Below are 72,089 nucleotides of genomic sequence, written 5' to 3' on the forward strand. Positions count from 1 at the left end.
GCTTTGAAAAACATCTGCTCTACTGACATGGTGGACGTGAATGGGGTTATTTTGTCTCCTCTTATGTGAATGCTTAACTAGCTGAAAAGAAGAATAACTCAGGTCTGTTAAATATTAGACATTTTCTTAAAGAAAATAATTATTTAATGTTGAGTATATCTCATTCCTTCATATACCTATAAAATATCTATAAGTCTGGTTCTGCTTGTGCAGTTGCAAATGTATTTGCATACTTTAAGACAGGTGCATCTTCCATGCACTGGGGAAAAGTATTTTCTGAGAGACAGGAAATTATTTAACACATGCATTATTTTCCAATATAACTGGCTTATGGAGTCCTGCAGATTGAAATTGTAGATCATAATCATGTCTTTCACATGATGATGCGTAAAACTGTAGACCTTTTTTTGTAGCATCTTGGCATTGTTATAATTGAAGTAAATAATGTTTACACTGTTTATGAATCTAAAGTTCAGTTAGCTATTGAGTTCCATGTTACCATATTTTGCCAATCACTGCTGTTAGTTTTATGAATTATAAATGGTTCATAATACAGAACTACTTTATATTATGAAAAGTCTGCTTCTGACATCTAAATCCATTCTATCAGCCAAGCCATCAGTGAACTGACAGCCCTGGTCAGCCCAGTAGGATGATAAAATCCAGCTTTGAAGTATATAATCCTCTTATTAGTTATATAAGACAGGCAAGCAGGAAATTTTCCAAATGAGGTCTTGAACTGTTTTGTTCTCCACTCATTCAAAAGCCACCCATCCTAGAATCTCAGTAATGACATTTCAAGCCCAACTTTGGGTAGAAAGGTGTTATAATTTTTGCTATTTTATATTAATCAGAAATGATTTCATCCTTTCTGACATGTTTCATTTCATGTTACTTTTTTATTAGTATTTTATTTTTCTTTGCTGCCAATTCTATCCATAATCACTCTTCAGAAATTCATTTCAAACCTCCTGGTGCCCCAAACTATTTGTTTCTTTTCTTCTCTTGAATAGTCTTTTCAGTGGGAAGAGGGACTGAGAAAGCATTAAGAATACACCCACGAGCAGCTTTGTTTTTCCTTAATTTTTTGAACTTCAAAGCCAGTAACCCAGTGGCAGGGTTCTGAGTGTGCTCTTAGTTTGCAGAGAACTGTTGAATTTAGAGGTTAGAGAGCTGTGTTCCCTCATTTAGTGTTCTAAATTTGTAACATATTTTAATTCACAGAAAGGTCATGCTGATTTAGTTGATAATGGCTTATATTAATTCCACATGCTGTACCAATTAAAAGCTGGGCACGCAAATTAAAATGTTTACTAAAGGTGAATGGAAAACAGGGGAGGTTATAAGCCCAAAATGGTTCTTTGAAGTAAGGTTCTATTTGAGAAAATTCTTACACAGAGAAGACAAAAGCATAGTGTTTATTATGTCTCAATCAATCCTTACAAAATGTGCCTGGTTTACAATAAACAGTTTTATTTCCTTAGCTGCCAACCTTGACAAGCTGGTGTGATCTGTCAGAGCCGGACTGGGATCTTTCCATCACACGTAACATGACCAGTAAGAAAGATTCTGCAGGCCAAAATCTGTCCTCAGCTGCACTCCTACAAGCCTGTTACCTCTGTCTTGTGTCCTCAGTGACACCAGAGCAAATCTCTCCTCTTCAGCTTCAGAGGTGGGGAGGTAAGGGTGTCGGAGGTAGTGAAGAGAGTTGTGGGAAACTGGTGCAACCTCTTCTTGCGTAGCTTTGGTGAGCTGTTTTATAAAGCAGGCATATTTATTGAAAAAGATTTAAAAAAAATGGACCTTTCCTGCTGTATATCATAACAGATTAACAATAAATGAACAACTTGATTAAAGGTGAATTGGATGGGTCAGAATACAGGGTCATCTTTTGGTTTCACTTTAAGAAATACTCGTTTCCATTGTGTTAGCAAATGAGAAATGAATTTTAAAAAAATCCATATCTTAAGGTCAGATTTTTTACTAAAATCTATCAGAATTGAAATACCGAGTACGCAATTTGTTTTTTTGGAAAGCAATGTATGTGTTCTTTTCTGTATCAACAAGTAACATCTTGCAGTAACAGCTTTGCGACCTGTATTTTTGACAGTATTGCAAAGTGATTGCTCAGGTAACTATCTGTATTTGGTGAAAAAATAGGAATAACTTTAAGAATAATCAGATACTTCTATTTCTTTTGAGAGATAGCTTTAGGGTTCTTTGTCGTGAAAAAGCTAAATGTGTCCACTAACTTGTAAGAAGGGAGTGGGCAGGTTACTAGAATTTACTTTTTAATGGGGTGTTGGTCCTTTAAAACTTGTTAGGTAGAAGAGCAGTTCCAGAAGAGGGATTTTCTTTTTGAAATTCACTATTTATTAAGTCATGAAAATGAGAAGGAAGATTGTCATAAAAATAATCCAGTTAGTGATTCTTTGAGGTCATGAAACAGCAAATCCAGAAGATGTGCACAGCATATACAAAGGTGGGGTGTTATAGGAATTTCAGCTATCACTGTCACTCAACCTGCAACATCTGGAATGTGTCCTTAGTTGTTGGTATTTAGAAATGTTCTGATTTTCATCACTACATCTATGCTAGAAACTATTATTGCATCTGAAGCAAGCCACTGTCAAATCTTTCCATTTATAATACATTGATGTTATATTTACAGCATAATAATTTTATTGTTTTTTTTGTTTTACTTTATCATGTTTAACAATTTCCAAAAAATACCCCATCATCTCAAAGCCCTGTTTCCTAATATTGTTGAGTTTTGCATTACAGCTATACAGAATAAGGTCTTTCAACACAACAAGTCCAGCAGTCTGGTATGATGTTAAGAAAATGGCTGGGTTTTGAAAATATTTTTATATCACTAAGGACAAAAAAAATCCAGAGCTTCCAGGACATATGGGATAAAGAAAGTCTTGTCTTCAATCATTTTACCAATAAGAAGACAAAATAAAAGGGCTAGTACTGTTATCAGCCAACAGCAGGAGGATGAAAAATGGGGAGGGAATGATATTTGTAGAAAATGCTCAAACACCAAGTATACATTAACTGGTTATGAATAAACTTGTAAATTCAAAGATGTGTAATTGCTAATATCTGAAATGGCTTTCAGAGGACTGATAAATACAACCTGAGCATCTTGTGAGTGTAAAAATGTTATACAACTCTGTGAAGACAGAAGAGAGAAATCTGATAAATAAGAAGGGAGAACTGGCTTCGGTAGACATGGAGAAGGCTGAGGTAGTCAACAAGTTCTTTGCCTCAGTCTTCATTGTCTGTCAGGTTTCCCACACCTCTTGTGTTCCTGAACCTCTAGGCTGGGGTCGTGGGAGAAAATACCTCCTACTGTAAAAGCAAGATCAAGACCACGTGATGAGACGGAATATGAAGCAGGATTGGACTACATGATCTACAGAGGTCCACTCCAACTCCTAAAATTCTGAGGTAAATGCAAATTATTTATTTCTAGTAGGAATGCTTGTTTTTCAAGCAAGTTTAATTTCTTTAGTTCCTAGCTCTGAACACCCAAAAGATTCTACTTTACCAGTATTTTATTCAAAGTTTGTTTCACTATGCCCACAATCTCCTTGTTCTATAGAAATCTATGGGGCCAGACAATAGGCATCTCAGGGTCCTAAAGAAACTGGCAAAGCTGCTCTTCATCATATTCAAAAAGTCATGGCTGTCAGCTGAAGTCCCCAGTAACTGGAAAAAGAGATATATCACTCCTTTTTTGAGAAGAGTAGAAAAGAAAACCAAGGAAACTACAGGCTGCTGAGCCTGACATCTGTTTCTGAGACGATCCTCCTGGAAACTATATTAAGGCACAGGCAAGACAAGGAGGTGATCTCATGTAGCCAGCATGGCTTCACCAAGGGCAGATCAAGCCTGACCAATCTGGAGGTCTTCCATGATGGAACAATGGCATCAGTGCACAAAGGAAAAATAAGCTAGACTTGTGCAAGGCCTTTGATATGGTCACACACTATTTCCTTACCTCTAAATTGGAGAGAGACGGCTTTGAAGGGTGGACTGGTTGGTGGATAACGAATTGGTTAGATGGTCACAGCCAGAAGATTTTGGTCAAGGGGTCTATGTCCAGGGAGTGGCCAGTGATGAGTGGTGTCCCCCAGGGATCCATCTTGGGACCAGTGCTCTTCAACATCTTCATCAGTGACCTGGATAATCAGATTGAGTACACCCTCAGCAAGTTTGCAGATGACATTAAGATAAGTGGTGCAGTTGATACAGGAGAAAGAAGAGATACCATCCAGACAGACCTGGACGAGCTTGAGAAGTGGGCCCATGTTACCCTAATGAGGTTCAACAAGGCCAACTGTAAGGTGTTGCACTTATGTCATTGCAATCCGAAACATGCACAGGCTGAGAGAACCTGTTGAGCAGCACTGTGGAGAACTACGTGGATGAAAAGCTCTGAATTCACTTTCTGGATTTTGCTGGGCTAATATGATAGTGAATAAAATTGTTCAAGATATTGCTATGGTTCCTGTGCAAGTTGAAGAAAAGTTTCCTATAAAATGCTGACTTTCTTTAAAATTTTATTTGGTGAGTTATTCACTGTAATCATGCTCTAATCCATTACAAAGCTAATGAGTGGAAGTGTACCACATTCACTATTCTACTTGGTTCCCAGCAGAGATGCAGAATATACCTAGAGTCAACATGGATAGTCCTGTTACAGAATGTAAACATTAAATAAAGTGAAGACTTACTGTCTACACTACTGTACAACGATTTCTATTCATCCTCTAGCACCCCTTCAGAGCATAAGAGTTGCATCTGCGTCTGATTACATAACATTGTTCTGGCAGTTACACTTCAATAATCTTGTTGTAATAATGGATACTGAAGTCCTGTGTGAGAATGGAGAAACCAATATGAAGGGCTTTTTTTGTGTGTGTGCGTGTGTGTGTTGTTTACCCTCTTTTATTGTTATGTTCTACTCTCAGGGCTTAATGTCTATTTAGAGAGAGAATGAGTTAAGTAGCTCTGTATTCAGTTTATGCTCATGTAACAGTATCTAAACCTAAAATTCTTGTGTAAGTTAATAATGCATGTTTAGTCTCACTTCAATTCCAGATCAGCTGTGTGTGTCTGCTCATCTGTTGAGAAGTTAGTCTGGATGTGCATGATTGGTGGTAACTAACGTTAGTTTACCTGGCGCAGATTCATTTAAGCCAAATAAGTTGTCTTACACCTTACCATTGGGCTAAAGGCTGTCTCTATTCTTTGAACTACCTTGCATTTTCTAATAACTTAACTTGCATGAAGAAACTTGCACGGCCTGGCCATAGCCAACAGTAGATAATTTGGAAAATAAAATAATTCTCTTCCCTGTGAAAAGAAACCCAAAAAAGAACACCTTTGATCTGTCTTGCCCCAGGCTGCACCTACACCACTAAATGCATCTCTCTACTTGTAAAACCCAAGATTTTGAACAGCAGCAGCTGGATTTGCAGCACATGATACTTACTTCCTCGTACTCATGATTCAGAAGTATCAACGGATTTTTATTTGTCAAAGACAGGATACCTGGAGATGATCTTAGAGGTCTTTTCTAACATTAATGATTCTATGAAATCATAGCAATTCATGAAGTACTGTTGGTGATATTCTTCTCCCTCCTGGCAGAGACAGTGTGTGAAAAAGAGGAAGAATTTTACATTTCATACTGAAAATTAAATGCATCCTATGTTTTTCTGGTAAGCAGTTTTAAAGGTTTCTCCTTTCTTTTGTTTTGTATAGAATATTGATAAAGGTAGTGCTTGCACTCTGTTGCTGCAAGGCTTTATTTATTTACACTGCCATAAAGCTAGTCTTCTAACACTTGGAGTGTGTACTACAGTTTCTGCCAGTTCTAGAACACATATGCTAAAGTGGAAAGGTGAATTTCAGAAGAGTAAAAGTATATGCTAATTTGGTTGTGTGTTTTTTTTTTCTTGTTTAGAAGCTTAGCAGGATAACTCTGATCCAGCACTGGAAGAAGAAAAACAGGTGTTGCCTGGATGCAAAATAGCCATATGTTTGCTATGAATCACTGAAAAAACCTTTTAAGTTAGGAACTCTTTTTCCTCACATGCACATAAACACAGCAGGCTGAAAGCTAATTGCTCAGAGGCCTTACTATAGCTGGCTTATGCTAAAAACAACAGCCACAACAACAACAGCAACAAAACACTTAAAAAAAGACATACTTTATTTTTTTTGTGTGAGAGAATTCAAATTCATGATTTGTGCTTGCAGTCACTAGAGATGCTGGAGAACAGTGAAGGAGTAGTAATATCCAGTATTTTCTGAAGTAAGAATAAAGCTCTGTTTTCCTGTTTCACTAAGTGCTTTCTACTGCATGCAGGGGACACTGCCAATTTGTTTTATCAGTGTTCTCATTCTGCTTGGAACAGCTGAGGTACCTGCTTACTTATTGACAGACTCCTCTGGCACACTTTGATTTCTCCTCCAGCTGGTACGTGTGTGTGCAGGAGGCTGCCGGGCCATGGGGACCCAACATTTACCTGACTCACCTGGCACCTGCAGCTTGTGGCTTTATATCCCTGCTATCTGCCATAGGAACCACGCCTCTGACTTCCTTTTCTTGGCTGCTAATTCAGGTCAGGATTAGAAAAGTGTTGTGTCATCTGGGCACCACAAAGCTTCCAGTAACCTCTGAAGGTGAACTTGCCAGGAGTGAATAAAAGCCGAGCTAAATCTGGTAGCTTATATGTAAGAACACCTTGGTATATATTGCACCTAGGCTTTCTCCTTTATCAAATAGGAAAAAAACAGAAATAGAATTAATTATGAAAGTCAGATGAAGTTTGCTGTGTTGGCTTCTTCTTTCAGAGTCTCAGCAAACCTGTGGTGTGAAATACATCCTCACAGCCTGTACGAGTAAGTCAGGGCAAGCAGAGCACACCTTGCCTCCTGAGAGGACATGCTGCTGTGCAGCCATGGTTTTAGCTGCTGTTTTGACTTTTATCTAATATTGTACCATAATAACCATTGTAAATACTAACTGAAATGCTTTTTTTTTTCCTTTTGCCCTCACCCATAGAAATCAGATTTGAGAAATCTGTCAGCAATGATATGCAATTTTATTTCTGTTGATTCAGAATCCAGGCAAAACTGAAGTGGCCATTATTTTAAGTGATTCAGTGCTGATATACCATTCTACCCCTTATTTCCTACACACTGATTGTAAATTTCCAGTATGTCTCTGAAAGTATACTGACTTCTTTTTTCTTCTTTGTTCCTTTCTCCATCCGTCAACGACATAAATGACTTTTCTGTAACAGCCACTTTCCTCTGAAGCTGTAATGTCTTCTGACATGACACACACTGCCTCAAAGACTGGAAGTGGTAAAGAGCTAAACACTCAGATTAGGCTTTTGCATCAGAGTTAATAATAAAAATAGTCTGAGGAAGAGAAGGAAAAAAAGCAGAAGCTTAGTGTGGGAGGAAGCATCATTTAGAGGCAGTTGTAGAAACTGGAATTTAAAATCAGATACAATTTCTGTGAAACAGCATCACAATCAGCCAAGTGGCTGATCTAAAATTTAAAAAAATGTAAACATTTTTCCTTCTCTTTCTCTGTTGTTGACATATCTAATAATCTTTTCTCTTTTGAAGGATGTTTAATGTTTTTTTTTTTTAAATACTGGTTGTTTCTTGTTGTTATTTTAGCGTGCCTAGAATTTTATTACCCACCTTTGAAAAAACAGCTTTGAGGAAGATGTCTCTGCCCTGATTTGTTAGGTCTCCTTCAGATATGTTTATCACAGTACTATGACAGGAGTATGGGCCTGCTTTCCATCTCCTTCACTTCCCCATGTTCTTGGCCTCATAAAGACCTGGCCACCTCTGCTTGAACCTGGTGTAGTTTTACTTGGCTGAGTCATTCCCTGCATTTGACATTTCCGCAGTCCCACAGGGCTTTAACCCTTCTTTTTTCTACAGTTACCACCTTTGCAGAGAATAGCAGCCACCAGGCTGGGTTCACCACAGGCAAGTTGCTGCACTTTTCCAAAGTGAAATAAAATCAACATTTGGATCTCGAGTTGCTTATTGTGTGATGATTCCCCTGCCCCCACTTTGCATAAAACATAAATAATGGGACATTGACTCAGGCTGTGTGTCTTAATATCTAAGTTTGTCAGTTATCCAAATGCAATCTACTGCGAATGCTGCTGACTCCCATAGTGCATTAAAGTGTATGTAAATAACAACATTCTCTGGGCCTTATTAAATCAAAATAATTTATTAATCCTGGGTGGGAGGGGAAGAGGAGCAAAGTAAAGTGAGAATTAAGCAGAGATAGAGTATGGGACTAGAAAGATTTTTTAAATGGCAGTTATCAGATTCAGCTGCTGCAATGTCTGGGTACTGCATTACCAGAACATAGCAGACAAGAGCAAGAAATTGCACGTGCATATTCCTGTGGCTGTTGAAAATAACAAACTTCTGGATCTGTATTGCATCATTTAGGGGACATGATTTCTGGCTGTAGCTATACATTTTGAGTGCTTTAGCAGAGAATGCTTGTGCCTGTGACAACCCCCTTTTGCTGTCACTATTATCCAAGAAATTCTATTATCTGCCAAGCCTGATACTATTTAATGACCTGTCACTGGCTAACATTAAGCATTGAAATTGTGGGCATTGATTTAGATTGTTCTGTATTTTTTAATTTTTTTTTTTTACATTGTGTAAATGCATACTCGTTATCCTTTAATGAGTCAGGTTATTTAAATTTCAGATCAGACTGGGGATGTTGTGAGTGTGATACTTCTATATTCCTCTGCCATCTGTCACTGAGGAGCTCCTTAAAGCTGCAGCCTTGGTTAGAAGAACAGCTTAGTCACATAATCTCTGTCCCCATTTCTAAGCAAAGATCAGTGACAGGTTATGCTTCCTTTTCCTTTTTTTCTCTTTCTTTTTCCTTCATTTTTTTCTTTTTTTTTCCTTCATTTTTTTCTTTTTTTTCCTTTCTTTCCTTCTTCTTTTTCTCCCTTCTTCCTTTTTTTCCAAGTGAAACGTTCACAGTAACTGTGCAGGCACTAAGGCTAGGTGGGATATTCAAAGACAATTGTATTGGTATTAAAGACATTATGTGTATCTAAGTAGCTCAGGCCAGAGCTACTTAGATACTGCATATTGCAGGAACTCACATCTTGAGGTAGTAATTAATGCAAATCTCTGGTGCTGAAACAAGGCAAGTAACTAATTTTAAATTCCACTCTGACAGGAAAAGGAGGCATTGTCTGATCTTATGATTTTTCTTCCTTTTGATGCCACTGAGTGAGATCAGACAACCAAAGCTAAAGGAGAGGTGCTGCTCACTCACTTCTGAAGTAAAACAGGACTAACCAAAGCAGAGAGACCAAAGATGGGCTGAGAAAGATCAGCCTTACATTTCCCATGTGGAATTTGTATAATAACCTACAGAGATAACCTGAAGAGCTGGGGATTGTTAGCTGAGCAGTTTTCGCTGTGATGCTGATTTTGTTCCAAATCAATGACACTTTATCAAAGCTAACTGGTTTGTGTTCATGCTATTCTTTGTTCCAGCTAACAGACTGTCCCCTGGGCTCTTGCTCAGGTGGACCATGGTGGGCTGCAGACCTTATCTGGGTGGAAGAGCAGACAGACTGGAAGCCTGAAACCAAAAGGGAGGATCCTTTGGGAGCTCCTGAAAGCATCAGAAGCAGAAAACATGGATGCTGACAGCAAATGAGTGCTCATTCCAGTGCTGGAAGAGCACTGGCTTTGTCAAAAAGGAGAAGGGATAGGTCTGTAAAAAGAAGGTTCCCTTTTTGCCAACCCCCAGCCTCACCCTGAGAGTACAGCAAGATATTTTTTTAGCTTTCTGAAAGCAGATGTAACTTTGTTCATCTGAATACTTGGCAAGTGTTATCTTGCCAAGTAGTGCTCCTGCACAGCAAGAGGGCCCGTGGCACAGCTGATAAGGCACCAGGCTTGGGATACATAATCCCATATGTTCTGCAGTGATCATCAGCATTTTCTTTTTCTTTCTCTCACATAGTATGTAAGCTCTACCGAAGACTGTTGTATGGAGGAACCTGGTTGTTCTTCAGACCCTTAATTTCATAAAAAGAAAAGTGGTATCTCTCTAGTTTTACTTAATTCATCTAGGTCTCACCTGGGTCAGCACTGTTTGAGAGCAGAAAAAGAAAAGTCATATTCTAGATCCCTCACCTTTCTTTTTTTTTTGAATGTCAGTTATCTTCATAATTTATCTGTAAAAGCAACTGGTTTATTATATTTGGTTTTCTTTCTATAAAGGTTCTACTGTTGATTTTATTGAATATATCTCTTATTAGTTTATTACATAGTTTGAATGAATGTTGGTGTGATACTTAAACAGCATTGTGGAACCAGTGAGGACAAAGGCAATCAGTCTGCCAATTGCTACACTTGCAATCTGATCTGCATCACTGACATGAAATGAAGATCAGGTGTAAACTCATAATCTTACTCTTTCATGCAAATACGCAAAATGAGTGCTGCTTTCTATTCTGCCACCTCACTCATGTCTCAGTAACATTAGAATCTTTTTTGTCTTTACATTTCTAATTGGCTTAATGTTCCTGTGACTTGTTGAAATTATGTCCTTGTCATACAAGTGTTGTTAACACTTTCCCTGTGAAATAGGTCCTTAATTGCTAAAAGAAAACACTTTTATATGTTTCTGAATCTTTGGCTTCTTTCATTCTTTGCAGCATTTTCTTCTCTTCAGAATGAATTCAGTAAACAACAGTGACATCTTCCAATCAGAAATGTTTTCTGCTAGACAAGTAGGATTTCAGTGCTGTAATTCCGTGTATGTTACTAAACAAAGATATGATTCAGTACTGGTACTGAAAAATAACAAATGACTTTTTTCACCTCTGTTCAATTTCAAAATGCAGTCTCTAGCACATAATCTTTTCTGTCGGTGAAATTGAGGTTCTTGAACTTACCTGATGAAAAATGTGCTACATTATAGTCTCGCACAGAGAATGTGACAAAGCATATGTAACAAAATATTTTTCAAGTGTTAGACTGCATAAACACTGAGAAAATTAAATCACTGAAAAAAAAGAATACTTTTTTTCTTTTTTCTTTTTTTTAGAAAAAGCCTTTCCTAATTCAACATCTGACTTTCCAGTGGGATGGAAAAAAATGATAATCCTTTTTCTCTATGCCTTTTTTCTCTATGCCTTTTTTAACTGTAGTTAACATAATATTGTTGCTACCTGAATTTCTCTAAGTTGATAAGTCTGTAAATTTGGTTTCAGTTTGGATATTAGGAAAATATTCTTCTCAGAAAGGGTGATGGGGTATTGGAACAGGCTGCCCAGGGAGGTGGTAGAGTCATTGTCTCTGGATGTGTTCAAGGAAAGTGTAGATGTGGCACTGAGGGACATGGTTAGTTGTATATTGGTGATGGGTTGATGGCTGGACTAGATGATCTTGGTGATCTTTTCCAACCTTAATGATTCTATGATTCTATAGGTTCTGAGCATAGAATGCATAATATATAATTGGATATAATTATTTCTAAAATATTTCTTCTTTTTTGTAATTTAACTTGACACAGAAGCCCTTCTGTTCCTTGAGCAGGACCTTGAGTTGCCTGGCTTAATGAGGAGGATAGACTGTTGTCACTATACACAGTGATAAGAGGATAGTAGGAATCCCTGGAGAATTGATTACAAGATTGTAAAGAATATGAAGAATATGGAAAAAATATCTGATGGAAGATGATGGAAACCCTTGGAACAGAGGGTAAAGGCAAAATATGCATATGCCTAGCGTGTTTTATAGTAGATTGAGAAAGAAGTGAGAGATGACTGAAAACTTGCAGTTCTGGGGTGCATATTGCCTGCTAGTTCCCCTGGGTATTGTGAAATTGCAGATTTTAAATGGCTCATAAAAGTGATGTTGCTTCCAGTTCTAGCAGCTGTGGGAAACACCTGGGAATCTGCCTTTCTAATGTGAAAGGCAGCCAACAGAACTACCCAGCAGCTCGCCTACCTTGCTGCAATCCAAAGGTATTTGGGTCAGTGTTTCACAGGGGTTGTTCTTACAGCTTAAAGAGCCTTAAAGAAACAACATGGTTGCTCACACAAATGGTTATGGAGCAGGGATATATGTAGATCGACCAGGTCTGCACCAGATCCTTGACAAAACAAGACCTGGCAGTCTGCTGCTCAAAAAGCCATGACACCTCACTATGCCATACAGCAGTGTTTTCCTCCCTGCCTGTATCACTAATGCACAGTCTGCAAAATTTCTGCAGCCCAAAGCACTCCATGCATTTCTCAGCAATGCAGGTATTTTTACATGAATATTATGAAAGCATTTTCCAAATTTCTCTTTAAATCTTCCAGTACCTCTGGAGGAAGGTGTGTTATCCATTTTAAAGGACAGGCAAATGGAGGTACTGGAAGAATGAATGTCCTTCCTTGTCACTATAGAGGGAAGGGTCGATATCTAAATGGATCTTAATAGGTATGAGAAAACCTCACCAAGTTCAACAAGGCTAAGTGCAAGGTCCTGCACATGGGTCAGAGCAATTCCAAGCATAAATATAGGGTGGTGGTTGAATGGAGAGGAGCCCTGAAAAGAAAGACTTGAAGATGTTGGTGTGTGAAAAACTCAAAATGAGTCAGCAGCATGTGCATGCAGCTGAGAAGAAGCCCATCTTGGGCTGCATCTGAAGAGGCGTGGCCAGCAGGGCAAGGGAGGTGATTGCCCCCCTTTCCTCTGCTCTTGTGAGTACTGCATCCAGGTGTGGGTGCCCCCAGCACGACAAAGTTGTGGAGCTGTTGGAGCTGGTCCAGAGGAGGGCCATGAGGATTATTGGAGGGCTGGAACATCTCTCCTATGAAGAAAAGTTGAGGAAATTGGGCTTGTTCAGTCTGGAGAAGAGAAGGTTCTGGGGTGACCACATTGAAGTGTACTGGAAAGCTGGAGAGGGACACTTTACCAGACAGTACAGTGACGGGACAAGTGTTAGCTTTAAACTAAAAGAATAGAGATTTAGATTAGGTATTAGGAAGAAATTTTTCAAACTAAGCGGACATCTACATTAGAAAAATCATGCTTTAAATGTTCCTGTATATTCACTGACATTAATAGGAGCTATGGGTGAGCACTTCCTGAAGTTCAGAGGCAAGAATGAATTAGATCACTTTTAAAAAGATTCCAAGCAGTGTATTTGATTCCTCTGGAATTTTTTATCTTCTATTTTGAAAATACCACCCCCCCACCCAACAGGAATAATATTACAAAGGTTGTAATATGACCATAATGTTTTGATTTTGATGAAGGTTTTTCTAAAAAATTGTGGAAAATTTTTTTATTCCTGACAAGTTTAAACTGAAAACAGACTGAAAATATGTCATTTTCTCTGAAATAGAATTTCTGAAGTTTGAAGAGATTTTCTTAGTAAACAATTCAATGAGTCAGAAATCTGTCCTGAGGTAAAGCAATCATACAGGTAGGTGTGATAGAAGGTATCCTTTTATGAAAATTCAACCTAGGTAGATATTAAGACATTTTTATTATCAGTGCAATATCTTTGATTGGAAATTCCAGATTGTTGACAGATTGACAAAACCAGATGAACTGTACTGTACAAGCAGTGAGATCATCTTATCTGTCTTGCATGGTTCTTCAAGAGCACATATCTTCAACAGAAGTACAGTGATCCTCTTCTGCTAGCTCAGTGGAAATGAGAGTGAAATAGAGGCAATGAATGCACAGACAAGAAAGTATAGGAAAAGGGGAGCAATAAGCCAGGCTAGGGGAAGCAGGACATTTTCACACCTGAAAGCACTAATTCCATCATCCCACTGAAACAGGTCTTGAGTTAGATTTTGCATATTAATTAAATCAGTTTGTTATTAAGGAGCTCTTTAAAGAGAGGAAGGACTTATGGCTATGTTTATGTTGTCTTCTCACCATGGGTAGTATGTGGGGTTAAAAGCCCAGACTCACCTTGCCCCATGGCACAGTCCAAGCTGCTCCCCAGCAGCACTCCTGCGCTGCCTTGTGGCCTAGCTTTGTCCTTTTCCCTGTGCCTGGGAGCCCCAAGGCTGCTCTGCTTTTTGGCTGCTTTGTAGCTATTTTGCTCTGCTTCCCTGTACTTCCCTGTCATTTTATATTTTTATTTCTCTCTACTTCATCATTCATTGGTTGGTCTGGGTGATCTTGTAGGTCTTTTCCAACCTAGCTAATTCTAAGATTCTATGATCTGCAGGTAAAATTTAGTTCTCTGTGCTGGTGTTTGCTTACTTATTTATTAATTTGCTTATTTTTCCACACTTGAATTGTTAAGTGTCTAATTAGAAACAAAAACATAACAGCTAGAAAGAATTTTTAATGAGGAGTTAACAGCTCCTTGAAAATTAATGGTAGGGAGGCTGCTTGTATCTACACTGAGAATTTGCACTTAGAGGCACATCACACTGCCCTCCTCTGCTCCTGTCCCCTTTGACCTCTTGTGTCTGAGGTGTCTCAGCCATCTGCTCTTTCATGAGAAAAAAAAAATTGGGAAAAAAGCTTCATTTGTATTAGAAAAATGTAGCGAGGACAAGAAACAGTAGTGTGGGAAAAAAAAAAAAAAAAGCAGAAGACAGGAAGCTAAAACTGTGCATCAGAAAGGGACTGTCTTATTAATATATTTTGTATTACCTGGGTTCACTGTGCTCGGGCCTGGATTCACTATATATATTGCCCTCTGCAATGGTGTTGTATGTGGATGATTCCTGGAACACTGATAATCTACTTGCATTGTTCCCTAGGGCAGTGGACACAGCTCCAAGCTGCTGAAGTTCAAGAAGCATCTGAACAACACTCCTGGTCATGTGGTCTGATTTTTGGGTGGTCATGTGTGGAGCAAGGAGTTGGACTCGATTATCCTAATGGGTCCCTTCCAAATCAGAATATTCTATGGTTCTATTCTATGACTCCATGATTCTTTCTTCTTTACATACCACCAGCTTCTGGAGGTGGAGTGCTTGTTTATACCTCAATTATTCAAATTTCTTTCATGATCTTCTCCCCCTTGAGTAAAGCCAATTCATGCTTTCCTCAAGAAAAGATGTCAGCTTAGTCAGGCAGTAGTTTCTAAAGACACCTAAGTGATTTAGGAACCCAGTTTATTTGAAACGTAAAGTGCATATCCAAATCTGTTTGGCTTTGAAAAGTCACAGCAGGAGTCTGCTTAGAGGTAGAAAGCAAGAGACTGATAAAGCAACCTTGGCCACAGCACTGAAAAATGACTCAGTGCAGTAATTTAACTTACAGCCTCAATTGCATGTAACGGTATTTATTCATTACTTGTCCCAAACTCTTATTTTCTTCCCTCCACTTGCATATCAGGGACAGATTTGTTTCAGACCTAGTGGAGAGAATATTTCTTTCAAGGACATTCTTGAAGAGTTTGCAAGAGGCTGATCAAAATTTGCAAAACTGAATTAAAAAAAGAAAAATGATGTACTGTAATATGGAAAATAATAATGACAAACTTTTCTCAAGTAAGAAACCAAACAGAAAATAAGACATGGAATCATAGAATGGCTTTGGTTGGAATGGACAGTAAAGATCACCCAGTTCCAACCCCCTTGCTGAGGGTAGAGCCACCTACTATATCAGGCTGCCCAGGACCATGTCCAACCTGGCCTTGAACACCTCCAGGGATGGGGCATCCACATCTCTGGGCAGCCTGTGCCAGTACCTCATCAATCTATGAGAAAAGAATTTCCCCCTAACATCTACTCTAAATTTACTTGCTTTTAGCTTAAAACCATACCCCCTTGTCCTATCACTGTCAGACCATATTAAAAAGTCTGCCTTCATATTGTTTATAAGCTCTATAGTGGAAGGCTGCAGTAAAGTGTCCCTGAAGTCTTCTCCAGAATGAACAGGCTCAGCTCCCTTAAACTGTCTTTATAAGGGAGGTGCTCCAGCTCTCTGAGCATCTTCGTGGCCTCCTCTAGACCCATTACAACAACTCCACGTCCTTCTTGTGCTGGGGGCTCCAGGACTGGATGAAGTAGTCCAGATGAGGCCTCACAAAGGCAGAGCACAGATGGACAATCCCCTCCCTCTCCCTGCTGGCCATCCCTCTCTTGATGCAGCCTGGGATGCAGTTGGCCTTCCAGTCTGCAAGCACACGCTGCTGGCTCATGTTAACTTTTTGTCCATCAGCATCCCCAAGTCCTTCTCCGTAGGGCAGCTCTCAATGAGTTCTCCTCCCAGTCTGTACATGTCTGGGATTGCCCTGACTCAAATGCAACACTTTTCCCTTGACCTTGTTGAACCTCATCCTAATGCAACCATTTACTCAGATAATTATTTTATTCACTGGGAGATTTTCAACACTTGAAACCAACCTGTTCTTAAGCACAGTATTTGACAACCAACCATCTTTGCCATGAGTGAAAAGGGTGATATTATACATTTTTTAGCTATCTAATTCATATGACTCTCGTATCTTCTCAGTGCAAAATGCTGGGCAATGTGGAGACAGCTAAGCTAGTCTCAAATGCACTACTTTTGCTCTTAGACAGGATGTAGCTGGAGATCCATGCAGGTGCATTTGTTCTAGTTTTCAGTTTTCAATCATCTGCAATGCAGACATGCTTTATGAATCATAGAACAAAATGTCCTACTTCCTCACTTGCAGTTTATTTCATCAGAGAAAAACTTTACAAATATTCTGTGAACAGTGTTCATGCAATTTGTTATCAAATTTCTAGCACTGTACTGAACACCTTCTTTCACAAAACCAAAGTTCAAAAGAATGAGTTTTAAAAAATAAAGTGATGCCAATCTGTATGTTAAATAAATGAGGGCTGCTCCGAAAGTAATTCCCCCTATTTAATTATATTGGCCCAAAATGTCACAGGTGGATATTGGTGGTATGGCAGTAGAGCTTGAACCTTGCCACCAATATTCTGATATATCTTCTTGCCGTGTGACAGATGGCAGCAGAGGAGCAGTCTGACAGAGTGGCATCTGGCATGGAAGTGCATATGAAGCAAAGGTGTGTCACTGAATTCCTCCATGTGGAAAAAATGGCACCCATTGAAACTTAACCCTTGCTGAATGTTTATGCAGACCAAATAGTGGATGTGAGCACAGTGAGGTGGTGGGTAGTGTGTTTCAGCAGTGACAATAGCGACAGAGGGTCACCTCCACTAGTGCAGATTTTTATGAGTGCGGCATCAGATTCTTGTTCACGGCAGGTGAAAATGTATAGCTAATGGTGGTGACTGTTGAAAAACAGAGAATTACTTCTATCACAGTGTTATTGTGCTCTTTGTATCTGTTGTAGTTTCCATGGAAATAAATACTTTTCAGGCAAGCTTTGTACAATATATTTTGCATGTAGACGAATGCCACTCAGAATGGAAATGTACTGACATAATCTTCTCATCCTGTAGTCCATTTTTTTAATGTCTATCTCAGTTTTAAAAGCATTTGTGTAACGATTTCAGAAAAACATTAAACAGTCTATCATCCTTCCACTTAAAATTTTCTTGTAGGCTGTACATTTTTGTTAGACTCAGTTGTGTAGGAGGCTGTAAATTTCATATGGGTGCATTTGATTTAATTAGTTGTCTTGATGTAGGTGCTTGTGTCTGCTCTGAATGTCAGATCACAGCATCACCTGATGTAGTCTTTATTCCTTCCAAATAAGTACTTGATTTTTCAGTATCTGAGGTAAAGAGTTCTGTCTGCATTGTCAATTCCTAAATGGATATCTGAAAGCCAAATTCAAACTGTTGGAGAAAAGTATGAAAAGAAATTCTGATTTGCACACTACGGTTGGAGTGTCTTAATTTAATTATGCATTCGGTAACTTTGTGCTCTTTGTAATCTACCTCAGAGTAAAAAGGAAAAGGCCCTTTACTGCAGCTCCAAGCAGTTAGCCCTGTAAAATATGTTTTGTTTATTTATTTCCTTTTTCTTTTTTTTTTATTTCCCAAGACCTCGTGAAAATTTATTTAGCTGTATCACAGAATCATAGGATGGTTTGTGTTGGAAGGGACCTTAAAAGACCATCCAATTGCAACCCCCTGCCATGGGCAAGCTTGACACCCACCAGATCATGCTGCCCTGAGCCCTGTCCTGGCCTTGAGCACCTCCAGAAATGGGGTACCCACATCTTCTCTGGGCAGCCTGTGCCTGTGCCTTACCACACTCTGAGTAAAAAATTTCCTTCAAATATCTCATCTAAATCTATCTTCTTTTAGTTTAAAACCATTCCTCCTTATCCTTTCATCATAAGACCATGTAAGACATTGGTCTCCCTTCTGTTTATAAGCTCCATTTAAGTGCTGGAAATCCACAATGAGGTGTCCCTGGAACCTTCTCTTCTCCAGACTGAACTAGCTCAGTTCCCACAGCCTGTCTTCATAGGAGATGCACTCCACAACTGTGATTATCCTTGAGGCCTCCTGTGGACTTGCACCAACAGCTCCACATCTTTCTTGTGTTGAGGCCCCAGGCCTGGACACAGTATTCCTGATGGGCCCTCAGAATATCAGAGCAGAGTGGGACAATTACCTCCCCGTCCTGCTGGCCATACCTCTTTTGATGCAGCTCAGGATACTATTGGTCTTCTGGGGTGCAAACTCACACTGCTGGCTCATATCCAGCTTTTCACCCACCAGAGCACCCAAGTCCTTCTCTGCAGGGCTACTCTCAATCAGTTGTTCTTCCAGTCTTATACACATGTGGGATTGCACTAATGCCGCGGATTTTCCAGGGATTTAGAGCCGAACGCTACACGCTGTGGGAAGCATGACAATCTCAATATGAGTATGCAAGCTTCAACTTTAATGGAGTACTTCACAACATATATAGAAACTGAGTTACACCTGTCAAACTGCCATTGGTGGGGCTACCCCAGCCCCATCCTTTGATTGGTGATTACAACTTGTTGAACAAACAAAGCCAAACAGCAACCGCCCCCCTGCGCCCAACAGTTAACTTCCTGATACTTCTGTCTTTGGACTCCACCCCACCCAAGGACCCCTTGGCCCTGCTGAGTGTCCACCCAGAACTACTCCATACACGCACTCTGCAGTACTTCCTGCTTGTACAGTCGCTCAAGTCATCCATGGCCACCCTGATCCTGCAACACACTAACATAACTGCAACACCTTGCACTTGGCCTTGTTGAACCTCATTAAGTTAACATGGGCCCACTTTTCAAGCCTGTCCAGGTCCCTCTGAATGGCATCCCTTTCCTTCTGTTGTATCAACTGCACCACACAGCTTGGCGTCATCTGTGAACTTGCTGAGGGTGCACTTGATTCCATCGTTTATGTGAACATGAAGATGAAGATGCTGAAGAGTACTGGTCCCAAGATGGATCTCTGGGGGACACCCCTCATCACTGGCCTCCCTCTGGACTTAGAGCCATTGACCACAACTCTCTGGCTGCTACCATCCAAGAAATTCCTTTTTCACGGAAGAGTCCACGCTTTCGAAACCATATACTTCCAACTTAAAATATAAGAGTTTGATGCAGGACCATATCAAAGGCCTTGTATAAGTCCAGGTAGGTGACATCATTTGCCTTTCCTTTGTTCACTGATGCCATCACTCCATCACAGGAGACCACCAGATTGGTCAGGCAGTCTGCCCTTGGTGAAGCTGTGCTGGCTGTCTTGGACCACCTCCTTGTCTTGCATGTGCCTTAACGCGTCTTCCAGGAGGATCTGTTCTGTGATCTTCCCAGGCAAAGATGTGAGGTCCTCCGGCCTGTAGTTTCCAATATCTTTTTCTTCCTTAGAAGTGGGAGTTATTTTTCCCTTAATTGAGTTACTGGAGTCTACATCTGAAAGTCACAAGTTTTCAAATATGCTGTAGAGTGGCTTGCCTACTACATTAGCCAGCTGTAGCCCTGGTCTTCTGCATTTTTCACTGCTCAGAAAGACTCAGAAAGAAGAATAAATCTTACAGATATTTAAAGTACTTTTTGAGAGTTTTAAAAAGTGATCAGATCCTGTTTTACTGTTACCAGATACTTAGTAAATCAGGTTATTTAAAGACATTTGGCCCCTTTAAAATGTACTCAACTATATGGGTTTCTGTATGCATTGCCATGGTATCAAGCACAACTTTCTATACAGCTTACATAATTGGAAAATGGAAGGACTGAATACAACACTGTCCTTGCTGTGCATGTATGATCTAATCATTCATGAAGCAAATCAAACAAGGCAGGGATGTGCTGGATTTCCTCCAGAGCAGACTGAACAACACAGGCTGTTCCAGAGCTGCCTGGTGTGCTAGCTCTGCTTGGGTGCCCTGGGAGTCCTGGCTTTGCAGTGCAGAGAACTTCTTATGGGCTGCAGTGAGCTTCTCCCCAAGATCCTTAATCTAATGATCAAGGAAAAGATACTTCTCAGTTCTTAATTTTCTTAATTTTATTTCCCCTTTGCTCTAACAGTAGATTTATTTGCTCTGTGCAGGGTAGGTAAGAAGTTCAGCTCAGGGTCTCTCTGATTGGGGTAGAGATCAAAAAATTTTAGAGCTATTATGGAAAAAAAAAATTGTATAGTTAGTGTGTCAAAGAAAGTATGATGTGATATATTTATACAGCTATATGGTTTTTCTTCATTAGCCAAATGTTTAACTTTTCTCTCTTAATAAATAATAAATACATATTTAGAGAGAGCCTAGAAATGGTAAGTACCGCACTACACAGACCTTTGAAAATAATCCCTGTAATAAATGAATATAATTTCCCTGGCTTTGCAGTTATTTATATCTCATTTAGAAAGTTAATACTCTTTAAGTTTAGGTATGAGCCACAAGTCTTCATCTGCTGATTTCTTTTTACTTTGCCTTCTCTTCTTGAACTAATGCTACCTACTCTTTGCCATCAGTGTATCTGTGACTGTCCTAACAGCAGTGTCTGAGGGGGGATTTCTAGATGATTATCTACAAAAATAAGATCTGTGCATTCTCAGTGTTCAGACTTTGGCATCATTAGAGATAAGCAAGCTCAACAGTGTTGAAATGTTGAAATGAAGCTCTGCAAAGGTGCAGATCTGAGTGATTTACAAACCTTACAGCAATATTAGACAAAATGGGTATTTTCCTGCAGTCAGTAAGCAAACGACTCTCCCTTGCATGTCTGCTACATTTAGTGTTTATTATTTACATTTCAGTATTTACATTAATGTTTAATGTATGCTTCTGATCCAGATGAAGATGTAAATTTTATGTAGCTTTTTGTTGCTAGTGCATTTTGTCTATAGCAAACTGTTGGGTTTTGTAGATTAACTGAGGCTAAGACTGTGGGGTCTACAGCCAGCAACAGCTGTGGTCTCTTTTTTAACACTGACACGCAGAATTTTCTCGAACAGGTTTGTATCTCTGCAAATAAGTACTACAAGACAAAAAAGTACCTATTCCATGTTTAATCAAGTTGTTTGTCCTAATAACTTAGTCTTGAAGTTTATTCTTATGTAAGGAGTTGGATGAGGTGCCCTGGATGCAGAACAAGGACACCCTCACTTGAGCTAAGCAGTATTGCTGTCTATGCCAGACCTCCCTCCCTTGCCAAGCTAGCTGCACAGCAGGTGTTCCTGTGTGTCTCCCAGGAAATGGGTTGCTGGGACCCCTCAGCAATGCCCACCTGCCCCACGCAGCGACTTGTGCTGCTCTGCTCTGCCCGCCACTGGAGTGGGAAGGTCCATGTGGTGTGGCAGAGGCTACCCAAAGAAGTGCTTACAGAGCTGCACAGAGCTGTCCCAGACAAGGCCTGTCAAGATGGACTTAGGCACAACTGACTCTTCCTTCCTGAGCCTGTGGCTGAATTTTTCAGCATTTTCTATTTGGGGTCTTATCTCACTCAAAGACCTTATTATTGTCTTGATTTTTTCTCCTTATATAACACTACAAATATGAAAAAGGCTGCTGCTTTGGGATGGAAAACAATTTGTTTATGGATGCTATTTATCACACGCAGGAATACGGAAGCAGAGTGACTCTTCTCTACAGCATGCCAGTGAAGCATAGTTTTCAGTTTAACTGGATTAAGGCAAATTACATTTCACACAAATGCAGAAATATTCCCTGGGTCGCAAATGATTACACTTGCTATGCAGAACTTTTAAACCTCTGGTTCACTACATGAATAAACTTAATATTTGAGTGGAACTGTTTTACTTGTTTGCTTATTTCTTTTACAGTCAATAAATAAGTTCTGATTCTGGAATGAATGAATAATACAGTACCAGCAGAAATTCTGTGTAGACAAACACGAACTAGTAGATTTAAGGAAAACACCTTAATTTGACATTAAAAAATGACAGAAACTGAGTGAATAGTAATATTCAGGAATTATATTTTGTGATCACAGGAGCTCTGCAGGAGCATGAACTCATTACCCAATAAATCCTAACTCCCTGCACTCCCAAAATTTGATAGAAATAAGAAGGCCAGAAAATAATACAGAAAATATAATTTTACCAGTGTTTAAATCAACGGTATGTATGAATCTTGAACACCGCATACAATTCTGATGGTGCAAACTCCAAAGGATGTGGTACAGTTGGAAAAGATTTTGAGAACAGCAGTAAGAATTAGCAAGTTATGGACTGGTGTATGTACATGGAGAGCAGGCAAGGGCATTTTTGGAAAGGTGAAAAATAGAAGTCTGTAGAGTCATAAGCAGCGAGGAGAAGGTGATCAAGTAACTGCATACTGATTACTGGCCTAAGCTTACCTATGTTTGGGTTTAGTACAACTGCCATTCTGGAGGAGTGGTAGGCCCTAAAAGTGACAGAAGTCACATTTTGTGAAAAAAATTTCTGTTTAAATACACCAGTGAATCCAAGCTAGGGTCTAAGACAGAAGCAGTTTGGAAATTATGTTGCAATTTGAATGAAATTTAATTTTAGCTAAGGCTCTTCTTAAAAGAGCCTGCTGCAAAATCCTTCACAACCAGCAAATTGCTTTATTGGGACTTCAAAATAAACATTACTTTCAGTTTCTTTATATTCTTTGTGAGTGAAATATTGACCTCTCAGCTAATGAAAATTTGCCATACACTTTGGCAGCACAAGGATTTTCGCCCTGGGTTCTTTCACATTATGTTGTGAGGAGTAACCCCTGGCTGTCGAACATTCCATCTCCTGCACTACCCTGGGTAATACGTAATCAATCAGCATGCTCAGATATTTCATATTCTGTCTCTGAGATGCCCAGTGGTGAGGGGGAAAGGGTAAAAGAGAAATGGGAAGCTCAGGAGCAGCTATTTTTCATTTATATGCTAAAGTGAATGAAAAAGTATGTAAGTAACTACCAAACTCCTAATACGAGGAGTCAAAGATGTTACGTCCATCTGAAAATGTAAGGATAGGCATTTTAAAATTTTGCTTAAAGCTTGGAATCATGTTTAACCATTCAGGACTTGTCTCAAAAACCTTATTGCTGTAGAAGTATTCAGGAGTAACAGCTTCTGCTTGCAGCAGATGCTGATTATGAAGCGGGTTATGCTTCAAAATATTTTTTAAAAACACAGAAATAGCCCTATGTTTTCACCAGCAACATGCTTTCTTTTTTCTTTTTCTTTTGTTTCTTTTTTCTTTTTTTTTTGCTTGTTTGATTGGTTTTAGTTTTGTTTTTGGTTTTGTTGTTGTTTTTTTTTTTTTTTTTTTTTTTTTTTTTTTTTTTACTTTGCTTTTCCTATCACAGCTGATTTTGCTGCCTATTGCTAAATCAGTCTGAAAGGACAGGAGACAGTGGTCAGAACTTACCACTGTACTGATGCTAGTACTGCACTGGTTGCAGTTAATTGCAGCCAAGATATGACACCACAAGCTGAGACATGGCTAATAATAAACTGGACCTAATTTTTGTGAATGCCCCAGCTGACCCTTAGGACTGCTATACATCAATATGTTTTTTTCACCCATCTTATCTGTGGTATCTTACCCTAGGAGATACAGAACTCCTTCATTTCCTCCCTTCTGTTCTTTTGTTGTTGTTTTTTAATCAGCTACAATCCCCCAAGACATTTTTTCCCCATACCAGAAATATGCAGCTTCTTAGTGCTAAATTAGCCACAAGAGAAAGACTTCTGCCCAGAGTAGAAGTAATAAATTAATAAAAATGAGCTAATTAAATTTTATATGAGGGTAACAGAGTTCAGGGAATTTCCATTTTTTTTATTATGTTTATTATTTGCATTCAATTTCTCATGTATTTAATTTTCTGCCCCATGAAAAGAGGACAGTGAAGAGGAATTAACGAAGTTTCCACATTTCTTTCAAGTTTTTGAGAGTGCTTTTTTTTCTGTGTGCATCACTAAAATAGATAATTCCATAGAAAACAAGAAAAATGTAATATTCCACCAGCATGAAGAATAATCTTTCTAAAAACTAATTGCACTTAACTTATTTGCATAAAGATAAAACAAAGGAAGTAATCATCCCTTTGAGAATGTAATTACATTGTAAGATACCTCTATTTTCATCTACGTCACATGGTATATCTGAAATTTCTAAAAAGTAATAAAGTTCCACTAAAGTCTATTAGTTCTAGAATGTACAGTTACCCACAACTATATTTTGGTTCAAATATAGAGGAGAAAAGTATGACAATGAAGAATCACCAGTATGAAAGTACTGATCAGAGCCACTCATATGAGTAAAGTATGAATTGTAGATATGTGAGCAAAGGGAGAAGTTTATTCACAGGCATTTCTGCCTTTGGGTGTATCGAAGACTAGATGACTACTCAGCATCTTTCTAGACTGACTTTTCTGGAGCTGTAGGTGCATGTCCCAGCCTGACAGGCTCATGTCCTGGCCTGACAGGGGAATAACATCACCATCAAATCATAGAATTATAGAGTATTTTGAGTTAGAACGATCCTTTTACAGGTCATCTGATCCAACACAATGTCATGAACAAGGATACCTACAGCTAGAGTAGGTTGCTCAGAGCCTCATCCAGCCTGACCTTGAATGTCTCCAAGGATGGGGTATCCAACACATTTCTGGGCAACGTGTTCCAGTGCCTCACCACCTCCACTGTAAAAAAACTTCCAGTCTAAATCTCCCCTTTTTGTCTGAAACCATTTCCCCTTGTTCTTTCACCACAGACTCTGCTACACAGTCTGTCCCCTTCTTCCTTACAGCCTTCCTTTAGATACTAGACACACTAACGTCTCTGTGGAGCCTTCTCTTCTCCAGGCTGAAGGGCACCAACTCTCTCATCCTGTCCTCATGGGGAAAGTGTTCCATCCCTTAGATCATTTCTGTGGCCCTCCTCTGGATGTGCTCCAACAGGTTCACATCTCTCCTGTACTGAGGACTCCACATTTGGACGCAATACTCCAGATGAGGTCTCATCAGCACAGAGTAGAGGGGCAGGATCACCTCCCTTTACCTGCTGGCCATGTTTCTTTTGATGCAGCCCAGGATACAGTTGGCTTTCTGGGTTGCAAGGGCACACTGTTGGCTCATGTCCAGCTTGCTATCCACCAGTACTCCCAAGTCCATTTTGGTAGGGCTGCACTCTATCCTTACATCCCCCAGCTTGTATTGGTAATGGGGGTTGCACTTGGATTTGTTGAGCCTCATGAGGTTCACCTGAGCCAACTGCTCAGCCTGTATGGGTCTCTCTGGATGGCTACAACTACAGCCTGTGCCTCTACCGCCACTGTGTTCAGCCTTCCCTATTGGTGGATTCTTGGACATTCTGCAGAACAAACAGAGGTAATTATTAGGTTAAGTCTCTTTAGTCTGATAAGCTTGTGTTTTTATCTTTCTTCCACGTAGTTCTGCTTCAGTACAATCAGGCTTGTGATATACAGATAGATTCTGGCTGTATATGGCTAATTTCCTGTACTCGAGAGACCTCTCTTCTTCTCCACCTTAGTGCAATTCCTGTGTCAAGCGCCTTTCAGATCCCAGTGTGTCAAAAGGATGGAGATACTTCGTCAAAATGCTGGCTAGCAAGTAGTGTAGATTTTCCATGTCTCCAGACTTTGTTTGGATTCTGGCAGCAAGTCAAAATGAATCTCTAGGAAGTAGAACGTTTATAGTCGTATAGTGGAACTAAAATTAAAAACCTTTCTTTGTGTAGAATTCATATGAAGTAGTAATGCTACTTTTTTCCCCAGGTTTTACTTAAAAATATTTTAAGTAAAAGGTTTTAATGAAGACATAAGCAGTAAATATTTTTGTTCAAGTGCTCCTTTTCACACAAAACTCACATATATATACCTCTATTTTTTTAAAAAGTGAAATGTTGCAGAATGAAGGAGCAAGGATTGTTTTATTCCATCCTAGGGAAAAATACTAACTGGTTTTGCATACTACTACTTATTCTAATGTTGACTGTTACTGGCAGCTGGATAAGTAGAGAAAAAGTTCTCTTAAATGTGTGTTAGAAGTGACTGCCATTTCAAAGACTTTCTCTCTATCTATTGCTAGCCATGAATTCTAAAAATAAGCATTAATCTGTATCTCTGATTTTCCTACAGACTGCTGTGCAGCCAACGTGTTGTCAAAGCTACAAAACCTGCAGTTCTTCCTCTGGTTCTGTGATGTGCTAGGAAAGAAGAAAGTATATCTCTGAATACTGAGCTGACACTTTCATCAAATAGTTGTTTATGATAAAGTTCAGATAAACAATCTCCCCTAATAAGTCATTTTTCATCTTCAGTCTACTATGAAACTCATTATATACAAATCCTATTGAACTGCCTTGCTGATAAATTAATTCTAGTGCATTTTTTTATTTTTCTCTGTGAACTCTCAGTTACCTTGCAGCTAGAGCCATCAACCTGTCTACTACAGAAAAAGAGATATATCTATCTGATGAAGGGATCATCTCCCTTAGAAAAACTGATTGGATTCATTGTTGTTCTTTCATAAACCATGCAGAGTCTAAAGATGGTTTTGATCTTCTCACAGGACTTTTCTTTTGGAAGAAGGAAAAGTAAGCATTTTGACAACTTCAGATATTTGGTTTCACATTCATTCTTCACTAAGCTATTGCTAGCAACTTCATTCTAGTGCGGTTTTAATGCTGTCTGTACAGTCACAGATGATAAAGCAGAAGAAAGACTGTGGGAAAAAAAAAAGAAAAAAAACTGGTATAATAACCTGGAACTTACACATGATATTTGTGAGATCTAAGCATGGGAAATTCATTTAATTTTTGCAGCCAATGTTTATTCCTTTTGTTAGATTTCTAATGAACTGAATGTGCAGGAATAACAGAAGAAAATCATTTTAGAATATCTGTTTTCTTCTCCCATGTCTGTCTTCTTTCTCCAGTTTTGATGTCAGTGAATGTTGATTAGTTTCAATGACATGTAGTTCATCGCCAAAGTTAAAATAAGTTATATAGATATTTGTTGTAACTTATGGAAATGTATATGAAATATCCAATTTGTTAGTTAGTACTTATTTCAGGCTCAGCAGCAGCATTTATTTTTCAGCCACTCATTCATCAATTTGAATAGTGCCACACAGACTTTTAATATATATGATATATACTTACAAGCATATATATAGATATGCAAAAATATACTTTATACATATATATATAAAGTTTTTTTGGGTGTTCAGTAATAATGACAATCCCCTTTGTTATGGCAAACAGAAAGGTAATCAGAAATACTGGGTTGCTGAAAATGAATGAGAGGAACATTTAGGATGAAAAATAACCTTGTTTCTTGGTCTGTGCCCTATTGTACACAAGTACTACTGAGACATAAAATAAGCTCTTATTTCCTGCAGAAAAAAAGCACTGTGTAGGCTGTCTGGTAAATCTCGTTTTTGGGAACAAAAATAAAAATATAATGTTTTTAATATGTTGATTGTTATTCACTCCCATTGTCATATCTCTGAGTTCTAAATTTATATGTGCATTTTAGAGATGGAAGAATTAATTCCAGTATTGCTATAGACTTTTGGACTTCAGCCTTGAAAGCATTTCACCTCCTTACTGAACATACAAAGATGCAATGAAACACCTGATAAGCAGCTGTGGGTATGCCCGTCCTCTTATAAACTTGTTCAACTCATTTACTTACTAGTGATGTCCAAGTCTGAGCCTCCTTTACTGGAAGCACTTAATTTCCCATTAAATGAAAAATTCTTTATTTTCTTTTCATTCAACTCACTATAATCATAACGTGTTCACAGTTAGTTGCTGGTTAAGGTCCTCAGTAACAAACTCTTCCCACATCAGCTGCAAGAAAGGCCTAAAACCACCTATAAAAATGTGCTTAGACTAGAAGATTATAATTTAGATAGAAAAATCAAATTTTCAAAAGTAAAGAAATGCCAGATTTGTTATTATCCCTCCAAATGTACCTCCTTTTGCTCGCTATCTGGTTCAACCCATGCAAAAAAACAGGCAGTGTCCAACCAGTACAATCATAGAAACATAGAATGGCCTGGGTTGAAAAGGACCTCAAAGATCATCGAGTTTCAACCCCCCTGCTGAATGCAGGGTTGCCAACCACTAGACCAGGCTGCCCAGAGCCATGTCCACCCTTGCCTTGAATACCTCCAGGGACAGGGCATCCACAACCTCCTTGGACAACTATTTTCTCAGATTTGAATGATTTTTAAGGGTAAAAAAGATAATTACACATTCCAGTGTTAATCCAAGAATCATAGAATCATTAAGGTTGGAAAAGACCTCTAAGATTCTCTTGTCCAACTGTCAACCCATCCCCACCATACTCACTAACCATGTCCCTCAGTGCCACATCTACACATTTCTTGAATACCTCCAGGGATAGTTACTCCCTGGGCAGCATGCTCTAATGCATTACCACTCTTTCTGAGAAGAAATTGTTCCTGATATAGAATCACAGAATTGTGGAATCAACTCTAAGTTGGAAGGAACGTCTGAAGGTCATCTAGTCCAACTCCCCTGCAATGGACAGGGTCACCACAGCTAGATCAGGTTGCCCAGGGCCTTATCCAGCCTCACCTTGAAAGTCTCCAGGGATGGGGTATCAACCACATCACTGGACAACCTATTCCAGTGTCTCACCACCCTCACTGTAAAAGATTGTTTCCTTATATATAACCTAAATCTACCTTCCCTGAGCTTGAAGCCATTTCCCCTTGTTCTATCACCACAGGCCCTGCTAAAGAGTCTGTCCCCTTCATTCCTGTAGCACCCTTTTCGATACTGGAAGGCTGCTATGAGGTCACCTTGGAACCTTCTCTTCTCCAGGCTGAACAGCCCCAGCTCTCTCAGCCTGCCCTCACAGGAGAGGTGTTCCATTCCGTGGATCATTTTTGTGGCCCTCCTCTGGATGCGCTCCAACAGCTCCATGTCCCTCCTGTACCTAGGACTCCATATCCAGATGCAATACTCCAGGTGAGGCCTCACCAGCGTAGAGCAGAAGGGCAGGATCATCTCCCTTTACCTGCTGGCCATGCTTCTTTTGATGCAGCCCAGGATACAGTTGGCTTTCTGGGCTGTGAGGGCAAATTGCTGGCTCACGTCCACCAGTACCCCCAGGTCTTTTTTGGCGGGGCTGCTCTTAATTCTTTCATTCCCCAGCTTGTACTGGTAATGGGGGTTGCCTCGGCCCAGGTGCAAGACCTTGCACTCGAATTTGTTGAACCTCATGAGGTTTGCCTGGGCCCAAAATCCAATCTTAAGCTCAAATAAGTATAACTACCCTGTAGATTTAGAGCTTTTGTCACCTGAAATCATCACAAATGCGCATTTAGCACTTGAGAAACAGTATGGGCCTCTGTCATGGTTTTATGATTTTCGGTTATTGGTATTCCACATCATAACATCATGTAGTGGATGTACCTAGTTCTCAGAAGAGAAGGACTACTACATTCCCCACGGTACTTTGCTCCTCTGTTACCATTTCCAGCCGGAGGGAAAAGATAAAAGCTCGCAGTATAAAAACTTGCAGATCACGAGACCTCGTCCCTTTTTCCACCCGTCTCTCGTCTTGGCAGCACCTCGCTCTCCAGCCGTCTTATCGTCGGTAGTAGAGTAAGGCCTACCTTGATTTTGGGACATTCTCTCTCTCTGTATTGGATTTATCAGCTTAAATTGTAATTATATTGTATTATAGTGTGTTGTTTTGCATTCTGATATCTTATTTAGTAAATTAGTTTGTTTCTCCTCAGATTGTTGCCGCTGTTCTTTGCTCTCAAGGCCATCTCCTTACCCTTTTCCCCTTTTCCCTTTTCCCGGGGCGGGGACCCATGGATCCCCTGTCCCCTTTGTCACGGAACCGGGCCGAACGCCTGTAAACTGTTGACAGCCTCATAGCCAGTCAGCCTTGCACTTGTCTCTGCTCCCACAGCAGCTTCTGCTGGTATTGTAAGGACAAAATCTATGCCATTTTGAATGTCTGTTGCAAGTGGCCTTACTTTGGCAAAATCTTCTATGCACAAGCAGCAGAAGGACAACACCATTCCATCCTCCTCATAAATCATCCTGCAGAATTTTATGAAACTGTGCAGAATAAATTTAAAATACAAGTTACAACCCAACAATTTTACCTAATACTACTTAAGGCTGGAAAAGCATTGGCCTTCAGTAAAATTCTCAAAGTAAATGCTCCTGCAGTGGAACGTATAGGGTAATGAAATCATGGTACTGACTCCACCATACAATAAAAGAATATTATTAATACTTATGACTGAATTGAAAGAACTGTTTATGAATTCACAGGGCTCAGCAGGAACTCTGTAACCTAAGGCCTGGCAGCATCAAACTATGAATCAGGTATTTGGTAAGTCCTCTGAAGCTTAAAAAGGTGCTTTGTAAGCATGTGGTCTTATCTCTGTTTCTAGCATTAAGTTATGATTATGATACCTAACATGAGAGGATGGACTTGAATCAGAACCCTGCTTCTGAGCCATATTCCAGCCTCCATATTCAGCCAATTAAAATTTCAGAAATGTCCATGTCCTTTGTGTGATGTGTGGACCTTGTGAGGGACTTCACTGTGCAAAGTGGTATACCAACATAGAACACCAAAAAGGGGTTGCTCTGTAAAGACTTTCTGCACTTACTGTTTGTTGTATTTGTCTTTGCAATAACTGAGTGCCTTCCAGTAGTACACTGAGCAATGCAACTACCATCTGGCATGTGTTTGTTCGCTCATTCTCTCCCTGGGGGCTGAAGTGTGTTCAGTGGAGTGTTATGTTTCAGAATTTTTATACACAGATACTGGCACGTGCTGCTATATGTGCTTACGCTAGAAATGACAAGGTCAAAAAATATGCCTTGCACTTGAGTGAGAAAATGGTGACATTTAGGATGTTTCTTAGTTAATTCTACTTGTGCAGGATCTTGAGAAAGGTCTCCCTGTTGCATAAGAAGATGTTGCAATTTGAATTTAACACAACGTTTTCACATCCTGCATAGCCTGTAGTCACCCTCTGTCTTCAATAAGGAGTTGCCAGGGGCTTCCATCCCTTTCTCCAGATGGTGATGGGAGCTGGAGGGAAAAAAAAGGGAGGAGGAGAAGTTAAATTTAAAAGTGTACATGCTCACAAAAACAAAATCTGTTCTTCCCAAGACTAGTAAAAGTCATGACACAACAAATTTTCCACTCATTCACATCTTGTGCCATTCGTTCTAAGACAAGATGCCATTCCATGCGTGAATACATGCAACATTTGCTCAGTCTTGTTGGTCACAACTGCGTTAGCATGTCCAAAACTTGGCATCAAGTATAAATATATATGGAATCAATAATAGAATGTTTTGATTTGCAAAGGACCTTAAAAATTATCTCTTTCTAACTCACTTGCCATCGGCAACCTAAGAGATCAGGTTGCTTAAAACCCTATCCAGACTGGCCTTGAGCATATCCAGGTGTATTACACCCAAACTTCACTGGGCAACCTGTTCCAGGGCCTCAGCACACTCATGAGAAGAAATTTGTTCCAAATATCTAACCTAAATTTACCCTCTTCTGGTTAAAGCCATTACCCCTTGTCCTGCATTCACTGCACTCACTGCACTCCCTGACAAAGAGTCCCTCCCCATCTTTCCTTTACCAGTAGGTACTGGAAGGCTGCAATGATGTCTCCTCAGATCCTTCTCTTCTCCAGGCTGAACAATCCCAACACTGTCAGCTTCCCAGGGGAGGTTCTCCAGCCCTCTGATCATCTTAGTGGCCCTCTGGACCTACTCCAACAGCTCCATATCTGTGTGCTGAGGGCCCTAGAGCTGAATGCAGTACTCTGGGTGGGGTCTCACAAGAGTGAAGCAGAGGGGGAGAATCACCTCCTTCGACCTACTTACAGGTCACTTACCTTGGGCATATGCTGAGGCAAAACAAATAAATATATTTAATCATCATCATTGTTTGCTCACAAGCCCAGAAGAATCATTATTAGAAATGAGTTTCTCAAAGTGTGATTTTTTTTAATGTCCCTGAGTCTTACCTATAAAGACAGTTTGTTACATTATTGCATTAACCTAGCTGAAATACTGGGGAAGAATATTTCTGACAAGATAGGCATCTATGTTTCTTCAGTTATTTCATAACCCAGACAGGTGTCATATGGGATATGTGTACTTATACTTCAAAAGCGAAGGAAACTCTTGCATAAAGATTTTTTTCCAATGGAAAGAAGACTTACAAAGAAGTCAACTTATGTTCACTTGTATTTTTTCAGAAGCCTCAGTATGTATTGTAATCAAATGATCTCTTCTGCACATTTATAAAAAGTAGATTGGATCTCTATCAGTTCCCCAACTCTTTTCCTTTTTAAGTTGTTGGTTTTTTATTGCTCCACAGCCTCTTCCTGCAAGTTGTGTATTTAACCACACATTTAAAAACTCTTTTATTATACAGTTTTCTTCCCTGTGGATTGATTATGAGTTTAGCAGCAAAAAAAATGGTGATTAACTGGCTATAATCACTTTGGATACTGAGAAATTCTGAGAAGTATGATATATGGGGCTGAGCATGACATAACCATTGAAATTCCATCCTGAGTTCTGCCAGTAAATCCCTATATGGTTTTAAACATTGTTACATAGCTTCTCTGTAGCTATCTGTCAGTATGTAAAATACAACCTTGTCTAGAAGAGCTGCTACAGCATTTATGAATAGAACATCTTCCCTTTTTGATGTCTAAAACTTAAGATTTTCTTTTAAACCTTTGTCAATTTTTTAAAGAACCAATTAGTTTGTAATAGCTTTCATGATGCTTTTGATGCTCATGGTGTAAGCTAGTAGTTCTCTCCTTCAAAGGTCATAAAAACTCTGTGTCTTTGTTGAACTTATGAATTTCAAAACCTCACATAGATGTTCTAAAAAAAAACACCAGAAAGAGCTTTCTCTAGGTTGTAGAGTATACAGTTTTCTGTAAACTTTGTTATGAATTACACAAGCTGATACTCAATCGTAGTTAAGCAGTCAGGGACTAGACGAAGCTCCCCAGAGCAGAGCACACAGTACCAAGCCTGTCTCTATTCAAGAAGTGCTTGGATAACACTCTTACATATGTAGCTTATCTTTTAAGTTTCCCCATTTGGAGATGGGAGTTGGACTTGATGATCAATCATGAGTCCTTTCCAGCTCAGCATATTCTACAATTCAATGATCTAAAACAGTTGGGCAAGTCAGGGTCTACTATTGCCCACTGCTCTTCAATGTCTCTGAAGAGAACCAAAAAGAAGTAATTTATGAGTGAGGAGAACCTCAGCTTTCTTCTGGGTTTGAAAAGGCCATAGGTGTGAGAGACACTCATACACCTACTTTGTTCATTTGGCTTAGGAAAGATTCACAGTCCTGGCACTTACATGTGAGAAAAGTTTACCAGTCCTCCTGGTACCCAAGCAATTATAGGAGGAAAGGGAACTGTTTTCTATTCCTGTAATCTAAAGATCCCCTAAGAGGCGTACTTAAACTCTTCTCCAGAGAGGGTAGTTAATTCAGTGACAATCACTGTAGGTCTGATCTTAAAGTGGAGCGCAACAGAAATAGTGTGAAAGAAGATGGTGGCTTAGATGCACATTTCAAACTGAGTAAAAACTGAAGATTATAAAGTAATTTCTTTCTAGGTGGGTCATCTGAACTATATGAAAAGTAGCCAGAGGTGCTGGAGACTGATGACAGAACTGCCTGGTTCACTGTTTCATGATCTGCATCAGTAATACCATGACTCCCATTTCTCAGCATGTTACAGCAACTTCCATGAAGAATGTTCCTGAGCCATTGCTCATTAATTGGAAAAGAAATGAATTCTCTCTCTAAAGTTTTACAGAACTCAATGTATTTACAGCTTTACATATGCATTTCTAAAATGTTACAGACAAATCTTCAGTTGGTTCTTTAGATGTAGCAGATTTGGACAATGTTAATTCCAAACAGAAATGGGACATCTTTATATAAATACAATCCTGGAATGATGCTGCCAGCGCAGACATTTACAGCATAAAACATGGCTTTCCTTTGAAATGAATTAAAACCTTCTCTAACATGATTACACTAGCGGGAACATTTGTCAGACAGTACACAAGCCAATTAGGGACTTCTTTGGGATAATCCATTACAGTTCATTCTAAATCAGCTATAAATATTACCAAATAGTTCCATTTAAATTGTTATCTGCTACTGTCACTCTAGGCTTTTCACAGATTAATTTTATCAGAACAAAGAGCTGACAGCACTTTTTAAAACTGAACTGTAGAAGTCAAGGTTATAGTCTGTAATTTCCAGTGTCCTCCCATACCCTTTATATCTGCTGGGTGAAAACTGTTATTTCATTTGGGACTTTCATCCACTTTTGTGCTTGAAGGTTGTTAATGGCGCTTGACTCTTTTAAGTTAAACAAGATAAAACTGAACATCGCACCACAGAAAGCTTGCCAAAACTGTATGTATGCAATTTGTTAAATTTACTTGAGCGTCTTACAAATGAAGAAGAATGTGACTATCGAATTAACTCAAGTAAGAGTTTTGTTGTATTCAGTGCCTACTAATAGCGAGGTAAACTTTCATATTCCACTTTTTGAGAAATGTCTGATAACTCAAAAAAGTAATCAGCCACTGATGGCCTTTAAACAAACTCCAAGGTACTATAAAGGTTTGTATGCTCTACTAAATTCCTTACAACAATTATTCTCAGCTTTTCCAATTGAATTGAGGGTATTAACTATCATTTTTTTCTTTTCTGTCTTTCTGCTGAACTGTACTAAGTACCTTGTTGGCTGCAAGGCAGCCATGTGTGCATTCCTTTTAGAGGCCTGATGATGTGACTGTTTTCATAGGAAGACTACTAAATATTGAGAGGATCAAGACTTTCACTAATTTTAGCTGTGGTCTTCATTTGGAAAAGTATGTATTGTGATATACCTATTACATCAGTTAGACATAGACAGCACAGTAAAAGAACTCCTGTATTTGATTCCTTGAGCAGAAAGTGGGAGATTTCTTCCATTTTTTCATAGAATCCTCTTCTGCTTTGTCCAGAATTGCCCTCTCCACCAGGCTATCAGCTCTTCTGATTGAAAAACAATTTCTCTTCCATTTTTTGAGGCTATGGCAATGAAAATTAAAGAAGGAAAAGCTGCTAGAGTAGAGCAAACTGTTAAGGCAAGAGACAGAAAAGATTACTATTCCTCCCTCTTCTTCTGCTACTTAGCACTTTTCCCCTACAGCCCTCATTTCTCAGAAAAACAGTATACGGGCATAAGCCCAAGCCACCAAGTGGGAGGTAAGTTGGCCTGTCTCCAGAAGATGGAATGGCCAAGTCTGTAGGCAGAATTGATTTTTATCATTTGCCAAATTGGTTTGAATTTTTTTCAGCACAGATCTGGTGAGATCAGAGATAGGAAAAGAGACAAAAAAGCCTGGATAATAAACAGTCATTCACCAGACAGTAGTGTTTTCTCCTGTACAGTTTATGTACAAGTCCTGCTTTGAAAGTAATCCTTCCTATTTTATTATGTTGGCCCATGTCAGAGGTGGATGTTGGTGGTATGGCAGTAGAACCTCAGCCTTCCCACCAACATTCTGTTACATGTTGTTGCTGCACAACAGATGACAGCAGGGAGGCAGTCTGACAAAATGGCTGTCCAGGACCTTGTGTTTTGTGTACCTCTTTTGAGCTCACTCTACCTTCAGAAAATAGCATTTGCTGCAGTTACATGGTTCAAACTAAGCAGGAGGCCTGAAGTCTGCAGTGGAGGATCTATTATAGGAGATGTGGATTTGTTAGGATGAGGATGGAACTGAACTTCCCTGTCCAATTTATTTCTTTGAAAAGATCATATAAATGGTGCACACTGTCACACTTATTTAGAGGTCTAGAATGATGTCTATGTTTTTTGGATGAATAGACCAAAATGCTATGCAGGAATGAGTGAGGTATGATTGCCTGCTTGAAAGGCAAGACCCACTAATAGGCCTGGGACAAAGTCTGTAAAGAAGGTCATAGACCACCATGAAGACAGGCTTGACAGCACGTCTCCTCTCCTGTACGGAAGTGACTCTCTATTCCCATAACAGACGTCTGTGTGTCTGTCTTCCTCATTTCATCCCTCTATGGGGACCCTGCCTCCTTGAGGATGGTATCAATGCACATCACACTTTCTATCAGAACATACTGTATACAAAAAGGTAGTGAAGATACAGGCAACAGTCAGGCACATGGAAGGTAGACAGTAAGCAGACGCTGAGGAATTCTCAAAAGAGGCAATAAAAACTTGGAATAACATCTTCTCAATCACCCTACAGTTTTCATAATAACTTTCCTCTATGTTTTGCAAATCTCCCCAACTAATCAAAGGGTTAATCCTTATTGATCTTTTTCATTGGATTGGTGAGACTAATTTTCAGCTACATGATTATAAATAATTTACAAATCTACATATCTTTTACAGCTCAAGTAGTCACTTGACTGCCTGTTAAGTGGGAGCTGAATAATGGAGAACTGAGAAAATCTTGCGATGGCAGCAACAAATAATATGATTTAAAACAAGCTTCTGATAAGCCAAGAAACAAGCATTCGTTTTTAAACCTTTTGAGCACAGTTGCAAGGAAAAATTCTGTTTATTGTGAGTCCTAGCAGTGCTGAGAGGGAAACAATTAAAATGCAGCCTATTGACCCATGTTGATAAAAAAGAAAATAGCCATAAACAAAAAAGACTGATTTGAGCTAGAAAATTAGTCAGTTTTATATTTTAGTGCACTTGAGCGTGACTCAGTCTTCAGATCTCTGAAACTGGTGATTTATTTTTACTAAATAGTAATAGAAATTCTCTATTTCTAAAAAGTAAATGTTTACAAATATACATATGAGTGCATGTAAATGAATAAATTTAAATTTAAATGTACAGAAAGTCATTCTGTACTTGTGGAATACCTGTTTGCAGAAGATGTATTACATTAGTTCTGCAAAGCATCATGTAATCATACTTTAAGTGCAAATGTCCATTAAGTCAGACTTGACTGCAAGTAGTGTAACATGAAACTACTGGATACTGGAAACTCTTCAAAAAAATAATAACAAAATGAAGGTATTGGGGAAGCAAACCAAATGTGCTCAGCTAAGTCCCTCTACACTGAATAAAGACTCACCTTCTTTTGATTGTAACTGTTAGACTCCCAGAGCAGTTTCTTGTTGGAGCAATTATTGCCAGAGCCTGTCTTTGTCATTCTAGTACCTGGAGTGGTTTCACAGAGATAACTGATCTTTTTGTGTGTTAATTCATGTTTGACTAGTATGACATTTGCAGCAGATTGACGTATCTTTTTGTTAGAATAGCTGAATACGCCCATTTATCCTCTAAATGAGATTACTGCAGAACTAGCAGAATACTACTGGACAATAAAGCATGAGTTGACCCCCCCCCCCCTTAATAGTTTTAATACAGCCAAATACAAAAGTTGCAAAAGAAAATGCATGTATGTCTTGAATAATGAAATCTGTGTGCATTTGCTCTTTACAATCAATGTGTTGAATAAAAAAATCAATACTTAATCAAAACCTCCAACAGCCTGTCTACAAGTTTCAGAAATCATGGTCCATTTTAAAAAAATGCTATCAGAAGCCCTCTGACACTTCAGTAGGAAATACTGTATACAATTTAGGGTAAGTGTGAAAAACAGAAGGTCTGATTAATTATTTGGGCTGCTGAAACACTGACTCACTTGAACAACATATCAAGCTACATTTTCCCCTTTCCAAGGAAATGGGGGAAATACCTATTTTAACTGGATCTGATTTTTAGGTCTCATGCACCTGAATGCTTCATCAGCTATCTCAAGATAAAGGCTAGTGATTTGTCTGCCTGGGGGAACTGCCCCAGAGAAGGAGGACCTTCAAATTAGTCCCCAGCTCTGTCACTGACTTCTCCTGTCCATATTACTTGTGATAATTTTTCACTGTAATTTTCCAAGCAACTTACTTTCCCATGTTGCTTTACCAAGCAGCTCATGATACAGGCGTTTAGTTGTTTGTATCTTTAATGCTCCACATCTGTAAAACTGGGTATAGCAATTCCCTGCAGGCTGCTTTCCTTTGCAATGTATCTCAAAAGCGCTGTTCTGTGGCCCACTGTTTCCCTGCGCAGGGATGGGAGAGCCTTATTTCTTTAATACTGCTGAAAACCTTCCTGCAGAGAGGAGCAGTTGGAGGGCATTAATTGAAATTCTTCAGCTGTTGCCTTGAGTATGCGCTGGAAGCTGAGCTGTGTTGGTTTCATCAAGAATTGCTTCACACTCATAAGCACTTAGCAATGTTTTCTACTACACAGTACATATCAGGGATTTATGCTTTGATTGGATTAGTGTCTGGTTGGTGGTTACAGCATACAGGCAGTCTTAATTCCTTCAAAATCTTTTGGAGTGTCTTCTGTAAAACCATTGTTAGGAATTGCACCAAATGAAAGAGCAATGTTAAAATGCTGGAGGAGAGAAAGGTCAGAGTGTTTTGAAACTTGAAAGATTAGTATTTAACATCCAGCTCTGATCTCCATTGTCACGCAGCTTGTCAGGCAGTATGCTTTGAGACTTCTATGCATTACAGTGGATGTACATGTTTACTTATTTGTAGCAGACAGAAAGGCATACTGATTTTTACTTTTTTCCCAGTGCATTTACAACATTTGAGGGCAATTTAGGAATGATTCTCCTGCTATTCTCCTGCGCAAGCACAGGGAGCTATACATATCTACTGTACTGGCTGTATACATGTGAGTATGAAAGGAAAGATGGGCCAGGTAGTGGTGGAGAGTGAGAGGGAGACATGTCAAGGGGAGCAAGAAAGAATGCAGGAAATGAGACAGTAAGGAAAAGAGGCAAGGAAATGAAAGGCAGACCAGGGAAAGGGACCAGAATAAAAAGGATGAGTATAGGTAACCTACCCAGACACTCAAAAGTGAAGCTGAGGGTGATTTCCAGCATGAGATTTTCAAATAAATTTCAAACATGCCAAGATGTGGAAAGCCAGTCTAAACAGGTCATTGTCACTTCAGAGGGTTGTATCCTCTTCTCTCTACCCTTCTCCCCAGGGATTCCTTGTCCTTTTCAGCCACTTGTAACTGCTTAAGTGCTTGCTGTTCCCTTGTGTGCTACTCCCCTGACAAACATGACAGAAAAATAATCTAGATAGCTTCAAGAAGGATGCAGTCAATGCCTAGATTGGCTGAAAGGAGGAAATCAGATTATACAATGGGGACGAGGAGTGAGAGCTTGAAGAAGAAATGGGAAGGGATGGTATGAGAAAGAAGAAACAATACTTCCCCTTTAAGGACAGGAACCCATGAGGTAGACTCATCTTGTCAAGATGTAGCCTGAGTCTAATTAAAACTTCAAAATACGTAAGTTGCTCTGAAAGTAATGCCTCCCATTTATTTCCACGGAAACTACAAAAGATAAAAAAAAGAACAATAACACTATTTGATAGAGCAAATGCTCAGCTACATAGAACTATTTTCATAGAATGCCCTGGGTTGAAAAGGACCGTAATGATCATCTAGTTTCAACCCTAGTCTAGTAATTGCCAACTACTAGACCAGGCTGCCCAGAGCCACATCCAGCCTGGCCTTGAATGCCTCCAGGGATGGGGCATCCACAGCCTCCTTGGGCAACCTGTTCCAGTGCATCACCACCCTCTGTGTGAAAAACTTCCTTCTAATATCTAACCTAAATCTCCCCTGTCTCAGCTTAAAACCATTCCCCCTTGTCCTATCACTATCTACCCTCACAAACAGTCGATCCCCCTCCTGTTTATACTCTGCCTTCAAGTATTGGAAGGCCACAATGAGGTCTCCCCAGAGCCTTCTCTTCTCCAAACTAAACAAGCCCAGTTCCCTCAACCTTTCCTCATAGGAGAGGTGCTCCAGCCCTCTGAGCATCTTCGTTGCCCTCCTCTGAACTCTTTCCAAGAGCTCCACGTCCTTCTTGTGGTGGGGGCCCCAGGCCTGGATGCAGTACTCCAGATGGGGCCTCACAAGAGCCAAGTAGAGGGGGACCACCACCTCCTTCTCCCTGCTGACCACTCCTCTTTTAATGCAGCCCAGAACATAGTTGGCCTTCTGGGCTGCCAGCGCACACTGCTGGCTCATGTCCAGCTTCTTGTCCACCAGGACCCCCAAGTCCCTCTCCGCAGGGCTGCTTTCCAGTACTTCTTCCCCCAGGTTGTATAGATACCTGGGATTGCCCTGGCCCAAGTGCAGCACCTTGCATTTGGCCTTGTTGAACCTCATTAGGTTCTTGTGGGCCCACTTCTCCAGTCTGTCCAGGTCCCTCTGGATGGCTTCCCTTCCCTCCTACTGTAACTGCACCGCTCATCTTGGTGTCATCTGCAAACTTGCTGAGGGTGCACTCGATTCCATTGTCTATGTCATTGATAAAGACACTGAAGAGCACCGGTCCCAGGACTGATCCCTTAGGGACACCACTCGTGACCAGCCTCCACCTTGACACAGAACCATTAATCACAAAGATTTTATTTATTTATATTTTGCAACATAATCATCACCATTAGGTATGTGAATAAGAGCCTGCATACCGCACTTGTAAAAGTCTGCATGTCTATCTGGGACGTGACTTGTCTTTCACATCAATACCACCGTTGATATAATGCACCACCCACGACTTCACTGTGCTCACCGTTTGGTCTTCATGAATGTTCAGCAAGTGTCAATGAATATCAATGCATGCCTTTTTTTCCACAGCTTTGCTTCATAAGCACTTTCATGTCAGATACCAATTTGTCAGACTGCCCTTCTGTTGCCGTCTGTCACACAGCAACAAAATGTAATGTGATACTGGTGGGAAGGTTCACCTTCTACTGTTATACCACCAACATCTGCCTCTGATGTTGTGAGCCAACGTAATAAAATAGGAGGCATTACTTTTGGAACAGCCCTCATAGTTTGTAAGAGAGCTGGCTCCCACACTTCTCTATTCAAGTTTAAACATGAAAGCAATCTGGAAACACATCAGTGGAAATCAAAGACTTGACAATGCAGCAGTATTTGCAAATTCAGTCTGTTGTGGGGAAAGAGTGCTTTCTTATGAAGTGGTGCTGATAGTTGTTCAGCAGAATTCAAAAAGGCAAGGTAATGATGATGTGAATGAAGAACCTGTCTATTTTTTTCTTAATTTTCCTCTTTGTAATTCCTGCCATCAGTAAACTCAGTGAATGTCCTTGTGCTTGTTGAGATGAAACCTCTAAACTGTTTTCAGTGTGTTTTCCCCAGCAATTATACAGGTCTGTACAAAAGCTCTGGCAGACACAGCCATTCTCTTTTGCTAAGCTTAGAGTGAGGGAGGTGGAGGTGGGTAAAGATGTTTGTGTGTGATTAGAATTTCTTGAGTTTCTCCCTCAGTTTTGGGTTCAAAGCCTTTCCTTGTATCGATTGTAGACAATAAATTGGTTCCTGCTCATTCAAACCCCAAAGGAAATCCTTCAAACATGTTTTCAGTTCCCAGTGAATCTTCACTAAGTGTGCTGAATTTTAAGGCAGTTACTTGTCTGTGATTAGGAGAGCCATGAGTGAAGCATAAATCATTTTACCATGTCTAATTGAAGTCAGTTTGTCAGTCCTCCACCAGTATAAAAAAAAAAAAAATTGTTTTTTATCAGCTTATATATGATATACGCTTCAGATACCCCTAGGGTGTGACATCTATTCTTTTTGGGAGTGGGACTGTCTGGGAGATTATGTTCTTAGCAATTTAAATTAACTTAATCACCGCCATATAAATAAAATATTTGATTCCATTGTGGTACCTTGGTAATATGATGCATCCCTTCTGTAACTGAACATAGGTGAGGTGGTGGCAGATCAGAAAAAGGTTGTGTTTATGATCATAAAATCACAGAGTCATAGAATGGCTTAGGTTTGAAAGGACCTAAAAAGACCATTTATTTTCAATCCCTAGCTGTGGGCAGGGTTGACACCCACCAGATCATGCTGCCCAGGGCCCTATGCAACCTCACCCTGAGCACCTCCAGGGATGGGGCACCCATAGCTTCTCTGGGCAGCCTGTGTCAGTGCCTCACCAACCTGTGAGTAAAAAATTTTCTCCTCACATCTAACCTAAGTCTCCTCTCTTTTAAAAAGACCCATTATCTCTTGTCCTGTGACTATCTGGTAATGTAATAAGTTGGTCTCCCTCTTGCTTACAAGATCTCCTCAAGTACTGGAAGGCTGCAATGAGGTCTCCCCAGAGCCTTTTCTTCTCCAGGCTGAATAAACCCAGCTGTCTCAGCCTTTCTTCATATAGGAAAGGTGCTCCAGCCCTCAGACCATCTTTGTGCCCCTCCTGTGGTCCTGCTCCAACAGTTCCACATCTTTCTTGCGCTGGGGCCACAAACCTCGACACAAGACTCCAGATGAGGTCTCACAAGAGCAGAGCAGAGTGGGACAATCACCTCCCTTACAATACTGGCCACTCCTCTGCAAGTGCACACTGTTGGCTCATGTCCAGTTTTTCATCCATGAGGACGCTCAAGACCTCCACAGGGCTGCTCTCTATGGGTTCTTCTCCCAGTCTGTAAACATATCAGGGATTGCACTGACTGAAGTGAAACTCCTTGCACTAGGCTTTGTTGAACCCTCATCACATTTGTTTGTCCCTCATCACATTCTTCTCTCTAAATTGGAGAGGTATGGATTTGAAGGATGGACTGTTCGGTGGGTTAAGAACTGGTTGGCTGGTCGCAGCCAAAGGGTTGTGATCAATGGTACTGTGTCAAGGTGGAGGCCGGTCACGAGTGGTGTCCCCTAAGAGATCAGTCCTGGGACCGGTGCTCTTCAATGTCTTTATCAATGACATAGACAATGGAATCGAGTGCGCCCTCAGCAAGTTTGCAGATGACACCAAGATGAGCGGTGCAGTTACAGTAGGAGGGAAGGGAAGCCATCCAGAGGGACCTGGACAGACTGGAGAAGTGGGCCCACAAGAACCTAATGAGGTTCAACAAGGCCAAATGCAAGGTGCTGCACTTGGGCCAGGGCAATCCCAGGTATCTATACAACCTGGGGGAAGAAGTACTGGAAAGCAGCCCTGCGGAGAGGGACTTGGGGGTCCTGGTGGACAAGAAGCTGGACATGAGCCAGCAGTGTGCGCTGGCAGCCCAGAAGGCCAACTATGTTCTGGGCTGCATTAAAAGAGGAGTGGTCAGCAGGGAGAAGGAGGTGGTGGTCCCCCTCTACTTGGCTCTTGTGAGGCCCCATCTGGAGTACTGCATCCAGGCCTGGGGCCCCCACCACAAGAAGGACGTGGAGCTCTTGGAAAGAGTTCAGAGGAGGGCAACGAAGATGCTCAGAGGGCTGGAGCACCTCTCCTATGAGGAAAGGTTGAGGGAACTGGGCTTGTTTAGTTTGGAGAAGAGAAGGCTCTGGGGAGACCTCATTGTGGCCTTCCAATACTTGAAGGCAGAGTATAAACAGGAGGGGGATCGACTGTTTGTGAGGGTAGATAGTGATAGGACAAGGGGGAATGGTTTTAAGCTGAGACAGGGGAGATTTAGGTTAGATATTAGAAGGAAGTTTTTCACACAGAGGGTGGTGATGCACTGGAACAGGTTGCCCAAGGAGGCTGTGGATGCCCCATCCCTGGAGGCATTCAAGGCCAGGCTGGATGTGGCTCTGGGCAGCCTGGTCTAGTGTTTGGCGATCCTGCACTTAGCAGGGGGGTTGAGACTCAATGATCTTTGAGGTCCTTTTCAACCCAGGCCATTCTATGATTCTATGATTCTATGATTCTATGATTCTATGAACCTTGTTAGGTTCATATGGGTCCACTTTTCAAGCTTGTTCAGGTCCCTCTGGATGGCATCCCTTCCTTCTGTTGTGTCATCTGCACCACCTAGCTTGGTGTCAACAGCAGACTAGCTGAGACTACACTTGATTCCACTGTCTATATCATTGATAAAAATGTTAAAGAGCGCCAGTCCCAAGATGGACTCCTGGGAGTCACCACTCATCATTGGCCTCCATCTGAACATAGAAACATTTACCACAGCAATCTGGCTGCAATCATCCAACCAAATATTTATCCACCAAAAATTCCACCCTTCAAATTCATATCTCTCCAATCTGGGGACAATGATGTGGTGTGGGACCATGTCAAAGGCCTTGCACAATCCAGGCAGACAACATCAGTTGCCCTTCCTGTTTTTCACCAATGCCGTTACTCCATCATAGAAAGCCACCAGACTAGTCAGGCATGATCTGCCCTTGGTGAAGCTGTGCTGGCTGTCTCAGATCAACTCCCATGAATCATATCTTATTCCAATATTTTGTCTTCTTTTTATAGATTAAAAAATAGGCACACACAAAAACCACCAAAACCAAACAAAACACATTAAACCCTGTTGTCAAGTCAAGGGGGAAAATTCAATGAGTAAGATAGGGTATAGGCAGGTGGATGATGTTGTAGAAAAGGTGTCATCATCTGATATGATATCAAAGCACAGTTTTAATTGATTAATCCTGGTGAATAATTAGTTGCCACATTCCTCTTTATTATTCAGTATATACTTTCTCTTCTTTCATAATTTCTGATCGTGTAATTGGTGTTTCAAGGTTTTTGTTTGTAGCTTTCATGTTCTTCTCTGTAGTGCTGGATTAAAATGAGAATACCTGCCACTAACCCTGCAGAACACCTTGTTGACATAACTGATAAAGCATAGAAAAAATGATAATTGAGTAACTGAGAAAAGAGCAGAAAATCCCTATTAAAATATAGAGAATCACCTTCTTTTGTGTTTAAATCTGCTTTCCACGAGGAAAGGAAATTTTCTCTGAAACTAAAGAAGCTGCCTTTTCCTAGTACAACTGAATTGATCTTCTACATCTGTTGTGGTAAGTTTTTGCTGAGTATGCTGGTGTATACCTCACTGTGTCATAAGCTGTCAAGTACGCTTGTTAGACTCTGGGCCAGATTCTGTTCTGAATAAAACTAATGAAAATCTGAAGTCATTGAAATTAAACAGCTTGTGAAGTTGAAAGAGGAGTTCAAACATTTTCAAGATTTGCACCTCATACAACCAAATCTTTTTAAAAGTAGGAGGCCTACATATCTTTCATATGCTAGGAAACAAGCAGAACTCTGAGAGACATTCTGAGATTGATCTTTGATAAATCTGTTAGCAAAGATCTTTGATGTACCCTTGGATAGCTGAGGATATTTGTATATAGTATAATATTTTCTGTCTTATAGCCTCCACATTTGTGACTAAAAAAAGCAGGTTAGAACAGGACATGAAAATTATAATAGAAATAAATACTTCTCATGCAACAGGATTTTTACCTGAATTATTTTTCTGAATGTACTATTAAGGAAACCCAACTGCATCCTCAGTGCCCTGAGAACATTTTTTTTCTAAATGTGTTTTGTGTTAGAGAAGCTAAAGATGAACCTGAATCCAGTGTTGTATGCGAGAGAGATAATATTCTTCTTTGTCCTGATTTTATAAGTTATGCAAATTTTTTGAGATAAAATCTGAGATATAGATTCAAGCCCATTCTGCAGCTGGAGGGAAATAACTACAGCTTTCCTCACTTTATCAACTACTTTAATAATAAGCTACCTTAGAATTAAGTAGAGTGCAATGGAGGGTCTAAAATCCTGTAAAATGCCTGCCAGTTTTCTTTTACGTTTTAGGGTTCCTCCACAAATTTAGTGGGACGTCTTTTTAAACATGGCATGCCACGTCATCAAGTTTCCTACTGCAATACAACAATTCCATTTTGCCCTTCTCATTGGTCTCTCAACAGTGCTCACAGGGTAGGAACCACATCCATCCTCCCTCACTTTCCACTGCAGGAGATGAGAGCACATGAAGCAAACTTCTCTTACTTTCTTGTTTTCTCCTTGTCTGCACACGTAACAAGAAGGAGACAAGGAAAGAATAAGGCTTCCCAAAGACACCATTTTTTCACAGACATACTTTTAAAGAACTGCATTAACTTAGAGTGGGTGGGGATGTCACACTCTTACCTCCTGTTGTGCTTTTGCTTGATTCGTTTCAGTAAGAATGTAAATGGGATGAGTAACTCCCAATATCAATTAATGTCCAGATAAAGTTACTGCTTCAGACTGATGGGAAGGTTTCTATCAGAAATCTTGCTTCATATAAGACAGAATATAGTCAAAACTGAGGCTTGGACATCCTAGAATGACTGCCTGAGGACTCTGTTGTGCATATAAGCTCTTGTAAAAGTTAATTGTAGTTGTTTTCAGTTTTAAAGTCCATTATTCTCACAATAAAGGGCGTCATTGTCATTCTGTATATGAATTTCTGACAGTTTTTAAAATAGTTTATCAGCTGCAGTACATTTGCTGTAACAGAACTCATTATTACATTGAAGAAATGAAACATTTCTTCCATATAACCAAAAGAACAAAAATGCTAAAACCCTGAAATGTTTATTTTTCACCCACTGCACAAAGGCTGTCAACACAGTTTAAAATTAAAGATGAGAGCAGCTAAATGGCCTGGATGTGATCAACCTCTATCTAACCTACTTTCTTCAGAGTCATCTTTGCTGAAAATAAATCTTTAAAATGTCAGTTCCTCAACATTATCAGTGTCATTAATGCATCCTTCCCAGCAGCGTGGTCAAAAATTTTGCTGATGTTGCTGCTTCTTAGGGCTCCAGTGACTCATTGTCTGAAATGTCCTAATAATTAAACACACCATACCAGAAAAATCTCCCTGTAAGCAATCTCAGTCCAGTTCCAGCATGGGCCCTTGACTCACGATGGCCTCATGATGTGTGGTGAACCTACAATTAATTATACATTTAGTTTGGCCAGTGGTCATTGTAGACAAATTTTGCAGTCTTTTCTTCATTTCAGGGTATGGATGCTGAAACCAAGCAGTTGAACACCATAGCCTCTTTACATCCAGTTCCTCTCTACTATAAAAATATGCTTCCTATCATTCAAAAATCTCTCTTCTAAACAGATTTATTCACTTATCACTTATTTTGAACCTGTTTGCATGTAATCTTAATTGTCATTTTTACGTCTGCATTTTGTTCCTCTTCTTCCTTCCATTTTCCAGTCAGTTTACCATCAATATCTATAAACCAACTACTTTAAACTATTCAACTGAACTGATAGGTGAGGGCAGCATTCATCTATAAAAATATGGCACGTACACTGTCACCTATGTTGCTAAATGAATCTCAGAAAGACTATTTCTGGAATTAAGGCTTTAGCGGGTGGCAGAGCAGCAGCATGTGACTTGAAAGAGATTGCATATCTCATACTATAAAATACACTTTAGATAAAGTATCCTAGCTAGCGGCACTTTGATGTGGAAATCAGAACAGTTACATTCTTACTGACTACTAAATTCACTTCTGAGATTATTATTTTTGAATGAAAACTGTGAGAAAAAACCTAATGAGGTTACAGCTCAACTTCTGAGCAAATAAAAGACTTTTTTTGGACTCCTGTCTATTCTATTTAGGATTTTACCATTAAGGTTTCTTGATAACGCTGAAATTTTTTGATCAGCACAATTCTGGGATTTACCTTAAAGGCCAAGAGCAACAGACAAAACCTTCCATCTGTGTTAAGGAGAAATAAGCAACAACAAAACAAACAAAAATATACGGAGCTGTATTGCAGCTCTAGTCACTGTGACTGTTGACATAGAGCACGGAGAGCAGACCTTTATCTGTTTTTAATGCAAAATCAGTGGAACTGTACTTTAGACATGTAAAAACTGTTCCAGAATATTCCTTAAATATGAAAAAAAGATACTGGACCAGAAAAAGACTCTGCTATGGAGGTCGAGGACAGCTGGGAGAGAATAGCAAAGTACTCCCTGAGATTATTTTTTTATTTTTATTTTTATTTTTATTTTTATTTTTATTTTTATTTTTATTTTTATTTTTATTTTTATTTTTATTTTTATTTTGTTAATGGTAGTTGCAAAGTAAGAATTCATCAAAACCCAAACTACTTGTAAGAACAGATTGATTTTGGTTTACTTCATGTTTTAGGGGAAAAAAAATCAAAGTTGGTGAATTTGAAGACAAAAATAGTTTGAAGCAATTGTGTTATTTCCTAATATAAACTGTAGTAAATAATATGTAACTGGCTAGATTCTTGTTATAACCTAAAATGATTGCTGAGCATGGTCTTCTCTTGTTCTTGAAAATCTGTTCTGAAATTCAAACAGCAAAAATGTACAAAATTTCAATTCATCTTGAGGAAGAAAAAAAACCTTTGGTATATATGATTTCTTGTTGAATTAAGGAGCTATTAGAACATTATTCATCATCTTACAATGGCACTTTGATTAGAAAGACAAAAACACACATTGATTATGAAAACAAGCAGAGATTAGACTTAAATAGATTAATAGATTAATTCTTTTAGTTACATAGTAGAAATGATTTTAGAAGATTACTCTTTTGCAGTATACAGATGTTCAAGACCTGTTAAGACAGCATATTTTGCTAAAATTGTCCATTTTTCTTCTTTTAATGTATCACTGTATATTCAGTTCTTACCCCTTACATAGACAACATGGTATGAAAATATTTTATTTCAGAAGCATCAAAATGATATCAAAATTCAAAAAAGTAGGAAGTATAATATCCAGGAAGAGAGCATGCAGACATTGCCTGTGTACTTGTAAGAATATAATCTTTATTAACCTCTCTTTACTGAAATATAAATAGAAGACTATCCTCTTGCCTGAACAAAATGCTGGGAATATAAATGAGTTCTGTTCAGCAGGTCCCTGTTAATACTCACCTGCATTTTCTTTGTAACTGTTATTAATGCCTAACAAAGTTCTAAAGCAAAATGTGTAGTGTGTACACTTCTGGTATTATTTAGTACATAATACCTCATATTTATTTGCTAGCACTGTATAATTTTAACTGGCTAAAGTTACGTCTCAGAATACTATCAGAATCAAGAAAGCAAAAACAGTAATTAGGCTGTGCAAAAAAGGTGACGTAAAAAGCTAACATAAAAAACTGTCACTACTGAGTATGGATTAGTGTACTAGCACATTGCTGAATGAAATCTGGCTCTTGGTATGTACCCATACTTAGTTAAATGTGTACTGAAGCACATGATATTCAGACAAGGAGCACACATTTATAATTTAGTGGAGCAGATTAAAAGAGCCTGGGAAAATTAAAAGGCAATATTTGTTAACTATTTATATATAGAGAGAATATAATGTGCACACAAGAAGTATAGGATAGAAACAGAAAGAGAAGACAACTGAGTATTGCAGTGATGTATATGGTATGTTTATCTTTGGATTTGGGATAACAAACAATAATGAGGCAATAAAACAGTAATGAAGAAGAAAATGCAGCTCTTTAAAGAAGCCAGAGGCCATAAATATTTTTGCAACATCCATCAAAGATTAAAATAGTTCCAAATGGGCAGTCAAAAACTTCTGATTATCTGCAGGCACTGAACATTCATAAATAGCTAAGGTTTGGAAATGGTGACATAAATTGCCCTGTAGGCTGTTTCTTTGCCACATTAGTGCATTTTACCAATTTACTGTCATATTTAATATTGATTTACAGGATATACTTCTATACTTAGGCTGCTAATTTTCAGAGCCTCTCAGCAATAAACACATAGTGAGCGTTGAGCTAGTTCAGTTACTAACACTCAAGTAAGAATGAAGCACACAATCCTATTATTTATCTTTGGTTATCTTCCTATTATAATTCAGCATAAACTTACCATATTTTCCTTCTTCATTCATTTATGTGCCAGCATTTACATGCACCACATTCTTTTATAAAGTATAAAGTAAGTTTTTCACAAATTCAAGACTGTCTGGTAGCTATTTGCAAAATATTATTTAGGAGACATGAATTTCACTTTGTATTGCAGCTAAAGAAGCCAGTTACACATTAACTGATGAACATTTAGTCTAGCATAATCTAAGACCAAAATATACTATATTTCTTGTCTATAACTAGTATATAGTATCATAATAATATTCACTCTGCAGAAACTATTCTAATTAGTATTAGATAAGAATCACTATGTCACTAGATAAAAAGCACTGTGGAAGTTAATTATAAATACTGATTAATTTATAAAATGTTTACAATGCAACATCTAACATGATAAAGCTTTGATGACTAGTTTATAGTTTTCACCTCTATCTTGACAGTTTGATCAATTTCATACCTCTTTTATTTTCTTGTCCTACATTTAAGTGAAGTCTCAGAGTTAGTGTCACAAAAAGCAGAAATGGGCTTTAAATGAAGTAGAACGATGATATATTAATCACTAGTGGTTATTGTCAAGTCCAAGAGGACTGACTGGAAAAAAAAAATATATTTTTTTGCTAAGTTGTTGCATACTTTTCTTTTAAATACCAAACCATTCTGGAATAGGAATAGGATCCTAAAATGAGAGAACATCTACTGCAAGTTATGTATGTGGCTAACTTCCATGATATCACTGGAGCTAATTAATTGCCTATTCGTAAAGAAATAATTTCAACTGGAACTAGCCAAGTAAGTGATGTTAGTATTGTGTAAGGTTCATGTAACAATGAGCATGTTTAGTCTTTAGCACAAGTTATGATTCATATACCTGAATGATCTCATTTCTGAAATAGATGCAGTCTCTCAAAAGACAAAATGATTCTGTTAATTTTTTTTTCTTCTATAAATTCCTATTGCCAGAGAATGAAGAGAACATAAGATTTCCAAAAGCATGAGAACACAGAAAAGACGTCACAGAATCATAACATGACTGAAGCAGGAAGAAAGCTCTGGAGACACCCAATCTAATCTCCTGTTCAAAGCAGAGTCACCTCAGGCAGGCTCCTCAGTGTTCTGCCCAGTTAAATTTTGAATCTCTCCAATGATGGAAACTCGTACCTTCTCTTGGTAATTAATTCCTGCATTTCACCACTTTTACATGGAAACAGTTTCTATTTAATTAGAACTTCCTGTAATTTGGTTCATGCACACTGTCTTTTGTCTTGTTGCTGGGTACCACTGAGAAGGGTCTGGCACCACCACCACTGAAGTTAATGCCATCAATGTAGGTTGCTCCAAAAGTAATGTCTCCTATTTATTTCCATGGAAACTACAACATATACAAACAGCACAGTACTAGTATTTGATAGAGCAAATTCTCAGCTACAGAAGAGTATTTTTCAGTACAGTCATCACCATTAGCTCATTCTTGTGGATGACCTGATTGGGATGTTCTTCCTACTGTGGTGTGACAGCTGTGCATGGATGTCCAGAATGTGGCTTGCCTTTTGTATCACTGTAATCACTCCTGAAACACACCATCCACTGCCTCACTGTACTCACATCCACTCTTTGGTCTCCATAAATGTTCAGAAAGCATCGATGAATGTCAATGGGTGCCATTCTTTTCCACATGGATGAATTCAGTGACACACCTTCATACACACTTTCGTGTCAGATGCCATTCTGTCAGACTGCCCCTCTGCTGCCATCTGTCACATGGCAACAAAATACAATGGATATTGGTGGGAAGGTTCAGTCTCTAATAACATACCACCAACATCCACCTCTGATGTTATGGGCCAACATAATAAAATAAGATAAAATTACTTTCAGAACAGCCCTCATAGATTGTTGCAGTCTTGCCCAGCAGCTTCTGTGAGCCAACTGCATCACTCTGATTAAACAAGAGAACACAAAAAAGTTATAGTTACTACAACTGCAAAAAACCCATCTCCGGTATGTGGAGAACAGAGAAATTGGATATGAGCTTTCATACAGATATTTTGCTCAGTAATACTTTAACAGCTGTCTAAATATATATTGGGATATCATTGCTGTGATAGCTTCATTCCATAAAGCGAAACAGTGCCTAAGTAGTCTACACAGTGCTAGAAATTCAACTCCATACTTGGACTCCCCTTCTCAGCTAGAAATAAGAAACTAAGGAAAAAAGCTTCCTGATGCAGCCGGTAAAAGAGCCTACCAGAGGAGATGCCCCACTAGACCTGCTGTCCTCAAACAGAGAAGAACTGGTGGTAGAAGTAGAGGTCTGGAGTGGTCTTGGATAGAGTGACCACGAAATGGTACAGTTCTTGATTCTTGAAGTCAGGAGGGGGGCCAGCGAAACTGCTGCCTTGTACTTTCCAGAGGGCAGACTTTAACTGTTCAGGACACTGGTAGAGAGGGTCCCTTGGGATTCAGTCCTGAAGGGTAAAGGTGCCCAGGAAGGCTGATCAGTCCTCAAGAAGTATGTCTTAAAGGCGCAGGAGCAGTCTGTCCCCCTGTGCCTCAAGATGAGCTGGTGAGGAAGAAGACCAGTGGGGATGAAAAGGAAGCTTTTCCTGAGGCTCTAGGAGAAACACATTCTACCTCCCGTGGAAGAAGGGACGGCAGCTCGGGGAGAGTACAAAGAAATTGTTAGGATGTGCAGGGAGAAAACTAGAAAGGCGAAAAAGCCCAGCTTGAACTCAACTTGGCTATTGGGGTGAAAGAGAGCAAAAAACTATTTTACAAATACATTAACAGTAAGAGGAGGGCTTAGGAAAATCTCTACTGGATGTGGCAGGGAACATGACCACTGAGGATAAGTAAAAGGCTGAGGTACTCAATGACTTATGTCTGTCTTTAAAAGTCAGACAAGTTATCCTCGTGGTACTCTACTCCCTGACCTGGAAGTCTAGGATGGGGAGCAGAATAAACCCACAATGATTCAGGAGGAAACAGTGAGAGATCTCCTATTTCACCTGGACTGCCACAAGTCCATGGAGCAGAATGTGATCCACCCAAGGGTGCTGAGGGGTCTGGTGGAGATGGCTGCCAAGCCATTTTCCATCATCAGCGTTCTTGCTCAACTGGAGAGATCCCAGAGGATTGCCAGTGTGACTCCCATCTACAAAAAAGGTCGTAAGAAGGATGTGGGGAACTATAGGCCTGTTAGCCTGATCTCAGTGCCAGGTAAGGTTATGGAGCAGATCACCTTGAAGGAGATCATGCAGAATGTGCAGGACAACTGGGATCAGGCCTAGCCAGAATGGGTTCATGAAAGGCAGGTCCTGCTTGACCAACCTGATCTCCTTCTATGATCAAGTAACCTACCTGGTGGATGAGGGAAAGGCTGTTGACATAGTCTACCTAGACTTTGGAAAAGCCTTTGACACTGTCTCCCACAGTACTCTCCTGGAGAAGCTGACAGCCCATGGCTTGGACAGGTACACTCTTTGCTGGGTGACAAACTGGCTGGATGGCTGGACCCAGAGAGTGGTGGTAAATGGAGTTAAATCCAGCTGGCGACTGGTCACGAGTGGTGTTCTTCAGGGGTCAGTACTGGGGCCTGTCCTGTTTGGTATCTTTATTGATGACCTGGATGAATGGATTGAGTGCACCCTCAGTAAGTATGCAGATGACACCAAGTTGGGAGGAAGTGTCAATCTGCCTTGGGGAAGGAAGACCTTACACAGAGATCTGGACAGGCTGGATAGCTGGGTTGAGGGCAGTGGGATGAAGTTCAACAAAACCAAGTGCCAGATCCTGCATTTTGGCCACAACAACCCAGGCAATGCTACAGGCTTGGGGGAGAGTGGCTAGAAGACTACACAGAGGAAATGGACCTGGGAGTATTAGTCGACACTCAGCTGAACATAAGTCAGCAGTGTCCCAGGTGGCCAAGAAGGCCAGTGGCATCCTGGCTTGTATCAGAAATAGTGCTGACAGCAGGAGCAGGAAAGTGATCATCCCTCTGTACTCAGCTCTGGTGAGGCAGCACCTTGCGTTCTGGTTCAGTTTTGGGCCCCTTACAACAAGAAAGACATTGAGGTCCTGGAGCATGTTCAGAGAAGGGCTATGAAGCTGGTGAAGGGTCTAGGGCACAAGTCTTATGAGAAGCAGCTGAGGGACCTGGGATTATTTAGTCTGGAGAAGAGGAGGCTCAGGGGAGACGTTATTGCTCACTACCTCCTGAAGGGAGGTTGTGGCGAAGTGGGGCTCAGCCTCTTCTCCCATATAGCTAACAATAGGACTAGAGGGAATGGCTTCAAGTTGTGCCACGGGAAATTCAGTTTGGACGTTAGGAAAAAATTATTCTCTGAAAGAGTGGTCAGGCGCTGGAATAGGCTGCCCTGGCAGGTGGTGGAGACACTGTCCCTGGAGGTGTTCAAGAAACATTTAGATGTTGTGCTGAGGGACATGGTTTCTTGGGAAATATTGGTGATAGGTGGATGGTTGGACTGGATGATCTTGGAGGTCTTTTCCAACCTTGATGATTCTATGATTCTATAAGAATAAGAAGTAATTCCCAGTTCAGACCCCCTCCCTTCACTAAATCCTATCTCCAGGTTCTCAGTCCTCTTGCTAACAGCTGTATCCATGTTCAAATATCACCTGCAAGGAGTGAGATGAGACCTAGCTGGTCTTTCCCAGCTCATAAGAGCATGAAATGGCTAACCCATTTCTACATTACTTTTGCAATCCTTGCATCTTACAATACCCAGAAATGAATGCAGAGGAAGCAATGGACAAATAAATCAACCTTATGTGATATCAGCTGGGCAAACCTAGTATACCTGTGCCTGGCTTCTTTCTGACCTTCTCTAGAAGGTAAAAAACCTTTTGTTTGCTCTTTCTCATTACAATTAAAGGATTGTACGAGGTCACCATGTACGAGATGTGAAATTACATTACAAAGTTCAGCTAGTGCCAACTAGATGCTGATGAAGTCTGGGGAAGGTGCTAGACATAATGTCAGATAGTCTCAGACTGATTTTGCATTACTGGAAACATTTTCCTGCCAAAAGAGGATGTGCCACACAGAACTCGTGTGTACAAGTCCGAGGACAACACTATTAAGAAAACTAAAATCAGTAAGAACTACAAATGTTATTTAATTTTGTCTAAGTGAGAAATCTCTTTGTCTGAAGCTCATTCTTTCTGTATTCTAAATTACTTCTTGGCTTTTAGAGATCATTCAAAAGGGAGAAACCACTTTTTTATCATGGTAAATTGGCCATCTTGAGGCAACTGCACAAAGTAAATCAGGTTCTGGACATTAATATTCATCTGTTCTTTTTCACAGAGCATCATTTTTTTTAATAAATTCCAATTTTTAAAATACGATTAATGAAGGGCTTATTTTCTGTCCACATGTGGAATTGAACATTTATATTCTATTTGGAAGAAGCCAAATATACTTGTAAAACTTGGTCTCTGTATTCAAAGCACTTTACTGTTTCATTTTGACCACTGATAGGATTGCCTCTCTGAAGCTAAAAATGATGCTTTACTGCAAAAAACAGTCCACAATTAAGGAAAAAAACAGTAAGAGTGGCCTGAAGAAATGGGATAGGTTATTATTTTAAACATATCTCACTGCCTGGGGAATGGGACTTTCCTATTCCCTAGGTTTAAGTAGAGGGCAGAGAATGTATAGCCTTAAAATAGACTAGAAACTCTAAAGCCCTTTTTCCCTTCTGTCTCTTTTTCTTTTCACTTCATGTATGGAAGAGATACTGATTTGCTTATTGTATAAATGCAGGCATTCACTATCAAGCAATGTAGGACAAGAAGTATTTTATTATACTTTTTATCAGTAACAAATGTGAGCTAGGCAGTAAAAGTGTTAAGAATTAGAGAATTAATAATACCAATTACTAGTCTTTCTGTTGTCATTTTTCTTTGATTTTTTTAATCTCTATGGTGTCATTTCTTTATATTTCAGGAGGAAGTCTAAAGCTGAGTTTTGTTCTGTTGAAAGAAATGAAATTGGGACCGTTGGGCAATTTAAATGTGTTTTTGCAAAGAAATACCCAGTGCTATTATGGCTTTAATTTTCTCTGTACATCCACAATAGGTAGCTCATATAATACAAGTTAGAAAATATTCCAGTAATGTTAAAATTTTCAAAACTCAGTAATAAAATACTAATAAAAGTGTCCGTAAATTAAGCAATAATGAATAAATATTTAAAACACTTTTTCATATATTGCACTTTTTAAAACATAAATCAGAATTACTTGCAGTCCATGCATTTTTTACTTCTGCTCATCATCTGTGGTTCCATGTCACCAACAAAGAATCATGAAACTTTGAAGAGACACAGTATTTCATATGGGTGTGATAGGTGCTTTCCATGGCCATACCGATTTCTTCTCCCCTACTCTTGAAGAATGCAGATAAGACTGCTTCCTTTCCAGGCTCCAGGGTACTGTTTCTCTGTGGACTGAATAATCTTGTGGGATACCAATGTTGTGTAGACTCTTCCTCCCTCATTGCAATGTCAACAATGATAAAAGCAACTGGAATTATGTCTGCAATTCTTTCTTAGAACCACCTCAAGGATTCTTGAATGGAATCCTCAGAAGAATTCTTATAAAACTCTTAAAGTTTCTTTCTACCCTTCCCACAGTTATGTAGTCAAAGCATCTGTTTAGATGCTTTGGCTGAGTCAAGCTCAGCCTTTTAGAAGGATCACTTTATTTAGCAACATGATTTCATCCTTTTGCAAACCATTCTTCTGCCGTGCTTTGTGAATCACACCCCATTTTTTTAGCTTATAAATATTTTAAAAGTTACCCTTATCTCATGGACATCTACTGTCATTGGCCATGGTTCACTTCACATCAAACAAGCATCATATGTCCTCATACAAGTTCCTGTTCTGTCACTTCAAGGGAAGTAGTGCAGATGTACAGAAGTAAGATGTACCAAATGGTCATGGCTGCAGGCCATGTAGAAAAAACCTTAGTGGGCCACATTTGAAGCTGTCATAGAGTCTTTGGCTGTGAGGAAGATATGTCCTTTAACATGGGCTAGGGATGTGCTTTATAATGAGTCATGATTGGAGCTTTCCTTTAAAGTAGGTTATTTATCCATTCATAATGTGTTTAGTTGTCTCACCAACATGTAATTAATACATGTAAAGTGACTAGAATACATACTGGCTTACCTTTCCATTCATTTTTTTTTCTCTCAGATGACTTTCTAGTTTACAGGCAGACTTGTAACATTTGACTTTATCTCTTTTTCTCCTAGTATGTCTACACAATGTAATACAATGCAGCGAATTTAGTTGACCTATCTGTGAGCAAGGTTCCTTGCATGCTAGTGCATGATCTAAACCTCCTCTGAATGGAAAATTATCCCCCTGGAATTGCTCCAACTTGCCATCAGGGCTCCTAGAACTTAGAACAGTTACTGTACAGCCCTGTCATACTTTTGATCTATGTTCAGATCAAGAACTGCAGAACTATTAGAGGTATCTGCTCATTATTTGTCTCTTTTGGGGCAGTAACAGAAACACGTCACTGAAGCTTTAAATCAGTGTGAAATAAAAATCTTTTGAAAAACTAGAAAGTACTGTTCAACTCCCTTTTATTTTCATTTTTATTATTTTTCATTTTTATTTTATTTATTTATGTCACATATATGAAACCCTATTACTGGTGAAATTTCAGACTACTGTTAACTGAAAACTGCAACAATTCATAATGAACATCTGGCATTATTTATTTATTTATTTATTTTTGTCTGTTACAGCCCATTCTGACACCAAGAGCATTGCTTTGGTGGGTGGTAAACTAGTACAAGGGAAAATAAAGCATACCATCTGTCTCCTTTTGTGTTTGCCCATAATGTGTCTTCATGTCACTAAGCAGAGTCAAGTGTTTCATTCTAGTCAAAAGTATACAGTAAGATAGATTTGGCTCACAGCACAGTTTCCATAGATAGCCCTTTAAACTGTAAAGTATCCTTATCACTGAGTTCTATTGTCGAGATGAAAATACAGTATCATGCCTTTTAGTTTGATTGGGAACCTAATCAGAGTTATTTTGACTCTGTGCTGTTTGTTAGGAAAATGGAAGGTAAATCCAGTGGGTTTCTGGTAGGGTCCCTCTAACCATGCTACCATTCAGTGTTTTTGTTAATGGTCAAATGGTAATATAGAGTACAAAAAGCCAGGAAGGGTCCACTCATGTAGTGTCTACTACTTTAACTGAAAGGCTGGGAAATCACAACTTGGACAAATGAGAGAAATAGTATTTGACATGGGCAAACATTGCATCCCGGCCCTGGAAAGGAGAAACAGCTCTGCAAATGTCAGAAGTAGTATTGGCGTTGTAGCTCCCTCGGGGTTTGGAGAGCTTTGGATCTCAGTACAAGGCAGTACTTTGGATATCAGTACAAGTGGGTACTGATATCTTACATGAAAATCATACTGGAAAACACATGAAGAATAATCTGAGATAAATGATCTTATTCTAGTACACAAAATAAGTAAAGCATTAGTTGAAGTTATCTGTTCAGAATCACCTCTGAGGGAGATTTGGACAACTGGAAACATTTGGTCCAATGCAAAGGCTGGTTAGGCATTGGAACAGTGTGCCCAGGGAAGTGGTAGAGTTGTCATCACTGGAGGTATTTAAGAGATGTGTGGACATGGTGCACAGGGACATACATGGTTTAGTGGTGAATTTACAATATTAACTTGATGACTGAATTTGGTGATCTTAAGGATCCTTTTCAACCTAAGTGATTGTGTGTTTCTATGATTTCAGTAGGACATAACTGCTAGACTCCTAGAAAATATTTCCTAAAGCAAAGACTTAAAAATTCATGACTGTTTAGGTTAAAGAAGAAATGATGGAGTTTGGTGTGTTTGTGGAAGTGTCTCAAGTAAATGCTATAATTTTATTGCAGTGATGAAGACTCGGGTTGGGTTTCAGGAAAAACATCCTAACTACAGAGAGGAACAGCCTCTGTATAGTCTCTCTGGGAAGATTAGCAAGGCTTTAACTGTGAAAGACTTCAGAGCTATGGTAGAAAAGTTAATACTGAAAGAGGTGTTTGTATGGCTTACCTTACCTTGACTATATGAAGGACACAAATGACATATTTTAGGGATCTTTCTAGCTTAATGTTGCTGGGTCTTGACATTAAGTTAGTTTTTACATATAATTCAAGAATGTTTCCTTTATTAAACAAATACAGCTAGGGTAAATACGACGACATATAGAATGGTATTAACCTTTTTCCTTTGGTTTCATCCTGCTATCTGTTTTACTGTTAAGCTACTGGTTTACTGAAAATGAATTCTACTGCTACTAAACTGCTCTACATCAGATCGGAAATGTTATACAGTCCTGGCATTTTTCACCAGCTGATTATATTTATGTTCATCATTAACTGTAAGACAACTATTCTTCCTAGAAAAATAAGACTGAGAAAACCATGTTTTGAGCTAACATGTGGCAGAGTCAGGGCAATCTTGGAAGTAAATTTTAGGCTCTTGAAAAGTATAGGAGAAGAGAATGGGTGACCTTTTTGTTTGCTCAGAATTAAAGCTAAGACAAGTCTTTAAGGCATACATTGCTTCAGTGAATATTTTGCTAGAATAGAATAATAATCATAATAGAGTAATACAAATTTATAATTTAGCTATCAATTAAACACAGAATTATACATGAAGATGAATCAGCCTTGCTTAATTTGTTACTGTTAAATGAAAAAAAAGCAATATATTTTTGAAATTTGATTTTACCTGAGAATTTTGAAAACAATTTTCTTAGATGTCTTGTCTCCTCAAGGGCAGTGACTCCACAGCTTTTACTGAAATGTGCCCTGACATTCACGTTAATAATTCCCTTGCAGGAAGTGAGCTATGAGTTTTGCGACTGGAAGAGATCGTATCTATTCAATTATGCTGTGGAAATACCTCCCCAATTGATTGGGAAGGCACACAAGCCTTGGAGCAACTAACTTTAATAAATCAGTCTTTATGTATTTGTGTAGGTGGGTGGGACAAATAATAATCTGGTATACAATGTGGGATGTAAATGGTAACAATAAGCTAAAGTATTTTGAAGCTATTTAAATTCATCAAAATAGATGTTTGAATTGGAAAGCTCTTTCATTTATGGAAAAATTCTGAGGAATGTTCATAATCATAGCACTGTCTGGGTTTCTTTTATATTACTCTTTCTTGCATCTACATTTACTTTTTTAACAGAGTTATTTCAATAAATGTATCATTTTTTAATTCTAAAATGGCACTTCTTCAAGGTTTAATACAAATCTCAGAAGACTCAGCCAGAAACATGAAGGTACGTTAAACAGAGTGACTTTAATACTCCTTTTTACTCCTCAGCTCACAGAATCACAAAACCATTTGAATATCCTGCCTTGGAAGGGACCCACAAGGATCGAGTCGAACTCCTGACTCCACTCAGGACCATCCAGAAATCAAACCCTATGTCAGACAGCTTTGTTCAGACACCCCTTGAACTCCAGCAACTTGGGGCCGTGCCCACTGCCCTGGGCAGCCTGTTCCATGCCCACCGTTCTCTGGTACAGAGCCTTTCCCTAAACCCCCACCCTCCCCTGTCACAGCTCCATGCCATTCCCTCGGGCCTTGTACCTGTCACCGAGAGCAGAGCTCAGCGCTGCGCTCTGCTCCCTGTGAGGAGCTGCAGCGGCTATGAGGCCTCTGCTCAGCCTGCTCTGCTCTGGGCCCAGCACACTGAGGGACTTGGTTTTATTAAGGTTATTATGGTCCTATTCAGATTTTCTGACAAAAGGCAAATGGTTCAATTAATTTTGGCTTAATATTTTAGCAATAGCATACTGTATGTTTGAAAGAGTCTTATAAAAGCATACCTAATATCACTGGTTTGATGAGAGATTTTGGAAAGTAATACAACTGAAACAATTTTGGATTAATACAAAAATTACATTCTTAAAGAGAGAGATTTGCCTATCAATTTTTCTTGTGAAAAGGGTTTTTGAAGATATATTGTTCATATTATCTTTTACAAATATTTGATCCACTAAAAGGCAAGCAAAACATTAATTCATAGTGTTAAACTCTTGCCTATGTCATTGTTACTTTGATTTGGATAAGTTGTTGTAATGCTAAATGTAGCCATAGCTGCATTGACAAAGACGTCAGGATATAAAACAATTCATCACTTTGATAAATTTATTATTATCAGTAGCTTTATGTTCTTTATAGAGAACATATTTCTTACAGACCACATGTCTTACAGAGTCCAGGATGTTCAAAAGATTGCCTGTAACCAGATGGCATATTATTATTCTGATATATATTTAATTCCGCTTCAGAGTGATAAATAAAAAATAAATATAAATAAATAAAACTAATATAGAAACTATTTATTAGCAATTATCAAAATTATCTGGATTATCAAAATTATATTTCTTGGATCTATTTCATTTTGTTATAAACAAAATCCAAAATTTTACTTGTGTTCCCTCTCCTCAGCCTCTCTTCCAGATGTACAGCAACAAGCTCTGGCTAATTTTCCTGAGGCAGATGGTGTGTGAGCATAGCTGTAGGAATAGAGAATGCTGAAGTAAGTCATGTCATTCTTAGTGACTTTTGAACTACTGAAAAAGGAAAGACAAATCTCCTAAGTACACAATCCCGAGTACATTGTTCATTTGCAAGCTTTTTGGTGGTGGTGGTGATAAATAGAAGTCTTTTTCAATTTGACAAGCCTTCATAGCAATCTGTTTTTGTTTTGAGTTCTGTCTCTGAAGGAAGAGCTGGAGTTTTACTGTTGCCATCAGATGACTTTAAGTCTTTAACCATATTACATTAGGATTGCCAGAATTAATTTTCCTTAACATCGTGGACTTTCAAAATACACTAAAATTAGATTTTAATAAATAAAATTTAAGCAGAAGTGGAGACATGGATCTTTTACTTCATACCTACTTCAGTGATTTTGATGCCAAGCACCAAATAACAGTCTAAAGCAGATACCATTTGTGTGTGTGTGAGTGTTCTGATAAGTGCCTCTATATTTCAGAAACCCATGATACAGTTCTTAAATTCACAGGGAATTATAGGAGAAAAGTCTGCCTTGATATAAAGAAAAAATGTTGAAGCTGTGATTTTGTATCAAGGCTTGATTTTGTTATAGACTGATAATAGAAAATTCACATTCAGCTACAAAAGATATCTGCACAAACTTTACTTCTGAGTTCTCTAAATCCTTCATACATGGTTTCAGTGAAGAACATGTTTATCTCATCTGAAAAAAATCTGTATGTAAGTTCCGTGTTTTGTATATGTTTTAGGTTTCTTTAGGATAACTGTCCCATTAATTTTCTCTAGGAACTTAGGATAAAGATAATCTCTCCTGAGCGTTGTTGGCTAAAAGCCAAATGTCTAGTCTAAGTTCATAGTGTTAAGGTGCTCCTTTGGTCAATGAAGATAAGTAGTATCAGTATCAGGTCATTCCCTTGCTAAACAGACTTGTAAGCATGTTGGGATTAAAACCTCATTTGGATTTTGCACGGTAGGAGTCGTAATATGAATCATATTACTTCTATCCTTCTCTATTTATTCATATATTTCATTTATTAACAATTTTGTTCTTGTGTTTGTATGTCATTCCTATAGATGGCATCAACATCTATTATCTATTTCCCACTGTTAAGCTAAGATTCAGGTTCTACTGATGACTTCAGTGGGAGTGCCTGTGTGCATTTTTTTACTTTTCAACATTAAGGTTAGCTGGGAGCTCTGTGTGCCCTGTATGCAGGGAGGAACCTCTCAGAACAGGACTCAAAAATACATTATATCTGTGAAGAATATCTCAGTGGTTTAATTAGTACTTCATTTTAGTAGTTCTACTTGATTGAGAGAGGATTAGTTGTGTGAAGAAGCTTGGCACAGATTAAGTCTGTTCAATGGTAATTTCCTTGGTATTAAAAAAAAATACTGATCTGGAACTCCACTTTTTCATTACGGAGTTGATGGCAATACAAGTATTTACTGCTACGCTTGTGATCACAGCAGTAGCTTCATTATTATACAAGTCCTGAAATTGCATTGTGTTCATGAACTCTTTGCTTGATGCCGTGCAATGGACATTTGGGAATTGAGTTTCCTGGGCTCAGTTACTCGCTGGATACAGTAGCTGTGTGAGGTGTAAATTTTGTAGTTCAGAGATAGATTTCAAATTTTTCTGCTGAATAGTATCTTCATTTGGTGTAATATACTAAATTATATTTGTATTTGACAATTAAACTATTTAGCTTTATCTCAACAGATGCGTATACCAGAGTAATATTCATGCAGCTGTTTGAGCTCAAAGACAAATCTTGGTGAGGGTCTGCCTGAGGAGGAAAAAAAGCAGAAATCATAGTCACTCAGTGACAGTATAGCATGGCGCGGTGAGACAAATCTCTGACATTAGGTATATTCCTGGGTGTTTTTCAGGTTAAACAAAATGGTGCCCTTATGTAAATGGTACTGTCATAAAAATGAAAAATCTTGCTTACAGATAGCTGCAGCCTCAGAAAATCTCTGCTTAGCCAGCTTGGCGGGTCAAGTTGTGATAACATCACCTCTGTAATTTTTAGTGTTGCTTCCTTTCACTTTTCATCAGCTCTGTCTTGCTGATATTAACAAAGAACATGTCAGTTAAAGCTGAAGCACAATGCCATATAAATGGAAAAAATAACACTAAGCAACAGTTTTTGGTGAATAAAAATTTGGAATATTCAAAAGTCCATTAATTCCTATTGGTTCCATTGGGTGTCTTGTACCGGAGACAGAAGGTATCATTTTCTAGAGGGGGTATTCACCGGAAGGACACAGTGTGATCTTTATTCAAGACTAAATAATAAAAAATGAGTCGTGTAGAATGTGGCTTGAAAATTTATCTGGCTTGCGATTCCAGAGAAACAGTAACAATTTATGGAGAACCAACAGAATAAACAAAGATGGGAGTTCAGATGAATTTATTCCTATTTCTTACTGACATTATAATCTTGCCCAAGATATTCTGAGAAGTCAATTTACCTGCAAAGCACTCATGTTTAAATTGCATTTTTTCGTTTTCATTACATGCAATTGCATATGCATAAAGACAGTGCAGTCAACTACTGTATAGCTGGATAACAATGTTTTATTTTCAGAGTTTTTGAGATTTCTCAAAAGATGATCCCTCATATGATGTACTGAGTTTGGTCTCCTATAACAATATCCTAAATATCACATATGTTCATAAATGTGACAAAGGGAACACAGGAATAGACAATTCACTGCACAGCTGGCACTGCAGCCTGGCCCACGCCCCGCGCCATCTTCCCCCATCACCGAGAGGCCCGGCCCGGCCCTGGGCGTGCACCCACCGCTCCGCAGCAGCCAAACGTCGGTGCGCAATGAGCGCTGCCTGAGCTGCAGCTGGAGCGCGGAGAGAGCACAGGGCGGTGCAGCTCGAATTATTGGCTAAACAGCAAAATATATGAACAGTGAAAAACATGCAGCCTCGCTTTCCGTTTTGATAAAGGAATTTGAGAACAAGTGTCAAGACTGGGGAAAAAAAAAAAAAAAAAAGACATCCTACTCAAAAATTTGACCGTGTCTCTTTACTTTTATAACCTCTGTTGTAGCAGAGAAAAACATTCCTCACTTCATATTCACGCCTTAAGCATGTCATTGCTTTTTGGCAGTATGCACATTTGTGAACAACTGTTTTCAAGGATGAAGCACAGGAAGAGTAACATTTCCTCTAAAATCTCTGGTGACCACTTTGAGAACTCACTAAGAATTGCAGCCACTGACATCAAACCAGGTATTAAGGCATTAGTTTTACAAAAACAAGGTCACATATCCCACTAGTTCTGTGTTTTGTTGCAATCTTTTTTTTTTTGTTTTAATAAAAATAATAAAGATTAAAATACATTTTCTTACTTATATACATGAACTTCAGTATACATTCTATGCTCCAAAAGTAATGCCTCCTGTTTTATTATAATGGACCACAGCATCAGAGGTGGATGTTGGTGGTATGGAGGTAGATGATGAACCTTCCCACCAATAGTCAGTATATTTTATTTCGGTATGACAAATTGCAGCAGGCAGGCAGTCTGACAGAATGGCATCTGAGATGGAAGTGCAAATGAAGCAAAGGTGTATCATTGAATTCCTCCATGCAGAAAACATGGCATCCGTTGATATTTCTGAATGCTTATGAAGACCAAACAGTATATGTGAGCACAATGAGACTGTGGGTGGTGTGTTTCAGCAGTGGCAAAAGTAAGAGTGGTATGGATTCTTATAACTAGAGCATGCAGCTCTTGTTCATCACTGGCAAAACTGCATAACTAATGGTGGTGACTATGTTGAAAAATACTGTTTTGTAGCTGAGATTTTGCTCTGTCAAATAATGTTATTACGCTCTTTGTATCAGTTGTAGTTTCCATGGAAGTAAATAGGAGGCACTACTTTTGGAGCAACTTTTGCGTATGCAGCCCTAGACAATTTCTGTTCACTCAGCACAGCTCAGGCAAGCCAAAAGGTTGGACACCATGGTGTATAGGGTGAAAATTAAAGAATCAGAGAAGATCTACTAGGTAAGTTGGTAAGGAAGTTGAACAGTTGATGAATTTTGACAACAAACTGCTTTTTATTTTTTTTCAGATAAGTTGCTTCGTGGAAGACAGAAGGAATTTTAAAAATTTTTAAAATTTTTATTCCAGTGACACAATTAATTTCCTCTACAACAAAAAATAATTTTATTAAGCTTCTTACCTCTTTCAGTGGACATGTTCCAGGGCTACCTTCAGTCAAATGCTGCTTTCTTTTACCACCAGAAAGAAAAAAAGAAGAGGTTATTTTCTCAAGCAAATTGAAACTTACATTTACTTTGGGTTAGTAACAAAGAACATTTTTAAGCATTGTCACTTAGATTCAGGAAACTTGTCTTAGATGATGCATAAACCTGTTGACAGTTGTATAAAAATGAGGGCCGTCTCAGTAGGAAATACAGTGCCTTGTGCTACAGACTCCTTGAGACAGCAGAAAGATTGGAAAGACATTTTGGTGTGCTTTGTGGGTGACTGATCAAAGGTGACCTTAGTACCTCATTCAGGACATTTCAGGGTTAGAAATGCTCATGGAAATAGCTGTATCATTTTCTACAGCCTATCTGATACAGCTTTTTGGAAAAACTGTTTTGTAAAGGAATGGTCAATGGACTCTTATAAACTGCAAAGGAGCTTTCAGCTAAAAAGAGTTCAACAGAAATCTCTGCTCTCTTCATTCATTTTTTTTTCTTTCATTTCTTTAGAATGATCAGGGGTTGTTTTTGAGATAGAATACCAGAACAAGCGGTCAAATTTTAAGACATCTTTAGGTATTCCTTGAATATAGATTTATAAATATTAGAAAATAAGAACTAGAAGCTTAAATCTTTTTAAAATTTCTTGTCTGTGGTTCTTCAAATGTATACCTCATCTCACAAAAATGATGAGGTATAGAGCTGCTGAATTTTACTGACTTTTATAATAGAAAGCTGTAGATAATCAGGAGTTTCACAATGAGGTAGTGATAGGCATAGCAGAAAAAGCTTTCCTGGTTTGAAAGGTTTTATTGAATTGGTAGGTTTTTATGCCTCTTGGACCCTGAAACACCTGAAAAATTCAGGAGACATATTTCAGTTGAAAGCTTTATGTGATACCTATCCTGTTTACATTTTCCCATCTTGGGACACCAGGAAGTGACAAGAAAAGTATTGATACCTAACAATATGTTAATCTGTCTGAATTATGTTAAAATCCTGTCAGAAAGTTCTTCTCAAGATGAATTTAACTTTTGTGTGACAGCACAATTCTAAAATTTTTTCTTCACCCACATCTATCACTGAATGCTTTGCTGTTTCAAAAAAAGGACAAAGAGTTTTTTCCTGGAAACTAGCATGGCTGTAAATAACATTTGCACAGTTGCATTTAGGTTTTGAATCCTGTAGTCACAGAATCATAGAATCACTGAATCGTTTTGGTTGGTAGTGACCCTAAAGACCACACAGTTCCAAGAACTTCTGACCTCACTTGGTGGAACAGAGTTTGAGCATCATGTAAGCTCTCTCTAAATATCAATTTAGCCTTAAAATCCTGCCTGTCAAGCAAGATATTTCCTTCTCTCTTCCTTTGGTTTTCTTAGGATCATGATGCTTCAAGAGCACTATTAACAGTATGTTGGCTTCTGATTTCTGATTTTTGTAGCCTGCCGACATCTGCATAAATATACACACAGAAATTCATCTATAATCAAATAATATTCTATTTTTTTTTTTGTCACCAGACTTGCGTGAAAACAAAAGGATCACAGCTCTTGTCTAGAGGGAGTGATTCCCATGCTTGGATGATGATGGTTCCACTATTTCGTGTGAAGTTCTCTAAAGTAATTTCATTATTTCTTCCTTTAAACTGAGTGAAGTCTATCCTCCAGATACTTTTTCTATTAATTCCACTGACAGGTTCTTTTAAGTTACAACAACTAAGGATAGCAAGAGTTTAGATAAAACTCTCAGGTTTTGCGTGTACGTGTTAAATTAATCTTCACAGAATTCAATTCAACAGAAGACAAAGAAACCACACTGCACTGAAATGGCCTGTCTTTTCTTCTTCTCCTACCTTCTGCCAAAACCCAGTGTCCTGACAGCAGAGAGTCAAGATCAAAGATAAGATCAAAGTCAAGTAACTATTTCTTCTAAACACTGCTTTAAATCTTAAATGACTTGTAGGTCTTAAGATTGCAGAGAATTTATATCTAGCTTAAAAAATACAAGAGATAGAAAATGTCTTTAACATTTTAAAATATCTTTTTATTCCTTCCATGTTTTCAGTGCATGTAGATTAGAATTATCATCTACTTAGAATAAAAGAAACAGAAAAAATCATATCTGAAACCGGACAATTTGAACAGTTCAGTTCATCTCATCTGTCCCAAGCATTTCACATATCATATGCATACCAGCAACAGTGTCAACAGTTGCAATATAATATTTGAGCAACCTGAACCATAAAGGGGTCTTGAATGGATTCCAGTATCCCAGAAGCTCTGGAGTAGCTCCATTACCATGGGACAGTGTATCAAGCCAGTGACGCAGACCAAAGCATACACAAACCTACTACTTCTGTTTCACACTTCCCCTCTCTGTTCTGCTTTTTCATGATCTAGCCAGAAATACAAGACATGATGCACTAAAGGGCTATTTGCCTGCATAAATTGTATAAAGCTAAGTGCATTATAATTTAGGATGCAATGCGTCTGTCTTTTATGTCACAGACCTCAAAGACTCCAGTTTGAATAGAAACCTAGATGTAAATTTCTGAACATTCCATTGATATTTTTGGGTTTCTTCCACTTCTGTACTTAGCCCAGACTTAATACTTTACTGTTCCTACCTCTTTTCATAAACATAAGAATTTGTGCACATGAATAACTCTGCCATCCAGAAAAGTTTTCTTGACAAATCAGGCCATGGCTCCATGAGCTCTTTCTTAAGGAGCTTTCCACAAGCAGGCATACTTCTATTTGTACCTTTAGAGCACAAGGCAGAACTGATCCTACCTAGGGCTGCTGACAAATACAGCTCTGCAGGCATTCATATGTATGACAACAGAATACTGAGGCAAAATGAGGACAAAAAGATTGTGCAAGCAGCTTTAATTGAGGTGAAAGCAATTCTCCAAGCTTAAATCATTTGTCTAGAATCTTAGTTCCACAATTCAATATTCTCAACAATAATTTGCAGTAATAGAAGTCAGATAGTGTCAGGCTTAGAAGCAAATATAGACCTGATAAGAAGACTACCCATCATAAAGAAGGGCATTTGTGAAATGGGAATTTCTCAGTCTTATCTACTTAATATTTATTATCCTTTTATGTCTTCATCTATTCTGTTTCGTCTACTTTGAAAGTGTAATTGGAAATGACACTTCTCTGTCTGAAATTATTAGGAAAAATATGCAAATTTAATTCTGTTAGAAGTAAATAACAATAGTTTTGTCCTTAGGATTTCAATTCATAAAGATTATCAGTAGAGATAAAATATAAAAGGTTGCAGAAATTGGAGAAATTATTTGTTCATTGTTTCATTCTTCTATGTTCTGAGTACACTGAAGGACAAAAGAGAGAAACCAGAGAACAGAAGGGTAAATTTCACATAGTCTAGATGATTTTGTCACATACATATGAAAGGCTGAACAGGAATTTCTGCAGCAGCAGGCTTTTGTAAATCTGTCTTTACTGTTTAAGCAGCAGCAGTTCGGTTTCTGTAGGGTTCTCATGGGAGCTTGTTGGCAACTATTTCACATTTTGGATTTTTTTTCATCCAGAAAAAACTAACTCCTCAAAGAAAAAATATTTTCTAAATCACCAGATCTGATAAATTTCTTATTAGCTTCCTTTATTTATAGTGGGAAATGTTTTTAAAATGACAGAATATTCTTGCTGTATTCTTCAAAATAAGACCAAGGCACAATAGTAAGGTTCTTATATATAACTTAAAATATACAAATTTGAATCTATGAATTATGGATACTTTGACAAAAATGTTGGGAAAAAAGCAAACATAAATGAAAAGAAGGTTTATTCGTACTGATCAGATATTATTTACAGGTACATGCTTTACATTATGGTTTACATTCAGTTTATATTACCATATGGTTTGTTTTTGAAATTTAATCTTTATGGAAATTATTTCTGCAATGTGATTTTTTATTCAATTCAGGTTACTTTGCTAAATGTTAGAGTTACAAGATGGGTTCTGGAATCTCATCTTGACAGATAATTTACCAGACTACTGTAGATGTATTTTTTCTTATAAAATTTTAAATTGTCTACTTTTGGAAATTTTAAAAAGAAATCACCCTAACATTCAAGTAAAATATTTCTTTTAAGTGGTAATACAAACTCTTGATAAACTTCAGCTTTGTAGAACAGAATTAATGAGCTAGTTTATGATGGAAGGAAGCAGTAAAGTTTACCTGATCCAGTCTCCTCACTGAACTAAGGCTAGCTTTTAAGTTGCATTGGACTGCTTAGGAACTTGACTGTGTTTTGAACATCTTCAAGGACAGAGACTCAGCAGCCTCTCTGAACAGCTTGTTTCTCTTGCTGCAATCTCTTCCTGGCCTCTTGTCCTTGACTATGCATCTCTGAGAGGAGTCTTATGTAACTGAAAGCAGTTGATAGATCCTTCTCTTGGCCTTCTCTTGTTCTGGCTTTTTCATTTTTTTCAGAGCAGTTTTTCAAAGCAACAGATTCATGAATGAGATTGGAACAGGAACAGCTGTGATGTGTGAACCTCTTTGTGATTCAGGCTTGGATCTATGCCAGCAGCATCCAAAATTATCTGATATTCCCTCAATGATCTGCTGAAAGTAACAGATTAAGGCTCTTTCAGTACCTGTGCACTTCTGTGGCGTGATGGCGCAAAGCCAAGGAAACCGAGGCTGATAGAAGGAACTTTTAAACTTTTTGGCCCAAGAATAAAAAAAGATGAGAAAGATGGGAAAAGGTTTTTTGTCACTCTAGCCTAACATGTGAATAACTTGCAAAGGATGTATCTTACTGTAGAAGAAGCTATTTCATCAATAATTTAATGTAAACAATTGATCTGATAGATTGCAGGGTACAATTTTTATTTAAGCTGGAAAAATTGGAGACACCTTAATATAATATTGGTGCTACTGTGGAATGCCTGAAGATACATCAATCCGAAGGGAAGAAACTAGTAGAGTTATATATAATATACTTAGAATCAGACTTTATCCATATCAACATCCAGGCCGAAGTGATTTTTTGTACCTGAATTGTAATCCTCTGAATAATGGAATTAATAATGAAAATAGCCTACTAGCACAATGATATTATATTATACATTACATTTTCCTGGTTATCTTTACATGAATAAAATGATTCATAGATTATAATTACATCGGGCTATCAGATCCCAAAGAAAAGAAGCAAAAATTATATTGTTGTCAAAAACTGAAAAAAGTAATTTTAATCTATCTCCATGATGTTAATTGTTAAAAAAAAAAAAAACATTCTCTAAAAATATAATTTTAAAAGAAAGTAACATACTACTACAGACTCTGACAACAACATGTCCTTGCTTTCTCTAAGGAATTACCCTGGGACAGTCAGCTTTTTTTGTCACTTTCAGAACCTTTGATGTTCTTTTCTACCCTGAACAGCCACATTAAAGACGTTCAGTTCATGTGAAGTCTATGAAGTCTAATATTCTAATGTACCCGACTGCAAATTTTTCACAAGTTGAAACCTGAAAGATAGTAAAGCAGCACTGGTTATATAATCTCTAGCAATACAAGAATTTTCTGTAGTACTGAAAATACATGTAGTATTGACAGCTGCAGTATGGTTTGAGAACATGTAAAGCAATTTCAAATATACCTCTGTGAAGCTGATTTGACCATGAAAGGAAACTCTACGTTGTCTTGGTCCAAACTAAAAAGTCTGTGAAAATTACCTAAGCAAGGTGCAGTGTATTCTTCAAATTACGCAAAGTCTTGCCAAGATATAATAAAGAAAATGCAAGACATTTTTCTTGATACCTACAGCATATGCTATGTACATCCTCACTTGGCCCACCTCAGTACTAGAAATTAAATGTAATCTATGCAATCTATCACAACAGGATTTACAATAATTTGTCATAACCATAAATTCTGCATCTGATGAAAAGAGGTGAAAGGTTAGAAAGTGTAGGCAAATTATCTTACTGGACTTTCCACAGATTGTTCTGTT

The 72,089-nt window shown here is 38.8% G+C and overlaps 1 long non-coding RNA gene across 1 annotated transcript; it reads left to right on the forward strand.

Annotated features, from left to right (window-relative positions):
• Nucleotides 29,319–51,434, forward strand: LOC110390361. Its single transcript, XR_002433718.1, has 3 exons — nucleotides 29,319–29,426; nucleotides 30,753–30,813; nucleotides 51,206–51,434. It is a non-coding gene; the product is annotated as an uncharacterized LOC110390361 (long non-coding RNA).

The sequence above is a fragment of the Numida meleagris genome, chromosome Z, assembly GCF_002078875.1.
Source record: "Numida meleagris isolate 19003 breed g44 Domestic line chromosome Z, NumMel1.0, whole genome shotgun sequence".
NCBI lineage: Eukaryota > Metazoa > Chordata > Aves > Galliformes > Numididae > Numida > Numida meleagris.